The sequence below is a fragment of the Petromyzon marinus genome, chromosome 33, assembly GCF_048934315.1.
Source record: "Petromyzon marinus isolate PM22_M1 ecotype Great Lakes invasive population chromosome 33, UKy_Petmar_22M1.pri1.0, whole genome shotgun sequence".
NCBI classification, from domain to species: Eukaryota; Metazoa; Chordata; class Hyperoartia; order Petromyzontiformes; family Petromyzontidae; genus Petromyzon; species Petromyzon marinus.
Window position 1 is genome coordinate 2,255,070 of NC_133699.1, and position 61,312 is coordinate 2,316,381.

General features: G+C 46.3%; 3 protein-coding genes and 1 long non-coding RNA gene across 4 annotated transcripts in view; 3 read left to right on the forward strand and 1 right to left on the reverse strand.

Moving 5' to 3' along the window:
- Positions 1–591, forward strand: part of LOC116948295 (thymus-specific serine protease-like) — a 16,613-nt gene extending 16,022 nt beyond the window's left edge. The window contains exon 12 of the mRNA XM_032964816.2: positions 194–591. Coding sequence (XP_032820707.2) covers positions 194–253 — 60 coding nt within the window. The 3' untranslated portion in view covers positions 254–591. The remainder of the gene's footprint in view (positions 1–193) is intronic.
- Positions 1–4,091, reverse strand: part of LOC142929709 (uncharacterized) — a 6,472-nt gene extending 2,381 nt beyond the window's left edge. Inside the window, exon 1 of the long non-coding RNA XR_012945862.1 lies at positions 3,760–4,091. This is a non-coding gene — a long non-coding RNA (uncharacterized LOC142929709). The remainder of the gene's footprint in view (positions 1–3,759) is intronic.
- Positions 4,092–27,301: 23,210 nt separating this feature from the next.
- LOC116948297 (uncharacterized) lies at positions 27,302–50,107 on the forward strand (the record flags this gene model as incomplete). Its single annotated transcript, XM_032964818.2, has 3 exons — positions 27,302–27,939; positions 33,210–33,552; positions 43,452–50,107. Coding segments are annotated over 3 exons (1,329 nt in total), but the record flags the coding sequence as incomplete, so codon positions are not given.
- A 1,110-nt stretch (positions 50,108–51,217) lies between these two features.
- Positions 51,218–59,878, forward strand: AP5M1 (adaptor related protein complex 5 subunit mu 1). Its single transcript, XM_032964817.2, has 9 exons — positions 51,218–51,760; positions 53,227–53,662; positions 53,927–54,205; positions 55,066–55,296; positions 56,027–56,274; positions 56,993–57,078; positions 57,815–57,924; positions 59,282–59,378; positions 59,514–59,878. The coding sequence occupies exons 1-9, from the start codon at positions 51,690–51,692 to the stop codon at positions 59,597–59,599; spliced, it is 1,644 nt and encodes a 547-aa protein (XP_032820708.1). The 5' UTR covers positions 51,218–51,689; the 3' UTR covers positions 59,600–59,878.
- The last annotated feature ends 1,434 nt before the right edge of the window (positions 59,879–61,312 follow it).

Consider the following 61,312-nt stretch of genomic DNA (forward strand, 5'->3'; position numbering starts at 1 on the left):
CAGTTATCTATCACATGGGGTGTGCGCTGCTCAGCGAGAGTTTCCGTGTTGATGATGCAACGGCATCAACACGATTGGAATAAAAGTGGTAGGGGAAAGACGGAAGAGAAATTATCAGAGGATCCAAACGTTTGCGATCCGTCAAATGCTGCACACGTAACGTGTCTTCGTTTCCTTATTTTTCGTTTTGCAGAAAATTGACGAGCAGGTGGGCGATTGGCTGCATCAGGCGAAGCGTCGCCAACTCCTCTGACTCGGAGCCCCGAGTCCGTGTTGAGGTTTGGGTTTACGAGTCGCCTTCCACCCTCCCCCACGTGGAGTCTGTCCCCACCTTATGCTCGCACAGCGTTCTTGTAAGGGAGAAGCCATCGAGATTTTCCCCGGGTTGATTTTGCGATTTTTCTCACTGCAATCGTGCGTTGTGATGACGTTTTGTAAATACCTCGTGAATTTGTTTTTGCTTTTTTTATAATTGACACCTTCTGATTGCTGTGGTATGCTTTGGTATTGTCTACTTTATCGTCAAGTCTGTGTGCACTACTGCGATTTTAAACGGCGCTAAGAATAAATAAAAGATTGATATTTTTCAAATATGTGTAATATTTTTTTTTTAAATACTTCCTAGTACTGTGATAAGAGTGCAGCACGTGTACGTTAGTACAAACCCCACGAATGCATTTGTAACGGTTTCCAACTCGGGATGAAATTGTGAATGCATATTAGCTCCATCAGTCTGTCCATCTGTCTGCTCGTAATACGTAGTCGCATTCACGATGATCCAGTATGAGCGAACGCTTCGTTGAAAGTTGTGTTTTTAATTGAAGACAACTGAAAACTGGCCAAATAGATGTAAGGGTTACCCAAAACATGGGAGACAAAAACAATTCCAAGAGGACTTTGTAAATATGTAATCACATTTTGCCCCCTCCGCTTGCATACTGCTAACGATGAATTGCCCAACACAAACGCATGTCGGATATGGTGGCGACGTTGGTTGAGTTGCGATCTCACGGAGGTCAGTGCGGGTTGGCAAAACGGGCCGAGTGGCTCGGGACCACTTCAGATGTCAATCGTCACTGACGTTAGCCATGTCTGGGAATTGAACTCAGTTTGCTGGGCTCATAGATAACCTCTGTACCACCACTCTACATCGCCAGATGTACAGTACTGCATGGGAGACGCAGGATACGTAATCAATGATTATTGTTGTTGCTGAATTGTAACACCCATGTATAGCGCATATGGTTGCAGCTTCAAAATTACAAAAGCATTGATTGTGAAATATACATTTGACGACGCATCATCAACATAACAAGACGGGGGTCACATTAAGCTCGCGTGACCAAAGATTTACAACGTCAAAAAGACGGATCACTGAACTTAATTGAGCTTAAATTTTGATTTAAAGCTTTCGTGACTGCAGTAATTCATATTCTTAGTTTTTTCGGTAAAGTCACGTTGAAGGGAAACAACAAAATAATAATATATATATATATAAAACAATAAAAAATTCTCACGACGTTTCGACCATAACTCAAACGGTCGTCTTCAGGTGTGTTGGTTTGCATAAATTTATTTTTAAACGGCGCATTTATTTATTTATAAAAAAAACGTTAGCGCCACGCGCAACGATTTGGCAGTTTATTTAGGACTAGTCCATCTATATTCTGAAAAGAGGAGGGGGGAGACGAAATGTTTTCATAATGTATGCTGTCTGAAAGCCATTGTAAGCGTGAACAATCAATTAAGACCTGAAATGGTTTATCAAATCTTTCCAATGATTGCTAAGATAGAATCCATCTTCTCGGTTGAAATTGTCTCTGTGCTTGTATATGTGGATAGCTTCATGAACGAATCTCTCATGGAAGCCAGATGGCTTACAAAGAACCTCTGTCTTGGAAAAGTCAATGGCATGTGAGCCTACTGAATTAGAACAATGATCTGCCACGGCCGAGGTGTTGGTCCTACCGTGTTTAAGGTCTGCTTTGTGTTCACGAATGCGGTCCGAGACATGGCGTTTGGTTTCTCCAATGTAACTACTACCAGAGAGGCAACTTAGTTTGTAGACACCAGGGTATTGTATGTCCGGAATCACATATTTTACAGACGGAACCAGATCACGGATTTTATGTAATGTGTTGAAACGGACCTGGATCTTGTGTTTATTCAAGATTTTGGAGATCTTTTTTGTGATCCCCGCAATGTAGGGTAAAGTGATGGTTTTGAAAGGCTCCTCAAGAGGGTTCTTCTTCATGGTTTGAGTGATAGCTTTGCGGATTGTATAGTCGGAGTAACCATTAGCCCTAAGAGCTTGGTGTACGTGCTTGAGTTCACTGCTTATGTGTTCCTGGTCGGATATGCATTGGGCTCTATGATACAGAGTCTTGATGAGAGAATTCTTCTGTGATGGATGGTGGTGGGAATCCGGTTTCAGATAAGCATCCGTATGGGATGCTTGAATGGGCGGTCGCCTTGCGCAAAAATGAAGGGGGTGTTGTCGGTTGCTCCGGCTGTAGTACATTGTCAGCAGAGGGCAGTGCAGCCAGATCCATTGTGCTGTACTATCCGCCTCGCCACCCCCAAACCCACACTGACCAGTATGGTGAAGTATGGTCAATGAGCTCTCACGACTCGCGTTGTGGGTGTGTTCTCATCAAGCACTGCATTAACCAAAGGGCTGTTGTGCACGCAATATGTTCTGGCATTTTGCACATCTGAATTTCCAAACATCGTTTCACAAACGCTGCAAGCATCGTTTCCATTTTTGGGGAGTCTTTTGGCACTTGAAGCCTGCTTCACAGTTTCGGTGACCTTGTGGTTTTTATTTTCGCCCAATAATGTCCGCCGTTGGAGGAGAGAGATGTTTGGAATTCCGCTGTCTGTTGAGTGGCTTAGTCTCCATACCGAAGAGAATTTCCAGGGTACATTCAACCATTAATCCCTACTTTTCTTCGCTTGTTCGGTCTGGATTGGTGAAAATTACCACGCAGAGTCTACTGTGTACGGCTCGAGCCGAAGATTGATGCGTTGCACATGGTTTGCTTTTTTTTGCTTCTGAACAAGAGCCATTCGTTTCGAAAACTGCTTTGCAGTCATGTGATTGCACCCACCCACAAGTGACGTCATCTTTTGGCAAAGCCGCCTGCCGGGATGTCGAAGCCTGCTTCTTTTTCCCTTTGCTCAGCCATTCGTCGCTCTCGCTCTGGAATCGCCACGCGATGTGGAGAGATGGGATCGTTGCCAGCCCGCAAAGCTTAAATATGCCCACCCTTAGCACTTAGAAAATTGCTAACGATTAAATATGCCCAATAAACATTTCTTAATGTGTTTTTCTTTTTTTGCCGATGATCAAATCAACCAAAATGGCCCCAATTTCATCAGTGGATAGACAAAAGGGCTTGACGTGCACACGTGGTTTATTTGTGCACCAACCTAATTATCCTGATGGCTTACGCCCACGCACGGCTTCCAGTGAAGCATTGTTAATGAACACTGAGTAATTAAACGTGTACCCACTTCTGGCCAGCCAGCGGCAAATAAATGGCAATTTGATCACTTGGCATGGGCGAAAGTGCGGATACTCAGGCCTCTTCCATGGTGTCTGAACAGTGTGGAAGAGCAGGCCAAGTACCCTCTCGAGGGCATGCCCTTCTGCCAGCAGTGAGAAAGTGCGGGGATGCCCGATTGAGCTGTGGAGGGGTTAACGGGGAACCTTTCCGTTCACATAAATCGCAGTTGGCGCGCACCGCTGACCCCCACCTGCTGTAGAGATTCGGCGTCAATCGGACACGCGTGCCGCAGTCCGGCAACAACCATCCTTGTCGTCTCGTGTCGTTCTCTTGGCTTTTTTCCCACCCACAGAGGGTGGGCGGCGTGAAAGTGCCTCGCTCCAACTCGCCGTCTCTCCGCATCGCCAATCTCCGCCCGCGTTGTCAATCTCTGCATCCCCAATCCATCGCTTCGCTCGTGCCTGGCGGTGCCGTGGTCTCGCTTCCCTTCCGCCGACTTTGAATCGATGGGTCCGATTGTTGTCGCTCTGATTCGCGCTTTCAAACGATCCTCTTCTTCGTGACGCACACCTCTTCCACAAGTGGCAAAAAAAATGACCCGCAGTGCGACTGCCATCTCCCCAACCAATGGCTGGTACCGCGAACGACCTGCATTGTACGGCGGCATGGGCAGCATTACACGAGCTACTCCCGAAGCTGTCGCACGGCTCACATGCTTAATACCCAGAAGAAGTATTTACACATACTTGCCATACGCTGGAAGAAAAAGTGGGTGAATCATCCCGTGGAAAATATAAATCTGCGAGTTAAAATGCAAACAGTCCAAACGTGTTGTTGATTTCAGGATCTACATTGACACATTAACATGGAGTCTTGGCACAGCGGTTGTTAGTGCGATACACTATAAACCTGGTGGCCTAAAATCGATTGCTGTCCAACAGGAGTGATATATCTCAGCCAGTCCTAGTCACCCCCTTCACCAGCCCGTACTGACCAGTGTAGTGAAGTTTGGTTTTATAAGTCCCACGACCGACCAATAGAATGGGGAGGCCTTCACCCAGAAGTGGACTGCCAAAGGGTCGCAGATGTAGTTGTATTTTATTATGGACACTCATAATTACATATCATGGGGGAGATGTGAATGGATGATGGGAATATCGCTCAGGGAAAGGGGTTGGAATGAAGAAGCCCTAGTAGGGGCTACGAATAGTATCTGTAAGTTAAGGAAGGCTCACTGTGTTTGAAAGAGACAAATAAGGTGCATTTAGAAGGGCTATGGAGGTTAAAAACCCATAGATTACCATACAGAACCATGGGCTTATACAGAGACCCATAGATTAGAATGGCTAAGTAGACGCCACTGGCACAGCGCAGGAGGAGTCGAGGGAGATTGGGAGGTGGTGAAACGAGATATGAGGGCAGTGGACATGATGAGAGAGGAGGCACAACATAAAAGCACGTGGAGAAGAAAAATCTAAGCAGCCGATGCCATGTGACCAATGAGATTTTCTGGCTTGGAAGAAGACTTCAATGCCATATTAAAAGGGCGACATCCAAAGATAATGAACACGTGGGACTGCTGTGTTACAAGACATTGTCAGGCACAAGGGAGGCATTTAGACTGCTCTGCAGACTCCTACGCATTCCAGTCCGCGTGCCAGGAAGCCTTGAGCATGATTTCAGGTCCCCGCATAGCATGATGCACGATTCTTTCTCGTGGAATGTGCAGCGTGCACGTTATAGTTGCCACGTGCAGCTCGGTTGTTGCCGTATTCTCCCGTTTATAAGACGCTCCGGGAAAGTAAGACGCACCCCAAACTTGTGCCCGGTGCCAATTTACAGAAATTTGGTGATACGCAGACACATCTATCAGATTATAATTATGCACCCAACAACTTTTGCTTTCAAATAGAGGGAAGTGGGTCTTCATCTGGAGAATACGGTAGTATACTGTTTTTTCTAAATCCCTCAGTCCCAAGAAGAATCAGGAGAATACTCAGTTACAGACATATTGCGAATTCCATCGATCGGTGTTTGGCTTGCGGAAGGAAATCTGAGCATCCAGAGAAAATCAACTCATTCGAGGATGTAACACCCAAAGCACCGCGCAGATAGATTCCAGATTCCGTTGCTGTCATGGCCAATACGCAGCTCAAGCGTCTGACGCCTGCCCTCTCCAAATAGTCACTCGGCTCTATGGTAACCAGGCTCAAAGTCCTGATTAGCTTCTGGGATCTGACAAGATAGGACAGGCTCGACGGTATGAAAAAAAGGTTATCCCGAGATAGAGCTGCTCATCCCGAGCGAGTAATACTGGGAAACGTGCACTGCCTTTGTACGAGTCGCCTATGGGCGTCGTTCTCTGGTCTGACACTGGTGAGACTAGGCGCGTGGTTAATGCAGACTTAATGCCTTGACAAAGGCATCTATTTGGCGTTGTGTATTCTTGCCAGAAATGGTAAAACCTATTCTTATTTTTTATACTTTCATATTGGCAAAAAGGTCCCATGTGATACAGTGAGGGGAAAAAGTATTTGATCCTCTGCTGATTTTGTACGTTTGCCCACTGACAAAAAAATGATCAGTCTCTAATTTTAATGGAAGGTTTATTTGAACAGTGAGAGACAGAATAACAACAAAAATCCAGAAAAACGCATGTCAAAAATGTTATAAATTGATTTGCATTTTAATGAGGGAAATAAGTATTTCACCCCTCTGCAAAACATGACTTAGTACTTGGTGGCAAAACCCTTTTGGCAATCACAGAGGTCAGACGTTTCTTGTAGTTGGCCACCAGGTTTGCACACATCTCAGGAGGGATTTTGTCCCACTTCTCTTTGCAGATCTTCTCCAAGTCATTAAGGTTTCGAGGCTGACGTTTGGCAACTCGAACCTTCAGCTTCCTCCACAGATTTTATATGGGATTAAGGTCTGGAGACTGGCTAGGCCACTCCAGGACCTTAATGTGCTTCTTCTTGAGCCACTCCTTTGTTGCCTTGGCCGTGTGTTTTGGCTCATTGTCATGCTGGAATACCCATCCACGACCCATTTTCAATGCCCTGGCTGAGGGAAGGTGGTTCTCACCCAAGATTAGACGGTACATAGCCCCGTCCATCGTCCCTTTTGATGCGGTGAAGTTGTTCTGTCCCCTTAGCAGGAAAACACCCCCAAAGCATAATGTTTCCACCTCCATGTTTGACGGTGGGGATGGTGTTATTGGGGTCATAGGCAGCATTCCTCCTCCTCCAAACACGGCGAGTTGATGCCAAAGAGCTCCATTTTGGTCTCATCTGACCACAACACTTTCACCCAGTTGTCCACTGAATCATTCAGCTGTTCATTGGCAAACTTCAGACGGGCATGTATATGTGCTTTCTTGAGCAGGGGGACCTTGCGGGCGCTGCAGGATTTCAGTCCTTCACGGCGTAGTGTGTTACCAATTGTTTTCTTGGTGACTATGGTCCCAGCTGCCTTGAGATCATTGACAAGATCCTCCCGTGTAGTTCTGGGATGATTCCTCACCGTTCTCATGATCATTGCAACTCCACGAGGTGAGATCTTGCATGGAGCCCCAGGCCGAGGGAGATTGACAGTCCCTGCAGTTACGAAAGCTTTAAATCAAAATTTAGTTCTTTTGTGTTTCTTCCATTTGCGAATAATCGCACCAACTGTTGTTACCTTCTCACCAAGCTGCTTGGCAATGGTCTTGTAGCCCATTCCAACCTTGTGTAGGTCTACAATCTTGTCCCTGACATCCTTGGAGAGCTCTTTGGTCTTGGCCATGGTGGAGAGTTTGGAATCTGATTGATTGATTGATTGCTTCTGTGGACAGGTGTCTTTTATAGAGGTAACAAGTTGAGATTAGGACCACTCCCTTTAAGAGTGTGCTCCTAATCTCAGCTCGTTACCTGTATAAAAGACACCTGGGAGCCAGAAATCTTTCTGATTGAGAGGGGATCAAATACGTATTTCCCTCATTAAAATGCAAATCAATTTATAACATTTTTGACATGCGTTTTTTCTGGATTTTCTTGTTGTTATTCTGTCTCTCACTGTTCAAATAAACCTACCATTAAAATTACAGACTGATCATTTTTTTGTCAGTGGGCAAACATGCAAAATCAGCAGGGGATCAAATACTTTTTTCCCTCACTGTACGTTCAAACGGCGAGTTATTATTCATCGGTTGTTGCACAATGTCCCCAGTTATTCAGCAGCGAGCACCGTCCTGCATCGGCTGCGTGTGAAGGGAACCCTTTCTTCACACCCCTTGTGCGTCGCGTAAGCGAAAATAGTTTTTCGAGCAAACGCAGCACAGCAAAGTGGTTCAAGCGTTTTGGCACTGGAAGCACCGCTTCATATCCAGTGACAGAAATCGCTTTCTGAGGCAAGACTGAACTTGAGCCACTGGAAATGTTGCGGCGTGATATGACCCAAGGACTCTCTGCTGCGATGCAATTGTTTTTTTTTTGTTGCACGATGACAGCACGGCAATGAATCTTGGCGTCCCCGTGTGTCGCGCTTGGTTTGCCAAAACGAACGATGGGGCTGCTAAAATACCTTTAGACTGAGACACTGCGCCGGCAGCTGCGACGCGTAATCGCACAAACATGTATTTGTTGTTAGATTATTTTACCGCCGCGTCTTCGCTATCGAGTGTGCGGGCGGTGCGGCTGCGCCGAGACTCGGAGCTGGAGGGGTCCATGCCAGCCCCGTGGGAAACAAACGGCGGGGAATTTGACAGGGGGCACTGAATGGGCCATGCAACTAACTTCTGGCGGTGCCATGGTTCCTATACAAATGGCAACAACACCGTGAAGATTGTATCCGTTCAAATACGGGTAACATCGCCTGCAATGTAAGAAACAAATGGTTTATACTTTTGGAAACATAATATTGGAAACAACAAACTCATGAAGGGTTGCTACCTCCTGAGGTACAACAAACAGCAGGGCATATCATGAGAATAAAATAACCCACAATAGCGAAAGAGGGTTAATTCATGTGAACGCATTGATTTGAGAGTGGTGTTGTTAGTAAAGGTATGGAACAAAACACGACTTGTAAAGTCCTGAGAAGACTTACAGCTTTCTCAAGACAGCGACCTCAAAAAGAGGACGATCCTGGGAAACCAGGACAGTTGGTAACCGGATATCTCACGCACACATCATGTCGGTATCTTCAGAGGGATACTGTACAGACTTCCTCGGACTAATCTCATCCACAGATGATCAGTGGCCAGGGCCCATGAAAAGCGCTTTGTTCATTTGTTGTTGTTTTTTTGTCATACAGCTAGTACCCCGAGACTAGTATGTATGCATGTTGAACTTCTTTTGCACCGTGCTAATCGGAGGTGCGGGTGAAGGACAACAAACTAAACACAAAAAGCAGTTCTGAAGAAATTAGTTTTCAATCTAGACGTAAAAGTGCATGGCCCCAGTGGCTTCCGAATATCGGAAGAGCATTCCAGACGGCCAAAGAAAAGCGCCTCTGAAGGCGCGAGATGCGGTGGGCGCCTTTGTTCGACGGTTCGCCAAAAGCCACTGTTGCTGCGAGGATGACTGCTAAAGAATGGTAGTACAGTAGTTGGTTACCAGTGGCGTGGAAGGAATTAAATGGGGCCCCGTGTCCAATTTCCCTTATTTTCGTGGCCTGGCACCTCGGCCTTCACGTCCCGTGGGCTCAGTGCACACTTGAAAGCTTATGCCACTGGCGTTTATACCATATTCATTGAACGTGGGCTTCACTTCTCACCGAGTGTTTGTTGAGGTCGCGGGTAGACTGGCGTAGGTGCGTGGCCGATATCCACAGCCAGAGCGAGAGGTATACGGGATGTGGTGTGCCGTGCGATCGCTGACCCTCTGAAATTTGGCCCTGCGTTTTCACCGTAAAGACGCCTTGAACGTCGGTAGATATTGTAGGGTCAAATTTCTACCCGTATCGTGCGCGTAGAAATGGCCTTTGGAAAAAAAATTACGAATTAAAATTGTTGCGATAACAACGGATGTTGACGACGTTGTGGCTGATAAACAGCTTTGCCTTCATCAGCATCACCCTACTTTCCTTTTCCCGTTCCTTTTTTGCTTCGAGTGGTGCTTTTATAAATGCACGTGCATAGCTGCGTGTAACTACGTAACTACTACTGGGGAGCGATAGTGTAGCGGTTAGCGCACTGCACTATGAACCTGGCGACCCTGGTTCGATTCCCGCTCACGGCCAACACCAGTGACGATTATCTGAACCGGTCCTGGGCCTCCCCTAGGTCGACTCAGCCTCAAATGAGTACCTGGTGCGGTGTGTAAACATTGCCACTAGGGAGACAAAGGCGGTCGGGCGTGGTGCTGGCCACCCACCCCCTCGTGTACCGTTCCGGCCTTCATAAGTGCTCGCTAACAGCACTTGCACCTACAGTCTGTTAAGGCTATATGGGGGATCTTTGTTTTTGTAACTACTAATGAACTTAAATACCTTTGTCGCACTTATTATCAAAGACAGGCGAAACATATCACTTGTGAATGCGCTTTTGATTTAAACAATCTGCAAATATTGACTTGCATGAATGTATATGTTAATACTGCATGCAATATCACTGGGTGCATGTGTGTGCTTTATAAATGCAGTTACAAGCAAATAAAACTATACGGCCCTTTGTAAATCCACTGCTGGATGAAGCTGGTCTCCCGACACGGTGTCAATCATGGGAGTTGTCTATACAGTCACTGTATTAAACAGTCTAAAGTCACTGCATCTGAAATTATTTCACGAAAACAGCGTGAACGTGCCAGGGCACCGTCCAACCTTCACATGCCACGGCTGCTGTTACTGGGGTAAAAAATCATGTTGAGCACAACGTGTACACGGTGAAGGTGGTGGGTTTTTTATTTGCCGAAACAATCCACATTTTGTATTTTCTTTCCTTCTGTTCTCTTTGCTAAAAGTTATTCTACAGTGTGGTTTTCCACATTCCGCCGTCCTGTTGGCAGGCTTGGACAAACACGGGTTTATTACAAGCTCGGTCCTTCCCGGCAAAGAGGAATGCGGCTAATTTCCCTTTGGGTCCACGATATAACTTTCCCGAAAGGATGAAAAAAAACCCCTCCCGTTGCCTGTCTTGGCGCATAGGCTGCATAAATGTGGAGAAGGGATGCAGGCGTGCGTGGGTGTCCAGCGCATTTTTGGCACTCGGCAGATTTTAAATCATCCACGTGTTGTGTGAACACAGTTTAAAGTGGACCGGGACACTGGCTACAATTGGTATTTTTTTTTTAAATACTTCTCTGGATTTGTTTTCCTCCTCCCAATTTCAAGGCTCATGGCTTGTGCAGTTGGCGGGTGCAATGGACTGAGGGCCGCCGAGTTCCGAGTGCAACGTTGCCAACTCACCGCACTACGAAACTCGACGAGCCGAGTTCGATTCTCAACCCTACGGCTAACTTTAGATGGCAAGTGGTATCTGAACCGGCCCCTAAAGGGCTCCTTTCACCAAACAGCAACGGTCGATGTGAAGTGCAGCCAAACAACAGGTCGTGGCGAAAGCCTTCATCCAGCAGTGGATTGACAAAAATGTGTGAACTTTTTAAGTTTGGTGATTTTAATCCCATTGCCCCTGGGTGAATTGACCTCTGTGAATCTTACAGCTCTACCCTCTGTACAAAGCCACCATCTCTCAAAACCTCCCCTATGAAATCCCTGTCCTGCTAAGGTCATCATCTTTCCAATCCAAAGACAAAGATTTCCCGTATAGCCTAAACAGACCGTCGGGGCAAGTTATGTTAGCGAGCACCTATGAAGGCCCGCATGGCACACGAGGGGGGGGGGGGGGGGGTTGCCAACACCACGCCTGGCCGTGGTGTGGGTCAGTCCACCCACTCCCTGACGACCAACTTCAACCCGCACATGCGAGCTCACCCACCCACCCAACCACCCACCCAACCACCCACCCAACCATCTACCAAACTCCCACCACATTCCCTATGCACTCAAGGCCCGTTCTACAGCCTCTGCACTTGTATGTGATGAATGCGTGTTTATTTTTCCTGCCGCTTGCTCAGCTTGTCTTAAACTTGGCAAAATAACGCAGCAAACTCAAAAGGCGCTCGTGTGTGTACGCGTGTGCTTTTTTTTCCAATACCAGCCTCGATCAGGCTCTAGGAATAATAAATTATATTTTTTATGTTTTTCTTTGCCGAAATCTTTTGCTGTTGTCAAAATACACGGTGCTCTACGCACGATTTACGGGGTTTGAGGCAGTTGCTCGTGCCGAAGAGTGGCCGAGTATTTTAAGACATCTTTCTTCGTCATAATTACATTGCAGTTCGTGAAATAAAAGATTGTAATGCCTCTTGTGGAAATGTGCCGTTCAAAATCTCAGACGACCGGGGGGGTGGGGACGCCGTCGTGAATCGCATGTGGTGGGGTGAAGTGTGGGTATATCCACCTCGTCCAACACATCTGGCCACGTTCAACACCACAGACACTCAACTTGTGCTACTCCAGCCCAGTTTGGGAACGACCAGCAAGGACGACAGACCCTGCACTCAGTGACGCCTGCCGCATCGTTAGAGGCTGCCTCAAACCCACAAACGTGATATCACCACGGTGGACATCCTCGCCGGTGTAGCGCCACCAGACATCCGGAGAGCTGTGGCGAGTCGAGCGGCGAAGGGGGCAACCAACTGGAAGCGCCAGACAGCCTCGACACCAGCGTCACCGCTGCAGTCAAACGCCTCAAGTCACAACAACACTCGTTCCGCACAAAGTGCTTGCCACGAGTGAATCACAATACCTTGCTGACCTCGTCAAGGAGCATAAAGAATCACGCAAAATCCGGTCATCCACGCGGCGGCTTTTGGCTGACCATCAAACAAAGAACGGCCACCACATCGCGCGCTTTTAGACGCGCTTCTGCGGCCCTCTGGAATGCTCTTCCTTCCGATATTAGGAAGAACACTTGAGCTGATTTTTTTGCGTTGAGTTTGCTCTCCTTCCCCCGCAACTCCGATTAGCACGGTTGTCTACGTACGGTACGAACGAAGTTTCATCATGCACAAGTGCGCACATACACACGGGCACTGAACAGCGCACACGGGGAGACGGGCGCGCGAGCGTGGGCATCAGAACGAGAGTGAACGCCCCTCTCACCACAGGAGCAACTTCCCTCCGGGGCGGACCACGTGGAGAATTCTGAACAGAATTGGCACCCAAGTGGACAGGTCAATGTTCAACCGCGCCACACGGCGGTGGCCCTCTCGCGGCAGGCAAACCCGCAGGCGCTGGCGACGTGCTCGCCACTGGAAGGACATTTGGTAAGGAAGGTACGAAAAGTAAAACGTAGATCAACGGATCTGGCCAAGATGGAAGAGTAGACCAAAATGCCTTCTCGAGTGGCTCTCTAGAGGATCCCTCTAGCGGAGGACCTTCTACCAGCGTCACCTTCAGCAAGTAATCACAGCGCTGCACCTTTTACGAAACACATAATGATATACCGCATTTACTTGATTCCCATAACTTTGCATTTGTCATTCGATTATCCGGGATTATTTACTATTATCATTGCAGATCTTTCTCCACAATCGAGGTATAGCGCTCGTCACACGGGACTGCTGCAGTAGCGCACGGCGCGCCTAGAACAACATCAAGAGCAGCAGCGCCGGCTTACACGTGGCGAGCGTAGCGACGCTTTAATGACGCTGAAAGGGGCCCCGCGAGCGGCAGTAATCTGCTTTTAATTGCATTTTTTTGGAGAGAGGTCACGCACAGTCGCTGCAACGTTTTAATGGACGATTCCTGGAGCGTTATGTTTAATCTCCAGCATCCCGAGCTGCTGATCTAGCGGTCATGGCGATGCGTTTAATTAAATTACGGGGGGATGGAGAGGTGGTGCAGTGATTTGAACCCGGTGACCTAAGTTTGCTTCCCGCCCACGTGGTGAAGTATGGTGAAACAACGCCCAGGATCAACATGGTGTGGGCAGGCCTTCATCTAGCAGTGGTTTGACAGAGGCATCTGAAATATCACTATCATTGTTATTATATTATTGGGTATTTCGGTAAAGTCAGGGAGATAGGTTGAAAGAAAATAAAAACAAATACAAAAAACTACCCAGAGCACTAGGCAGATGTGATTTCTGCCCAGTGCTTTAAGTAGTTTTTTGTTCTTTTTTAACCTATTTACGTGTCTTTACGGAAAGACCCAAGAATAGGAATTCCTGCAGTCACGAAAGCTTTGAGTCAAGATGTAACTCTCATCGTTATCATAGTCGGCGTCGCATGTACCGATTCACAATTGACCTGTTATTTATTTAGGTGGGATCACGTGAGTACGTTGGCCACGTGTGTCGTACAACCGTCCTCCACCCGGCACAGCCAAAATAAAGAAAGTTTCCACGTGACCAGACGTGACGATTCTTGTTGCTGCTTCAGCAACACCGCGATTTGCCGAAAGAGATAAATCAACACACACACATTCAACAATTAGCGCATAACGTTTGGCTACGTGAACTACAGCCAGCATCGTCGGGCTCCACGACATTAACACGCCGCCGGCTGTCGAGAAACGCGGTATGACCCCACGAAATCAATTGTGAAGTGCAACGTTGGTCACGCGAGCCGACGTGTTCAGTCTATGTCGCTGTCATCCTCGCAGCAGCAACCGCCTTTTGGCTATACTCTTTGGTTCTATTGGGTAAAGTCACGTAGGTGAAAATAAAATAACAAAAAATCACGACGTTTCGGCCACAACACAAGCGGCCCTCATCAGGCGAAGGGACGAGACCGTCTGGAGGACAGCGCTGGAGTGGGAGAAGCCACGCTTAGATCACGACCTTTAAGCTGTGTGAGAAGAAAAGCACAAAGCGCCTTGACAAAGGAATTAGCATATAATTTAGCATTGAAATGGCTCATTGAAATAGCTAAGTTAAAGTATACACATCCGCAGAGGTACCCCTTGACAAAGGAATTAGCATAGAATTTAGCATTGAAATAGCTGAGTGATTAGCCTGTAACTGGTCACAGAAATAGCCATGTCAAAGCCAGAGCATATACATTCACCGAGGCACCTAGTACTCATCAAACAGGATAATTTAGCGAAACACAACCACGCTCAGACAGCGGACCTTTAAACTGTGCGCGAGCAAACAAGGTGTTCTGACAAAGAAATTAGCATAAAAATTAGCATTTGATTGGCGGATTTTAGGAAAGAGGTGGTGTACGTGCCTTTTGGCGCGGGGGGGGGGGGGGGGGTGGTCACCGCATCGCGAGCTTCCAGATGCGCTTCTGCAGCCGTCTGGAACGCTCTTCCGTTCGATATTAGGAAGCCACCGGAGCTATATGCACTTCTAAATCATCTCGATAGAAAAACGAATTTCTTTACAACAGCTCTTTGTTGCCCTCCCCCCGCACCTCCGAACAGCACGGTTGGCTACACACGCGTGCGACAGAAAGTTCAACATACGTACGCACATACAAATCGTATGGGCACCTCACTCCGTTTAGCTCCTTGGTCCTCAATGCACACACGCGCCATTCGAATGCTTACGGAGAGCCCCACCAGACTTGCGCGAGCCTTTGCGAGGAGTGTCGGATAATTATTTCCGAGTAGCAAAAGTAGCTGCTGCATATTTAGCTACATATGTAGTAGCTACTATATATGTAGTAGCTATTACATATTTAGCTACATATGTAGTAGCTACTATATATGTAGTAGCTACTACATATTGAGCTACATATGTAGTAGCTACGGGCCCTGCACTTTCAAGGGCCCCGCGCTAAATGCTTTCAAGCTATCAATTCCGGTTCAGTGAATCTGCGCTTGCTCTATTACTATAGTACTATACTGCCTTCAACTTTTATAAACGACTGTGCGTTTAAGGTTAGCGATTTGTCGTATTATCTGTCTGTATAGCAAATGCAAAAATACAATTACTTTACTATGCACGTTAAAATTGTGTTTTAATATTTAGTTTTTTTTGTTTATTTAGGGCCCCTTTATAACATATGTTACAGGCCCCGCACTAGCTTCATCCGGCACTGTCTGCGAGCTTGCCCGTCAATCATGCGCAGGCCTCGGACAGCTCTGGGTTGTCGCTCGGCCACAGCGAGAGAGAGAGAGCGGGGGGGGCCTTGACACCGTGAGAGTCAGCCAGCACGGCCTCCACGCGCTGGCGTGCATTCTTTATAGTCAACCTTGGTTTTGGGAAAGGACATCAAACTTGACACATAACCGGGTGGTGCAGGGCACGGTATGTAGGTTGAACTTATTTTGCGCCGTACGTAGCCAACCGTGCTTATCGGAGGTGCGGGGTAAGGACAACAACACGAAACAAAACGCCTTTCGAAAGAAATGAGTCTTCAACCTAGAGTTAAAAGTGCATAGCTTAGTGGCTTCCTAATAAAAAAGGTAACCTTACAGTTAAAAGATCCTGGGTTGGATACCTGATTCGGGCACTCTTTCTGTGTGGTGTGTTTGTCTGTTCTCCCCCTGTTCTGCGTGGGTTTCCTCCTGGCTCTCTGGTGTCCTCGCGACAACTTGGCAGCACCCTCCTGAAGAAGAGCCTCGACAGTCAGTGTGGGGTGTGCCGTCTCAACCACGTGCGCCGTCTCAACCACGTGCTCCTCTTTCTGTCTCTCGATTCAATTCCAAGCGTGCCACCTCTCCACGCTTCTTTGCGCACTTTTCAGCTGCTCCGTCTTTATTGGTCACTGGCGACGTGCGAGTGGGAACATTCCATTAAATAGAGTGGAGGGAGCTTCGACAAGCGGCGTAAGCCAGGCAATGGTTTACCTCTCGGTTCATATTACTTGGTTCTTTCGGTAAAGTCACGAGGATAGAAAAATTATAATTAAAAGAACGAGGCTACAGTCTACATTATAGATCGCCAGTACACTCACTCCGATTAAGAACCAGGCTACAGTCTACATTAGTGTTTTTTTTTACTTCATTTTGTATTCTTATTTTTATATCTTCATAACTTTACCCAAAGAACCAAAGAATATGAATTCCTGCAGTCACGAAAGTTTTAAGTCAAAATTTACCTCTCGGTTCCTTTGCAATAATCCAGAGATGCACATTCCCGCAATTTTTGGGGGGAATCTGAACCCAAATACAGTGAGATCCTCCTACACGGCTCCATTCACTCAGCCCACTATGGGAACCTTATGCCCTCGGTATCACCCAGCACATGGCTATACGAGCGTTTTCAGTAGATGGGTAACTTATGCAATCAAAGAGTGAATATACATAACTCACAGTCCCTTGTTTATTCACTGCTGAGTTAGATTCAGCTAAACATTCATAAGAAGATTTAAAAAAAAACGTAATCAGGTTGCACAATTTAGGTGTTCTTCATTTTATCGTAAATATATATTTTAAATATCAATAACGGTACGTACGCGCATCTTTCTTAACATATGTGGATTTTAGGCTTAAACGAACAAGGATGTTTAAATGTAGGAAGTTAATTAACACATTCTTCCACTGCTCGTGGATGTATGTGGGTTTTTTTTTAGCTAATTGCCAAAGGAATGTATCCACATTCCTGTAACTTAGGGGAAGCTTTGGTTTCTTAGGAACTGGTAGGAATGCTTAACATTACAGTACAATCATAATACGTAATTTACAGCCCTATGTTGAGCCACTGCTGAATGAAAACCTCCCCACACAGTATGTATCAGACTACTGACATACAATACACACAAAGTGCTTGCCACAAATGAATCACACATCCTTGCTGATCTCGTCAAGGACCATAAACCATCACGCGAACTCCGGGCATCCTCGCTGAAGCTTGTGGCTGGCCATCAAACAAAGAAAGTCACTGCATCATCGCGCGCTTCTAAATGTGCTGCTGCGGCCGTCTGGAACGCTCTTCCTTCCGATATTAGGAAGCCATTGGAGCTATGCACTTTTAAATAATCCTGATAGAAAACTAATTTCTTTAGAACTGCTTTCTGTGTTTAGTTTGTTCTCCTGCCCTGCACCTCCGATTAGCGCAGTCGGCTACGTACGGTGCGAAAGAAGTCATGGCCAGTGAAAGCTGACGAAGGCAGGGCAGGGTAATCGGTTTGGATTATCACTCGCCACTGACGTACGCCATGGCCGGGGATAAAACTAATGCGGCCAGGTTAAAGAAGCCGCGCCGAAAGAGAGAAACAACGGTAAGAAAATTGAGACTCTAAGCACTGCTACATTTAAACAAGATCGTGTTTTTTTTCTCTTTCCACGTGTTATTTTCTTTATTGGCTATCATTTTGTTTTTCCTTCGAAGAACTCGGGAGAACATTTCTATTTGTCAAGTGATGACAGATGTTTCAATTTTTTTTTTTATGGAATGCCGCAGTCCACGGAACGGCTTGCAAAAACCATAACCCCCCCCCTCCCCGTGGAAGCATTTCCACCAAGCCTTGTGTCTGGACAGCAGTGTTTTGAGCAATGGAGGCTGGAGTCTGATGTGTCACGATGGGGATCATCTCTTAATTTCCAATTGTGTTTCATTTCGGGTTTAAATGTCACGTAATTATTCGTGTGTATCGCTTTGTGCGTGTAAGTTGTTTTGATCCTTGATCACATTTGTATACTGCACTCATATTAATTGATAATTATTTTCCCAGTTCTCCTTTAGCAAAGAGAATCGACTTAGTGTCAATTGGTTCTCAGCTGATTTTAAATTAAGCTCACTTAACTAACTTTATAACCATTGATGTGAACACATATACTAATTATTGCAGTCCTATTTTTTATTATTATTATTATGCTTGTTTACCCAGGAAAACCTCACTGAGTCTCTTTCAAGAGGGTCTTGACACGTTTTTTTTTGTAATAGAGTTTGATTGTTGCTACAATGGAGTAATTACATCACCTTGTATTGCATTGTATGGGTGTTTATTTGAGTTTGTGGGTCTGTGTGAGTCTGTGGACCTCTCTGTGAGTCTACGGGTCTGTTGTGCGAGTGTGTGGGTCTTTGTGTGATTCTTTGTGTCTCCACATTAATCTGTGAGTCTCTATGTGAGTCACATTATATTGTATGTGTCTACGTGAATCGGTGGGTCTCTATGTGAGTCGATGGGCTGCTATGTGAGTCGCTGCGTGAGTCTATGAGCCTCCGGTGAAGTGCGCTCCATCACCCACTTCAAGGATCATTGGCCACAGTGCACTATTGCAGGAGGTACAAATTGAATCCATCTGGCGACTACAGACATTATCGAACGGCTTTCCAAATATAACACGCAGGTCTGTTGCTTTTTAAATACCACACAAAAAAAATAAAGATTGGTCTCTTTATGCATCGCACGAAGCTGCCGTGTAACATCATTTAGAATAAAGTAGAAAGGCCCACGTGATGCTCGTGTTAAAGTGACTGATGATCAGCCACCGTGCCCCACGTTGTAATTCCAACCGTGAAATGTTATACGTCACAGTGGTTGTATTATATTAAATAAAGGCGCAGACCCAGCAATTGCATACTCACACCACTGCTGGCAGAAAAATCTCCTCTAAGAGGAAGCTCGAGAGAGGGTTCTCTAGACAGCTTCTCTAGAGGGTGAATTTGGCCTACTCTTTCACACTAGCCAGACGTTTTTGGAAGAGGTGGGAGTATCTGCACTTTACCCCATTAGATGCATCCTGCTGATCAATTTACATTGGTGGTGTACTTAGGTTTTCGACTGGGCGAACAGAGACAGTTGGGGTGGATTTCATAAACTTGCCCTTTGTTTCAACTGCGGTACCGGGAGATGGAACCGTTACTATTCCCACCACAGGCGTAACTCCAGTGATCACAACAAGGTGTAATTGCATTCGAAATATATTTGCTACGGAACGATACTGCTGCATCTAAAGTGGACCCAAAGGGTGACTAACGTAGAAGTAAGAAATCAGGTTGCACGTAGAAGGAAACCTGATGCAGGCAGTGATGAGAAGGAAACTGACACGATTTGGACACACGTGTAGGATTAACAACACCAGGAAAGTTAAAAGTGTTTTGTTCGGGAAAGTGGAGAGAAGCGGAAAGAGAGGAAGACGTCACAGAGAATGGCTTGATGACGACATAAAAGGGATTAGTGTTAGAAAGATGTGACACTACTTGCGCATGTTGGCACAATACGGTGGAAAGTGTAAACAAATGACGACATGCGCAGTGGAACACCTACGGGCTATCTGCCCGTGGATCGTGATGATGATGATGTGCATGGTTGTGAGGTGGAAGTAAGGTTCCCCAATTTGTGCAAATATTCGCATTTGCATCATAAACCACGTGATGGTACTATATTTATCACGAGAGCACGACTATAGTTGACCATCTCCCGAACTTACAATGGTGTGATTGTGACTGACAGCCAAGCTTGTAACATCAAAGTCGTAACCCCGTGATTGCTTGAGAATGTCTCAAATGCTGGAAAATCATCACGAGCATTGCCTGCGGCTCTGGAGAACAGAGAACTGTTTTGTGACCCCCCCCCCCCGCCCACCATTGCAAGGCTAAAGCAAAAATCCCCCATAAAGCCTTGACAGAATAGTGGGGTAAGTGCTGTGAGCACCCATGAAGGCCAGAATGGCACACGGCCTTTGTCTCCCTCGTGGCGATGTTTACACACAAACACCAGTTAGTTATTTGAGGCTGAGCCGACATAAGAGAGGCCCACGGCCGGCTCAGATAATCGTCGCCGGTGATGGCCATGAGCAGGAATCAAACTCGGGTCGCTGGGTTCGTAGCGCAGTGCTCTAACCACTCCGCCACCGCTCCCCACATGCACACACAGGCATACACGTGAATATACTGGATTATTCAGAGACAAAGATTCCCCATGTAGCCTTTAACAGATTGTTGGGACAAGTGCTGTTGGCGAGCACATTTGAAGGCTGGCACGACACACAAGGGGACGGGTGGCCAACGCCACTCCCGACCAAGTGTTTCTCCCCAGTACTAATATCTACAAACAGCGCCAGGTACTCATGTAAGGCTGAGTCGATCTAGGAGAGATCCACTGATATTAGTCGTGAGCAGAAATTGGGTTCGCGACACTACCGCTCTTCACATACACACAAAGACCCCCCTATAATCATGCATTGGGGCGAGAGCCCAAATGGCGCATACGCCTTGGTTTTTTCGGTAAAGTCACGTATAAATAAGAAATAATATACGTGACTTTACCGAAAAAACAAGGAGTAATTCCTGCAGTCACGAAAGCTTCGAACCAGGTCTTGAATGGAGTGGTGAGGCCAAACGCAGCCCCCACATAGACACGTCCAGCAACAACAGCCACCAATTACCACATATACACTCACAAGCTGGCACACACCCACACACCACAATTTTCTGATAAAACATAGGAAAAAAACACTTTCCATATGTACCTTGTATACTGCAATCCTTTACGCGCATGAAGGATTGGCTGCATGTGGAATTAGCATATGCTTCACATATCACAATAGCGTATGCTTTTCATACGTTTAATATTGAATCAGAATCACATACGTAGAAATGCTAAACAGGCTATGTGTGTGCTGCAACCCATAACCCGCGAACAAACATTCTTTATTGAATAATAATTTTTCTAAACCCTGAAGGTTTGTTGTAGAAAACTGAGATTCCTCGAATAGGCACGGATTCATACAGAGTTACAGACACCAGCAGGATGTCGCGGGCACTGCAGTTTGAGAAACAAATCCACGTTTATTAAATGCCCCCGCCGCCTCTGTCCACGCATCGTCATTAATGGGTACGACGGAGTTAGTCGATCGGCAGGTCGCGAGCGGTGGGGCAAAGTGTGAGGTTATTACTCTTTGGTTCTTTCGGTAAAGTCACGTAGGTATAAAATACAATAAATTAAATCACGGCGTCCGTCATCAGGTGAGGTTATTCTAGATTGTGGGGTTATTCCCACCTCTTTCGAGATGCATGGTGAACTTCTTTCGCACCGTGCGTAGCCAACCGTGCTCATCGGAGCGTCTTGCGGGCGTTGGAAGAGCAGGCCAAAGCACCCACGGGAGGGCCCCCACTCGCATTCTTTGCGAGTGGAGGCCATCTGCAGCAGCAGTTTGTGCGAGAACAAGAAATTGCAGGGCTGCACCCTTACCTTCCTACGCGCATTGTAGCATCGCAGGATCGTGAGAGGTGGCCGGGCCGCTTGGGTGAGCCCTTCATCCAGCGTTGGATCGACCATGGCTGATGATGCTGATAACCTTCACTTGAATCTTACAGTGTTACTGGTGTTGGCCAAATATCCGAATGGTGCAGCACCCTCCTAAAAATATAGTTTTCGAACTCTCTTTTAAGTTATTCTTCTTCTTCTTCCGTATGGCTGATGTAGATGCGGAGCAACAGCTGCAATGTCACGTCCAGGTGGTAAAGTCAGAAAGCCGCGTCAGGAGCAGCTGAGGAGCGCATCGTCGCTGTGATGTCTTTCATTATTTGTGAATCGGGGCATTGAGTCGTTACACGTTGTTACGGTCTCTTCTGGGCGACCACAGTCGCACACCACTCCTGGAGAGTTTTTAAAATTCCATTTGTGCACCAGGTATCCGCATCTACTGCCATTGTGTGTGCGGATGCGGTTGTTATTACAGACAGCCTTCTACGAATCATATACACGGCACGTGTACTTGATTATCAGAAGAGTTCATCACAATGACAACGTTTGGATTTGTTCCAACGTTCGAGTCCGTCTTCGGGCTGACTTTGCCACACGTGCGGCTCATGCCCACGGACGGGCGCAGATGTGTCCGCACGCGTCTCTTGTTCTACCATTGGGGACAAATCGAGCGGAAAGAAGCCGTTGGCCGTTTGCGGGATCCCTCCGGCCGCCATAAAGGGCCCAGTTGGGGGGGGGGGCTGGGGTAAAGGTCCATAAAGCACCGAGCAAACATCTCAGCATTGTGGCCGCTTGAATGGGGGTGGTCTGCTACCGTCGCCCGCTGCCACGTTTCTCCCCCCCCCCGCCCCCCCCCATGCACTTCCAAGCGAATTGTAAACGCAGATTTGCATTACAGTACTTATCGAGACAGCCATTGGAGGAGGGGTGGAACTGTCGGGGAGTCAGGATTTAAGAGTGGAAGGGCAAGTTCGAATAACCAGATGGTGGGATACTCTATAGGATCGCCACCTTTTCCACAGACCGAACCAGGGCATTGTTATCGTGTCAGCACACTGCAATAACTTTCAACACAATACCAGTAACATATCTCGGTACATATAGAGTCCTACCGCGCGAACGCAGATGCCAATTGCCAGACTGTCACGGACCAAGCATGGGCAGGTGGCAACCGTCATACTCAAGACGCAGATGTCAGGGCCAAGGTGGCAGACAGCAATAGGTTGACGATCTGGCAGAAGGAAAGTAGCGACTGCAAAATGCGGTGGAATTTACTGCGACTTTTCGCAATGTTAGCTTTTGAAGGTACGCATCAGTTGGGCTCATCTCAATTGTGCCTCCCATTAATAATGGCCCATCTTTCCGCGTAAATAAAACATCGTGGTTGCATATTCTTTGCTCTTTCGGTAAAGTCACGTTGAAGGGAAACAATAAAATATATATAAAACATTTTATTATTTTATTGTTTCCCTTCAACGTGACTTTACCGAAAGAGCTAAGAATATGAATTACTGCAGTCACGAAAGCTTTAAATCAAAATCGTGGTTGCACGCAATAAATGTCTTGTGTTTGTCTAAAGTTAGGCTAAATGCGGGCAAAGTTGAGCTATAAATACTGAATTATTTACACGAGCGAATGTCGAGATGGTTGTCACGGGATGTTTGTGAATCGGGCAGGGAATTAAGTGCCGTGGACACGGGCCAGAGCTTAAAGCGGGCGGCACGGGTTGGGAACGGAATTTAGCTGCCGCCGTTCAACACTCCGCGTGTCCTGAGCACGGGCACTGTTGGCAAACAGCAGTGAGCAGTGAAATAAAAGCGTTAAAAGGGGAACGTTATAAACGGTCGCACGCCCATTGAAAGTAAATTGGGTAGCAATTATTATTTTTTGTTGTTTTTCCCATTACGATCGAGATAAATTTGAGCATTTATTTGGATTTAGGGGCATTTAGTGGAGGGCTGACCTCACCTGGCATGGCATGGCTTGGTGGCTTCTCCCAACGCTTTGTAGCTGTTGCACCACGGTGGCACTGTTAGTGGTAGGGGGGTGGATAGTCGGGTGGTGGTGGTGATTGGGTGGATTGTTGGTATGATGGAGGTGGTACCAAAGTGGGTTGTGGAGATGGTTGGCGGTAATCGGATGGAAATGACATGGATTGGTGGTGATCGAGTGGTTGGTGGTGGTGATTTAGTGGGGTGTCTGACTGGTGGAGGTGGTGTGAATTGGTGGTTGGTGGTGATCGGGTGGTGGTGGTGGTAATTGAGTGGGTGTCTGACTGGTGGAGGTGGTGTGGGTTGGTGGTTGGTGGTGATTAGGTGGTGGTGGTGGTAATTGAGTGGGTGTCTGACTGGTGGAGGTGGTGTGGGTTGATGGTTGGTGGTGATCGGGTGGTGGTGGTGGTAATTGAGTGGGTGTCTGACTGGTGGAGGTGGTGTGGGTTGGTGGTTGGTGGACACAGCTGGTGCTGTTGGGTGTTGTCGTGCTCTGTTGTGTGTGCGAAGTTTTTCACTTGTGTCTGTGACGTCACTCGACTCACCCAGAGATTCACAGCCTCAGGTATCTCCCATTTATGTTACACGCTTTTATTTAACTCACTCTGTTGTTGTTGTCGTTGTTGTATCCTCAAATCTTGTAACTCAATTTTAACCCACTTCCCAATGTTACGTCATACTGATGACAATACTATATTCTATCGTAAAAAAATTAAAATATATTTTTAAACATTATTTTTTATGTTATGTTTCGGCTTGGGTATAATTGTCCACGGTCAACTGACGTTGGCTGTAATTGCCAACGTTATGGCAAGCTTCGGGGCCACTTCCTGGAGTCGTGGAGTTCTTCCATTACTGCAGCACATTCATGTTTAGGATGTGACGATCGATCTACTGCTGGATGGCTGCTATGAATCTCAACTAGATGTGCTACTTCGTTGAGCTATCGTTTGTGGCCAGGTAGGTACATTTCATAAAAGCGTGTTTTTAAAAAGTTGTTTTAATATATATTATTTTAGCTTTGTTGTGCATGATGATGTATTGTTGAGGTTTAGTACTTTCATAATAAAGGTTTTTGGGTTAGATCGCGTTATTTATAAATGCTCACATTCGCGAGCACAAGTCCGATTTGAAACACGGTAGGACGAATTCTTCTGCCGTATCTGATCATTGTTACAACGCTGTGAGTTCTCATGATATTGTTTTCTCCTATACCAAAGTGCTTTGCAAGCCGTCTGGATACCACCAAAGATTTATCCATGAAGCCATCCAGATATACAAACATAGACATAACTTCAACCGAGAAGATGGATTCAAATTGAGCAATCATTGGAAGGATGTTATTACATTATGAGACCTCCTTTGCCAGTAACAAGATATAGAAATAGGTTTTTACCCTTTTAACTGGCACAAAAACTGACACCTTTATTCAAGGCATCATGTTTGCAATAACCACAACACAAGCAGTCAAAATGCAAACAAAAGAGACAACTCTGATAATAATATGCACTGTCCTTGAATTTGATTGGTCCACACCCGAGACGGCATTTCTTAGAGCCTAGTCTCTTAGAGCCTAGTCTCCACCAGTGGAGACTAGGCTCTAAGAAAAGCCGTCTCGAGTGGAAGGTAATGTTATACCTTCCACTCTAAACTACATTGTGATGTATAGTAGTCTAGTCTATAACATAGTTGTAACGCAACACAGGACAGAGCAGCGCATCGTGGCTGTTTCTCCCCCCTCCTCCGTTCCGAGCATAGATGGACTCGTCCGTCTGAACAAAGCTCGTCGCTTTCTGTGGTGCTAACGTTGAAACCGCCACCCTTTTTTCGACATAGAATTGTAATGTATAACGACTTATTGTTAGTAGCTCAGCTGATTGGAGAGTATATTGAGTTTATTGATAACATTGATGTCGTTTATATTTTAGTTTCCTTTTATCAGTTTACCATATGATATTCATTATATAATGATGAAGTCACGAAAGCTTTAAATCAGTTACTTTATGTTAATAGCTCAACTTATTGAAAAATATATTGAGTACATTTATTATTCTTACATTTATTATATTGATGTAGTTTATACTTCGTTTTTTCACATCGGTTTATTGTATGATAGTTGGGTAGTTGCAGTCCTTTAGCGTCAATATACTAAATGCATCTGTTGATATGTAAACTCTGACTTTAACATAGCTATTTCCGTGACCAGTTACATGCTAATCCCTCACAGTAACATCATGATAATCTCCCAGTTACATGCTAATTTCTGACTTTAACACCCTGCTAATCCAACACTGTAACACAGCTATTTCAATGCTAAATTCTCCTGTTGATATGTAAACTCCTTTGTCAAGGCACTCTGCTCCTCCCACCTAGCTTAATAGACGCTGCGAAGCTTAGCAGCGTTCATTGAAGCGCTGTCGTCCCAACAGTTCTGTTTCTTCACGTGAAGAAGGCTACTTGTGTTGTGGCCGAAACGTCGTGAGAATTTTATTTTATTATGTTTTATTTTTATTATTTTATTTCCATTCTACGTGACTTTACCGAAAGAACCAAGAAGATGAATCCCAGCAGTCACGAAAGCTTTACATCGAAATTTGATCGAGTTACCTTGCTCAAACAACTTTTCTAATTGATAATGTTGGTCTGGAAAGCAAACAGGCTGATGGACTTTATAAAAAAGAATATGGAACGTACATACATATTTATGGAGACAATTAATCCTATTTAATAGTTTTAATTTATTTTTAAATGGCCAATTTGCTCGTAATAGGGGATCCCATTATTCTATTAAGTGAGTAATTTAAATCACAATCGGTCAGACAATCGATTACGAAATTAATCGTAGACCACAACTCTATATCGCGTGACATTCGCCAATAACATTGTCTCAAAGGGGGGGAAAAGTACGATAGGCGACGTTTCGGGCAATGGTCCTTCTTCCTAGCACACAGCGAGGCCGGAGAGATTGTAGTTTGCTTTTTAAAGCAGCGCTACAGACGAATGTGTGTTGAGGTTCTGTTTTGTTTGTTAATGATTTGTGTTTGTGCATCACTGCCAACGCAGCAGCAGTAACATCACCACTCTGTCTTTTTTTTACATTGCACATACGCAGCCAATATTCCAATCCCACCAGCACCACAATCCCTGCATGACCAACGACCGACCGGACAGGGTCAGCCACCCCACACACGCTTCCCTCCCATGAGCCAGACAAGAGTGGGGGTGGAGGCTAATGGAACCCATGCAAATGTATGGCTGGCCTTTGGTTTCTCTTCCACGGCGTTCGCTCCTCCTCCTCCATGCGTGGAAGTGGGCGGAAATTATCCCGTCGCGTCCCGGGCTGGGCTCTTCCATCCAATCGCGGGCAGCAGTTGGCAGCTGGAGTGTGCTTATTGCGGGGCGAGAGAGAGAGAAGGAGGGGAGCGAGAGAGAAGGGAGAGATAGAGAGACGAGAGGCATTGCAGTGATCTCGGTCTCACACTTCCACCGTTAGACGCGGTGGGAGTCGTCTGTGTGGATACAGCGGCGGGTGGCTCAGTGTGCCTACAATGCTCCATGTGTTACCACCACCATCATCATCATCACCAGCGTTCACGATAATGTCTCTTAAGCTGACGGCTAGGGGTAGATTGTAATGCGGGAATAGGGCAAGACAAAAGCTTTGTGTTCAGTTGCTGTACGCGTATCTCCCCCCACTGCCTTCGTCTCTCTCTGATTGTCTGTCCCGCCACACGCCTCATCACGAAGTAGCCAGCCTAGGGCCCATCAGCTGTCGTTGGGTTTCCGAGCCGCGTTTGACTTGGCGATCGCCCTCGTGACGACAACAACAACAACAAGAAGACGAAGAAGAAGACGACGAAGACGACGACGTGGCCACATTCACAAGCGGCTCCCACAATCCACGCCACAGCAACGCAGCGCGAGTCGCCCCTTTGTAGTGAACGAGATTTGCAGCGATAGCACCACCACCACCAGCAGCACCATCAGCACCACCAGCACCAGCAGCACCACCATCAGCAGCACCACCACCATCAGCAGCGGTACCATCAGCACCACCAGCACCACCACCATCATCATCATAAGCGGCACCACCACCATCAGCACCATCACGACCTCCACCACCATCATCATAAGCGGCACCACCAGCACCACCACCATCAGCACCACCACCATCAGCACCACCATCATCAGCGACACCGTTGTCACTCGCCAGTGGCGTGGAGTGGCGAGCCGGTCCCTCTCTGTTCCGTCTTCGTCTCGCACGTGGACAACAACAACAACGACGACACAAAAGGAGGCAAACACGGAGGAGACGAGGAGAGACACGAAGACCACCGTGATCGGGGAACGACGGTGAGAGCCCTACAGAGCCACGCACACTCGCGCGTCTCACGGGGGGGGGGGGGCGCTTGGCCGGCGGTGGCTTTGGTTGACTGCTGATGAGACGCGAAACGTCGAAGCCGGTTCCACAGAATCGGTGCTGTTGAAATTGCGTGCGTGTGTGTGTGTGCAATACCCACACCCTAAGGCCGTCTGGCTGATGAGACGTGTGTACAACAAACATACTGACGTGCTTTGTATGTATCACCTCGCATCGAGGTATATACGTGGTGAAGAGGATAATAGCGCAATTACTGTGGTTACAGTATTGAGGTTGTCTTCGAAATGCCAGCTTCGCGGATAATGAGTGACCGGATTATAGGACGCTCCAGAGAGTAAGTCTCACTCCGAACGTGTGTCCCGTGTCGGTGAGAGAGTTCTGTAGATACATCTGGGTAGCGCACACACCTACCGGATTATAAGACGCAGCCCCCCAACAATAGCTTTAAAATACGGGGGAAGGGGGCATTGAGTCTTAAATTCCCCCGGTCCCGACATCTCAAACAATCAGTATGAATGGGGTACACCTCAATGAGTGTATCGGCAGGTCTCGTGTGGTGGGTAAAGTGTGGGTACTCCCATGGGCGTGGTGCTGGCCTCCCATCCACCCCCTCGTGCGCCGGGCCGGCCTTCATAGGTGCTCGCTAACAGCACTTGCCCCAACAGTTCTGTTTAAGGCTATACGGTGGATCTTTGTCTTTGTGCTCCCACGGCTTCTCTGATACGTCTGGGCAGCATGGTAGATTAGGCGTAAAATACTCTGGAGTGGAGGCCCCTTCTGCCATGAGTGGCATGAGCAAGCAATTGCAGGGCCGCACCTTAACCTCTTTTGCCACTTTTCATGGATTGTCATCTATCCAAGCCGAAGAGTGCCCTGTTTTGTCTGTTTGTGTGTGTGTGTGTGCCAGCTGATGCAAAGATGCCAAAACACGAGGCATTTTTTTTTAAACCGAGGCTTGTTTTGATGGAGTTGAGATTGAGTAGTCATAATAATTCTTCTGCTGGACAAAAAGTAAATCATTGATGTCTGGATATTGCTTGGAAACACAACTGATGATCTATACTTTGGGCAATTATTGAATGTGGACCAGGATGAAATTAATGACATTAAATATGCAAAGAAGAGCAGGCTGAAGTGCATTTGCTAAATTTTACGTGGTGATGAAAAATCAATATACCTAACAGTGTGCTTCAAGTCAAACGTTTGCCATATGGATCAGAAACATAGAATTTGACAGAAGGAAGCAAACCCTGAAAAGCATGCACAGAAGCATGGAGATATTTTTTTACTGGGAATTACACTGAGACACAGACAGACGAACACATGGGTCAGAAAACACACCCGAATTGGAGACATTGTTGACTGTTAAGACAGGTAAGCGATCTTGGGCAGGACACGTGGGTTGCTAGTGGATATGATAGCCCGTGGGCACGACTATTGGGGGTATAGAAGCCAAAGGAAGGAAATCTACCCAAGATGACCACCGCCCTGGAGATGGAGCGATGATGATATCAGCTCCTCACGTGCAGGCGTGACAGTGATTGCGGCATCACAGGATGGCAAATACGGTGGCCATCATCCCATCAGTTTGATGGATAATTGCTGATTTGGATTATATCACTTATACATAATAATGGCCATCATTATTTTTGCAAAGAAAGCCTCCCTGAATCTCAAGACACTTTTCCAGGAGAGTCCTGCCACATTGTGATATGGAGCACATTCTTTGAATGAGTGTCAAGTGGAAAGAAACCAGAGAGCCTGGGGATAACCCACACGTATGGTTGGGTAACGCTTAAAACTTCCACACGGCAATAAATTAAACAATCCACCGCTGTAGCACCATATATGGTCCAATTCCTGGCAACCTCACGTGCACATTACTCTGCTTGGTAGATCAAATGTATTCATTACTCTGCGCTACTCTATTATAGTTTAATGCTTTCACGTTGCAGAATGTCCCAGCATTGTTGTTTATTTGGAGATTGATGTATTAAGCAGAGGGGAACATTTGTCCCCCGATTTCATTACAATAATAAACAATTAACAATTTGTATTTAAATGTGTGTATGGACACAATTGATGCTCTGCAAATGAGAGTTTGACTCGGAGGGATTTTTAAATAATATTTTTTATTTTGAAGCCAAGGAATAAGGGATGAGATACGAGAGTGTGAAGAGTGCAATTAGTGGTAACTCGATGTGTGAATGAAAGCACGCTGCACAGATGGAGATTCAAAAGGAAGCGAAGAAGATGATGATGATGATGATTTTCAGCCAGAATTGGACACTGGGGAGGGTCTCTAAACAGCCCTGCCAACCAGCAAGATGGAATTTCAGTCTTCGAGAGACAGCAGCAGAGAAGTGGGGCAACCTCCCATTGAGCAGAGGTTGTCTGAAGGTTCGGACGCAAGGCCTTGGTTTGCTGGAGCAGAGAGCAGAGAGAGAGAGAGGAATAGAGCTACATGAGACGAGGGAGGTAGAGGGGAAGGAAGTAAGTCCAGGGAGGATATACAATTACAGTAAAGCGGTTACTTAAATATTGCTTAATAACTACAGGGCTGTCAGATAATCCGAAGCTGTTTTTACCGATGTATCGTGTTCCATGCGATGAAATGTGAATAGGAAAACATACACACGCGCTACGGTCGTATCGCAGTAGTTATAGCAACAATAATAATGTGCAGCCATTTGTCAATCTACTGCTGGATGAAGGTATTGTTAATGGGAGTGGTTTCACCATACTTCACCACGCTGGGCGATGCGGATTTGTGAAGGGGGTGACCCAGGACCGTTTCGTACGTCGCTCGCCAATTACCGTTGTGTGCTAACCATTGCACCACCGCTCCACCCCTACACCGTCATACAACATTGTAACAGCATCGATTCGTGTAACCCGGTTGTACACTTTATTAGGATATGTGCATGTGTGTGGAAGAGTAGGGCAAATACCCTCGAGAGGGGCTCTTCAGAGCTCCCTGTAGTGGTGTGGAAGAGTAGGCCAAATACCCACGAGAGGGGCTCTTCAGAGCTCCCTGTAGTGGAGACCCTTCTGCTAGCAGTGGCATGAGCAAGCAATTGCAGTGCTGCGCCGTTACCATTTACTCACGTGCGGTGTATTCGTACAAATATTATGGAGTTCACCGCATGTCATGGTCATATAAGGTCATGGGGGTAGGAGAGCGTGGTTGTGTGGTCCATAGGTGACGACTGTGATATAGCTGCTGGTATGAAGCCAAACTCTATAGAGTCGATGAGCATTTGGCTGCAGGCTGCAGACAGCTGCTATGCACAATGGAGACAAAGGGACATGAACACAAAACGATCAGCTGCGCAATGTGGTTAAACTGCAGGTGAATGCGGCCAGTTGGATTCGGCGTACATATGGGGCATGGTGCATTGTGCCTCTACCACCATCCAAAGACTCGTGAGGCTTTCTCTTTCTCTGTACAAAGTTTGTCCTTGGGTGTTTATTGTCGTGGGTAAAATGCACTTTTGAGTCCTAGTCCATCGGACAGTGACTCTCCAGACTCTATAGAACCCCCTGGATATCTGCAAACAAGAGCTTTGAAGCTCGTCGGATTCCTCCAAACTAAATGAAGATTCTTAGCGTGGTATGTTTGCCTACACGTCCACACTGGCCAGACGTCTTGGATAAAGTGTGGGTAACACTTTATCTCATCACACACGACTTGCCCATCATTTTCTGTAACAGTTTTTTTTACCATATACAGTTCCGTATTTTGAAACATTTGGCAATCAATACAGCAATGAAATTTACTTCCATTGACATCCAGCATAAGGATTTGTATTTTTCTGCCTTGGCAAATCAGTCACCCATGATAGAGGTTTTTGAGTTGGATCGCGTAAATATATAAATGTGTCGTTAAACCCGCCACCACCCGACACAGCCAATTGGTAAGGTTTGTCACGTAAACTGAACGTGGCCAATTCGTCACGAGTACATCACACCGGTGTGTTGGTGAGTAAATCTACAACATTTACAATTCGAGTACGACGTTTCGCCAGTAATTACAACTAGCATCATGAGGCGACAGCCAGATTTGTGGTGAAATCCTCCTGTTTCCTTCTTAAATCGAGGGATAAATGTGATGTCGTCACTTGTGAGCCAATCAGGTGCGATCAGGCCAGTTATGTTAATTACGTAGCAAAAATGTCCTTTTATCCAGAAAAGTGCCTCCTGAGTCTCAAGACATCGTTTTTTTCAGGAGGATCCTGCATATTAGGTTATTTGGCATTTGGTAGGAAACCAGAGGGTACCTGGAGAAAACCCCACACATACATAGGGTGGTAATCCCAACACTCAAAGCTCCGCCTAGGCTGGTCCACTGTACCGATGTGTTTCTGGCCACCGCTGAGCCTAGCAGACTTAGTATTCTCACAATCTCTTCAGACCCAATAACCCTTGCCTCCAAAGTGCTGGATTACAGGGGTGAACCATCGCTCCCATTTGATACGTAACAACAGCCACGAGGCTTCTTGATGTCCAAGTAAACGTGCAACGTTGGCCCAACCATGGCATGTGGTTGGACCATTGTTGGCCCAACGTTCCATGTTCACTGGGACATTATCTCTGGCCATGTGCACGTGGAATTACCAATTCTGGTTCGGGACCCCCAAAGGTGAGATGAGTGTTATCCAACATTTTCTCGTCCAGGGACATATTATACCTCTCTGCCGCAGCACACTCCTTCGCAGGACTGCATTGTCACCAGAGGACAGTACAGCAGATGACATTGTTGTACGGTACTGTGTTCCAAAGTTTGTGCACTCTGCCAATTCGCACTGACCGGTATAGTGAAGTATGGTCAAATAACTCCCACGATCCACACGGTGTGGGGAAGTCCTCATTCAGCAATAAATTGACAAAAAGGACTGTACATGTACGTGCACAAATCGTTTGTCACTTCTATAACAATACAGCCCTATACCTCAGAGGTTTCCGCGGTTGTGCGCTAGAGCTCTTAAATGTCGTTTTGGGGTTGTTACCGCTTGTTGTTGGGCGCGATGTCCGACATTTCAGCCTGCGAAGAAGCTCCGAGCAGGTGGAGCGAAACGTCGGACCAAAAAAAAAAAACCCCGGCGAGACAACCTGGTCACGTCCGAGGAGAGGCTCGCTTGAACCTCAAGCGAGCCTCTCGTCGTGTGGCCGACGACGCTCACGAGCGTTCTGCGCGACGTGTTAAAACAACGTGCCGCGTCCTCCCCCTCTCCCTCTACAGAGTGGTGCTGGGGGCGCAGACTCGGGCGCATTGCGGGCCCCTACCCGCAGGCCCGGGCGGCGCCATGAACGGACGCAGCACCCGGCCGCAGCTGATGGTGCCAGCCCGCCTCGACGGGCTGCCCCCGTTGCCCAAGAGCCTCAGTGGCCTCCTCAACTCGAGCGGGGGCTCGTGGCGTGACCTCGAGCGCATGTGCACCAAGCGCTCCATGATCCAGGACGACCTCAGCCGTGCCCGGCGTGGCGGCGGGGGCGGCGGAGGTGGCGCCGCGGGAGATTCTCGCCTGCTCGCCGGACGTCCCGGCAACATGGAGTTGGCGCTGGCTCTGCTCCGCAAGGAGATGGTACGTACGTACGTGGAGGATCGGTTTCGGATTTCGCGTCCTTTTGATTTGTTCAGGATTGCTTTGTATGTACGTGTGTTGAACTTCTTTTGCACCGTACATAGCCAACCGTGCGAATCAGAGGCGTGGGGGAAGGACAGCAAACTAAACACGAAAAGGAGTTCTGACAAAACGAGTTTTCAATCTAGATTATATTCAATTGCTTAGCTTGAGTTGCTTCCTAATATCGTAAGGAAGAACATTTCAGGTGGTCGTTGAAGCACACCTCAAAGCGCGCGGTGCGGTGACCATCTTTGATCGATGGTTAGCCAAAAGCCGCTGCTGTGAGGATGAGCGGAGTTCGCGTGATGGTTTATGCTCCTTGACGAGATCAGCGAGATATTGTGGTTGATTTGTGGCAAGCACTTTGTGTGTCATGAGCGCGATGACCTTATAATGCATTCATTCGGCTTTCAGGTGTTTAGATGATTCCCATTACGTGATAATAGAATGCGACTCCGTGATGACAAAAGTGATGTCACCGGATGTCATGTGACATGCTGCTTTTGCTGCATTTATTTATTCATTTCAAAACGTTCCGGTTTTAAGGCCAAATTTCGGATTCATTTCATGTTTTCATATTTTGTTATTTAAACTGATTAAATGCTATTAACTTTTGTTCTCTATGTACGTAATGTAATAACTTCATATTCATCCCCGACTTTTACATCTTGACGTAAAGATCCAGCAGAAAAACGATATTTTTTTATTTTAATTTAGGAAACAGTGACATCGCGTGACGCCACTTTTGGCTGCAAAGGCACAGATGTGACACCATGAAAGTCATTTTCGGTGACATCACAATTTCGAATCATCGGAAATATAATTGACACGAACAGGATTTTCAGAATAATCCGACAATCGCTATAATGCCTCCAACGGGTTCTTACGTGCGTACGCGCCACACCAACGCTCAACGTAAGACCGTTGTATTCGCCATTGTGCGTAATAAAATCGCCCTCCTAATCGTACGCAGGTACTGATCTTTAATTGCAGAGACCGCCGCGGGCGCGTGTACGCAGCCGAGCGTGCGAGCGTGCCACTGAATAATTCAGCAGCGCAATTGGCAGAAGGCCGCAGTCGTTTCAGGGCGCTCGGCGTGAGAGGCCAACAGCTGCCGCGCGGGTCAACCGATTAGGGCATGTACAGTAGCGAGCGCGGCAACAAAACAGCCCCGCCGATCACGGATGGTGCGCCCGTGTGTGGATCGCCATCAGCCGCCGTCATGATCCATGGGAAAGATAGCCCCGTTAGTGGGTGACCATTGCACATTTTTAGCCTTTTGTTGTTTGTCCACTTTCCTCTGTCTTGTAGCGCCAAATGTGCTCAAGTGGTGTGCAACATCTTTTTGGCACCGGTCTCTTATGTCGTCAAGCCATTCTCTGTTCGGACTTCCCCTCTCTATGCGGTTCCTTCCATTTGTCCCCAAACTACAACAACAAAAAACACTTTTTATTGTCCCGTCCGTCGTCCGTCCGACCTATTGTCAGTACCGTTTGAAAAGTTGGCGCTGGTTTTGGCGACTTGATTTACGAACTGCGCGAGAAGAAGACGCCACTTTATGGGTTTTGCTTGGCCCGTGGTTGATGGGGGTTAGGGTTGGGGATGCGGAAAACCCGGAGGTGACAGATGGCATCGCGTAGCTCGGGGGGGGGGGGGGGGGGTGGGGGTGGGAGGGTGCGGGATTCAAGCCTCTTGTTACAGCCGGACAGCTCGAGGACATTCGCACTTTCCACATCGGCCTCTCCACTCGGACAATAACCGCATTGTCGCGTATGCGCCACGGAGCTGCGTTCAAATAATCTCGAAAGTATCGCCTTTTAAAGCCGCCGCAGCGTTCGAGAGCTCGTCGGTGATTTACAAACGATCTCCTTTTACTCGCGGCGGTTGGCACGGCGTGGAACAAAACCCCCAGACGGAGCGCCCGAGGAAGTGCGTGCGCGCGCGCATGCACCTGTAAACGCTTTGGCTGCCCCAGACGCATTGACACTGGTGTAGTGATGGTGGTGTACATCGTCTTCAGTTCATTGTTTGGAGATAAAAAACCGTGACACCTATAGAAATGTGGGGGGGGGGGGGGTGGGGGAGGGGGGCTTTTGCTTGCGTTGGCAATATCACTCTACGTGATGTAAGAGACAGCGAAGGTAATAGCACTCTGCCCGTTCCCACGCGGAGGCGAAGGTGTTACGGACAAAGATCTCCCGTCGTGGCCTCGCCTCGGCACATTGTTGCGGCAAGTGCTGTCGGCGAGGACCGAATTAAAGCCAGCACGGTTCAAGAAGCGGTGGCGTGGCTCGCACCCGGCCGCCACGGTCTCTGCCTCGCTGATGTTTACGCACCGGTCCAGGCACTTGTTCAAGGCCGAGTTGCGCGAGGGAAAGCCCAGCATTCTGTTGCGATGTTTCCCACCGATGTTCGTCGTGAGCGGGGAAAGAACTCGGCTCACGGGGGTTGGCATTGCTGTGTGTTAACCACTACACCACCGCTTCACCTACACACGGGCTTACACAAGCGTACCTACGCACATACACGAAGGCTGTCATCATCCAAGAGCCCAATGAGATCAGCCTATTTCACAAGGGAGGCAATAAAGTTTAGAAATACAATGACGCATTTTAAAACTTGCAATAAGCACCGCTGTTTTGTTGCCACAGTTGGCAATATCTGTTGTTTGTTTTCATCTTCCAAATCCTAACATCGATCTGTAACTTTATCCATAATTTAGCCAGACCCTCCTGAAAAAAGAGTTGAGGCTCGGCGAGGTTTGCCCGAGGCGATAACGGACGCGATGATAATAATAATAGTGGTGACTTCATTTACGTTCACATATTCCAAGGTAATATCATATCTCTTAAATATAGATGACACGTTAGCAGCTATGTTTGATTAAAAAGTAAAATAGTCTATGTTAAATTCTTCCACTGGTAACGTGAGTGTCTTGAGTTTTTCCGCTGGTTGTAGGTGTGCAGCCCTTGTCATTTCGTAAGTAAAAAAAATACGTCGGAGGTCATTTGGTGGCGGTGGTGTGAATGGCGATGGTTTCATAACGCAGAAAAGCCCCACGTACAAGAGGCCGTGAATGCCGTCGGTCGTGTCGACGTCTTCATGTGTCGGTTTCACAACGGCAATTCGTGGCTAGGGGGGGGGGTGTCGGTTTTAGGGAAATCTCTCCCCAACGCATACAGTGTCCCCGTCCTCCGTCGGCACAGTGGCTGCGTTTTTATTTTGTTTGCTTGTCGTAGGCGGCGCGGCGTGCCGATAACCCGGCACCGTGGCAGTGAGAGTTTGGCGGATCGCACAAATGTCATGCAACAACTCCCCCTTTGGCCGTCGATGTCACCATACCCTGGCCCGCCAGGAGAGGACAACAGCAAGTGGATTGATCTCCATCTGTTTCCATCTGTCTCAGACTAATGGCAGGCATTAAACCGAGACACGCTTGCTTGCGCATTTATATTGTGCGTGCAATAATTCGATGCCCTGGTACCAGTTTCCCCTCACAAGACGGCTGCCCGCCAGAATCGCAATCTTTATTTGGACTGCAGGAGAAATCCGATGATCTGCAAAGCTCTTTTTTTCACAGATGTCCAGTTGGGGCGAGTCAGCGTAGCGCACGCAGTGCACACACACAGGGGTGTCCTACGTACGACCGCGCAGCCGCGTACGAGTGAATTTCAAACCGCGTTGATAGAAGTTTGGATAGAAATCGCACAAGCTTGAACCTGTGTAAAACGAGATAAACCTGTAAATCAATTAAATATCTTGATTTGGAGTCGAGCTTTAATTATACGTAAAAATATAGATTATTTTTTTGGTATTGTTTGTGCAGTATTTAGCATTAGTACTGCCTGTCTCATATTGTCCATCTGTAACGTTAAGTTTAGTGTGTTCTCTCGTTCTTATCAGCTCAAGGGTACATTCGATTAATTTTGCATCTAGTTTTCATAAATCATACATTTGCTTCTTAGACATAATTGTAATGTTTGTAACATGACCATAGCTATTGATTCTACTCAATGAATCGTTACATCGCTATTTTTAAGATACCACCTATTTGGTGTCGTTTTCCAAACAATGAATGTGCCAGATCAAATTGATTGACATTCAGTTTAGAGATTTACGTACAACTTAAAACAGTACCGTTTACTGATCTGCAGAAATGTTTTTATTTATTTATCATCGTTACCTGATAAGCATCCAACATTGGGCCAACGTTGGCGTGTAGTTGGAACCGTTGGACTATCGTTGTCCCAACGTTGGCTCAACGTTGGCCCAACGTTGGCTCAACGTTGGCACGGCGTTCCATGTTTACTGGGTAGCCGTGAGCAATCCACTCCGCCACGGAGGACTCCACAAGCCGTCGCTTTCTCTCGACGATCCTGCGACGCAAGCGAGCGGATCTCAACGCGCCCATCTCTGCGGATGGATGACCGCTAAAATGTGTTTCCCTCCGCTACTCTTTGGTTCTTTCGGTAAAATCACGTAGGCAAAAATAGAGTAAAATGCAAATAAAAAATAAAATTGATCAATGTGTTTCCCTCCTTGGGCTGCCCACCCCATCTTCCGTCTCTTGCCCTACCCAAGCCCACTTCCCTTTCTTAAGTCAACTTGTCTATTACAAGGAGAGAGAGAGAGGAACGGAGAATACGTGGGTTATTTTATTACTTTTATTAGCATCCAGGATACAGAGCATAGATGCGGCGTTGCGTTGGCAGGAGTTGCTTCTGGGCACCGGCTAACTTGGCTGCCGGGTGAGCTTGTTCTTGCAGAGCCGGAACGGTGGCGGAAACTTTGGGTCCTCTGCCACGTGGTAGCTGCCAGTTGTTTGCACGATAAACACATTGCTGTAAATGGTTTTCTTGTTTGGCCCTGTTATCTGACCCGCATCTGCGTCCAGCTGCCACATCACGCGATCCACCCCGCTCCCCCACTCCCGTCCTGTCCCTACCCCATCTCACAACATTCACCCTTGCCCTGCCCGCAACCGCAAGACGCCACCGCCGCTGACATGGCTGTGCGGGCACGTGTCTGGCTCGCCGGCGGTCGTGACCCCGTGGTGCATCGCCTCAGCCAGCGCGGCACTTATAAGAGGGGGCACATATATTACAGTACAACTCCTCTTATCCGCAACTCCTGTTATCCGGGAGAGCTATAGGGTCGGCGCAAGCTCCGATTATCCGTGCCCCGCCCTATTCTCACGTTGACCCGCGACTATCTGAAATGTTTTTTGTTTTGCGGATTATAATTGGAGCGAATTTGTGGGTAATATTTGCGGATATGTACAATAAATACTTACTTTTTACTCGCATCATTCGGGTTTCATGGATTCGCCACCCAATATGTGCTACCGCGAACACTGTGCACATTTCAATTGAAAAACATTCAAGTTCGTGGGTAAGGGGAAGTCAGCTGTAATCTGTGAGGAGCTATACTCGGCATAATCTGCAATTTCCCGTGCTCGCCCGCTGTGTAACCCAGCCTCCGGTCTGACAGGCCTTCCCCTCCCTCATCCTCCTTCCTTCCCTCTGCCCATCCTATCTATCTTCCATGAACAAATAAATCGTATCGCATTGTACATTTATCTCATTCGTTTTGTACGGCTCGAATATCCGAGGCATTTCCGCTGCGTATGCACAACAAGGTCATCTTGTATTCTTGGTTCTTTCGGTTAAGTCACGTAGAAGGGAAACAATAAAATATTTGTTATTATTAAACATCAAAATATTTTTTATTATTTTATTGTTTCCCTTCTACGTGACTTTACCGAAAGAACCAAGAATATGAATCCCTGCAGTCACGAAAGCTTTAAATCAAAATTTAACGTCATCTTGTTTGGAATAAAATGTTTGTTTGGTTTTGCCAGGCGGTATTGATGCAGAACGTACGTTGCATAGCGAAGGATAAAAAAAATACATTCAGCCATTCTCAATCCACCACTGGATGTTGGCCTAACCGTTCCATTTTAGTCATTTGGGCTTTTTGACCATACTTAACCTCAATGGTCGTAGCGAAACGGTGAAGGAGGGGAGAGGGCAGCACCGTTTCAGATATCACTCACCACTGATGTTAGCCGTGTCAGGTAATCAAATCAGGCTGGCAGGTTCATAGCACAGCACGCTAACCAGTGTATACTGCATGCCGTCATATAATCTGTTGCTTGGAGCTTGAATGGCCGTGGCCATGTCCGACGATAACAGATGGTAGAACGGCCCTACGCATGCTCAATTTTAGCTAATTTAATTTGGCTTAAAGCACATGTTGTGAGCATCTCTAATTTGTGTATAGTCAATTGAATATTTTTGCGGGCTCATGCAGAGATGGTGGCTGCCTGTAAATGTTTAGTGTTTAAATTAGTTTTTTTTCCTACGATTTATTGTGACCATGAACTTGTTTCCTTCCCAATTAGCCAACAGACTGGTATTAATAGCATCCATGGCTAGCAGGGTAGAGTAATAACCTTGTTTGCTAAAGATATATGCACCGTATGAAAACCTTTAATTATATTGTTGTTGAAATACTGTGGCCGTGGTTGGTGCAATGCGTCCTGAAACGAATGACCCGAGTTTGATTCCCGGCTATGCCTGATATTATTAGCGAGTGAAATCTGAACCAGTCCTGGAATCCACTCTCAAGTTTCAAGTTGATTTTGTGTAACCAGGTGAGAGAGATCTCAAGAAACCAGCCATGAGTCTCATTTGCAAGAGTAACTCGGGCCACCAAAATTACAAAAGCTAAACAAATTTAAAAAAGCGCAGTAATGAAACAAATAGAAAGGAGAGGTAAAAGAAAGAACCGTGTCATTTGAGAAATCGAAAATATTCCACGACATAAATACCCTCTTATGAGTGCTCCGCCTTCCTGGACTTGACCTGGACAGTCTGGGAATCGGCATATGTGTTCAGGTGGCAGGAATTGATTTATACCGACATCTGGTGGCAATGATGAGAGACCACACGTGCTCACTCAAGGTGGCAACCCAGGCGTGGTGTTTTATGGGCCCAGTCTCTGCCTTGTCAAGAAGAAAGGTGGACAAAATGATTCCTCTCTGAATGGCAGCACTAATTGGTTGACATGCTGTGCCCGAGTTAAAAAAAAGTCACTTCACGGTTGCTCTCACGATTACCGGCACATCTTTCAAGCACCTGAAATGTACATCCCCAGTCAGTGAAGTGGCCCCTTAATGTAACAACTCGCTCTAATTAATATAATTAAATACAGTACTTAAAAATTCGGCACTTACGATGATTACAAACGCGCCGCAGTTAAACGCATTCACTCGAGCTTACGGTTTTAATTGTTACGGCAAACAGTGGTTGCGCAAAAAGTGCGTCGGATATACACATAGCACGCAGAGCAGGGTTTACAAAACTCCTCTCTTCATGGGGAACATGTGCCAACACAATTATGCCGTCCTGTCCGTCTCCGGTAACAGACGGCGGCGCGTAACTTACGCCGGATTCTGAGGATTTGTACGGTTCGGTAGAAATTCCTAGGGGTACATTGAGGATGAAGGAGTACGGTCGAACAATTCTACGGCGCATTACGCGGATTTTATTTCGCTGCATAAGTCGCGAGGCACGTCATGCGCAGCGTCATATCGGGGAGATCATTGTTGTTTTCGTTTTAAGCCGTACTGGGTCAAGGTGGTTCAGAGAAACCAGGAGTGGAAGTGCGATGAATGTATGACACACACACACATGTAAGGCCTCTTCTTGACTTCAAATGGCTTTCCCTCCACTTTTCTGAATTCTGGCAATTTTCTCGGGAAACAAAATGGAAAGTGTCACCCGACGGGCGCCACTCTGCACGCTACACTGTACGGGAGGCCTCGAGGTGCGACCTTCCAAACTGCGCGCTTTCGCGTTTCAAAGTCTTTGATAAAACCGAACGATGCCCACTGCAGGTTTCCCTTCTTCCCCGCATCACGATACCCGCAGAGCATCGTGATACCCGCAGAGCATCGTGATACCTGCAGAGCATCGTGATACCTGCAGAGCATCGTGATACCCGCCGAGCATCGTGATACCCACATAGCATCGTGATACCCGCAGAGCATCGTGATACCCGCAGAGCATCGTGATACCCGCAGAGCATCACGATACCCGCAGAGCATCGTGATACCCGCAGAGCATCGTGATACTCGCAGAGCATCGTGATACCCGCAGAGCATCGTGATACCCGCAGAGCATCGTGATACTCGCAGAGCATCGTGACCGTTACCGAATCGGCATTTCGTATTTTTTTGTTCACCAGAAGCTCCCGTCTGCTGCGTGCAATAAATTCAATCGCCCGGTTTGATTTTAAATACTGTATACGAAAGCATGACCTCACGTGAAAAAAACAAAGGCCTGATACTCGGGAAGAATTTCCTGGGTCAGTGAAGAAATTGGAATGCGGAGCATGCTACTGTACTGTACAGTAAATGACATGTTAATAAAAAAATATATATTTAAAATAGATTTAATGTTGCCGAGTTGAAATCTGGCTGACTGTCCTTCCTCAGGAGTTATTGAAGTTTAGTGAAGTGTCGTCAAGAAAACCCCATGTTGGGAGCCCCTCACCCAGCAGGGGCTTGACAAGAGGGCTGTGTACATCTACAGAGCGTCTTGTTACAGCTAGGGTTGAGCGGCGGATCATGTCAGATTGAAGTGGGCATGATGGACTCATTGAGGTGCAATGAGTCGTTGGAATTTTTTTTGTAAACATTTAAATTCCAGAAGTTAATGTGGGGATTGTCCTCACCGAAGTGGAATGAGTTTTCACAGTGTGCAGGGAGAGGCATTCGTGGGGGGTCAGACGGTCACCAAAACACGATTTTTTTATTTTCCAAAACTACTGCAGCGGCAACCGAATAGCTTGTACTGTGCTCCGTGATGGACGTCGTCTTGTTCGTCTCAACCACTGGCCCGTCATCCTTTCTAGCGATGTGTTCTGCTCATTTCCACGTAGTTGTCTTAACAACCAACATATGATGTCGTTTCCGTGTGCATGTTCTCCAGTCCTTCGTTTTCCTCTACCTGTTTCGGTGTAATTCCAAGCATGCACCTCTCCATGCTGAAATCCGCTGCTGTGAAGGAGCTCAACGGATTGTTGTAACAAATTTAGCACAAAAAGCAGTTCTAAAGAAATTCGTCTTCAATCTAGATGATTTAAAATTGCATAGCTCCAATGGCTTCCTAATATCAGCAGGAAGAGAGTTCCAGATGGCCGCCTCTCGCAGCAGCGGCTTTTGGCTGGCCAATCAAACAAAGACGGTCACTGCATCACGCGCTTTCAGATGCGCTCCTGCGGCCGTCTGGAACGTTCTTTCTTCCGATATTAGGAAGTCGCAGGGAGCTATGAACTTTGAAATCGCCTAGATTGAAAACTAGTTTGTTTAGAACTGCTTTTTTTGTTAAGTTTCTTGTCCTTCCACCTCTGATTCGTGTGGTTGGCTACGTACGGTGCAAAATAAATGAAACATACAGTACATACTTACATGAGACCGTGATAGATTGCGACGACTCAAGCAGACCAAATCTAGCAGCGGATGAATCATGGCTGATGATTATTTTGACTGTACTCTACAGGAATTTGCCTATGCTGTGTACATCTGGAAGTTCACGAGCACTGGTTTAAGGAAGCTTGGCTCTGCTGATGAGGGTTAGCTTCAAACCAATGCTGCTGAATATTCTGTACTCCCATAAGGCCGTGGTGGCTAATGGGATGTGTGCTGAATGCTTTTGTTGAATTGAAGGAGGCATTGTCCACTTACTCGCCTCGTTTAACAAGCATTGGCAATTTGACATCAATGTATTTTAGTGAAACTCCACTGAGACCGTGAGCCATTAACCCCGTCCCGATTGTGTCCCCCTGCACAGCTGGGCCTGCGCCAGCTGGACATGTCCCTGCTGTGCCAGCTGTGGTCGCTGCATGAAGGCATCCAGGAGTACAAGGGGCTGGTGCAGGACCTGGGGCCGTGCGGCCCCGCCTCCACGCCCGACGCACCGCTCTCCTCGCTCGACATGAACGGCTGCTTCGACGACGACTTCGAGCTGGACCGTCCGTCGCCGGGCGGCTCCCTCTCCCACCCGTCCCCCTCCTCGTCCAGCGCTGCGACGTCGGCGATGACGCCTCCTTCGTCGCCGGCTGCGCACTCCGGATTCTCGTCGTCGGCGATGGGTCTCCGGGGCGCATGGCTCACAGACTCGTTCCACATGACCATCTAACGCCGTCCGTCACCCAAAAAGATTTTCCCGTTGCTGCTTTGTTAATGCGCCGGCCAAGAGGAAAGCAGCCTTGGTTTCATTTTCGTTTGTTCGTTCGTTCGATCGATCGTACATTGTGAAACTGTGATGGCCCGGCGAGACTTCCACGTGTTGTTCCAGATGCAAGGGAGACCCTGGAGACCGTTAAAACAAATTGCCGTGCTGTAATTAATTAACTCGTTCGTTATGAAAGCTGTATTTATGAGCAGGTGAGTGCCCAGTGAAACTCCGGTCGCAAGGAGACACCTTTTCGATTTGGGCACCGCTGGTGCGCGCGTGATTATGCATGCCCGAAATTAAAGATAATCGTCATTTGTCGTAAAGGACATCGTACACCGAGCTGTGTTTCAGCTTCGTGTGAAATGGCATCGGAGTTGAGACTCAAAGCGATTGGAGATGACGCTCGTCTATACAGCATAGCAGGCGAACTTTGCCATTTGCCTTAAAACTTTGGTGACATTTTAATATAATTATCAAAATGGAAGCGCTGGCTTAAACAAAAAAAAACAAGCAATGGAGAGTCATCCTCGACATATCTCTGTTGAGTTATTCATAGGACATTTGAAGGATTAAAGGTGTGATAAACTTCGTCTACTGACAATAATCTTGTTGTTTTCATTGGGTATGCATGCCCATCGATTGTAGAAAGGCAGTGTAAATGGTCTCATCATGCATGACCTTACTTTTCGCAGTACAGAACATTATTGCCACCACACCTTTTCATTCTGCTTGTGATTAACAAATAAATTAAGGGACTCTGAAGTGGTTTCGGGTTTGCACCGCACCTTCAATTAGCACGGTTGGCTGCATACGGTGCAAACGAGGTTCAACATACATACGTACCGCATTGTGTTGTTAGGGCACGGTGCCCTACGTGTTCGCTGCGAGTGCTGGGAGCTTTTTCGGTTCATCATTTCCCAAAAAGGCTCCCAGTATGTGGAGCCAAGCGTTGGACATTGTGCCGAACAACATTCGCTACATATTCTTGGTTCTTTCGGTAAAGTCACGTAGAAGGGAAACAATAATTTTTATTATTTTATTGTTTTCCTTCTACGTGACTTTACCAAAAGAACCAAGAATATGAATCCCTGCAGTCACGAAAGCTTTAAATCAAAACATTTGGTACGACCCTAATACGCATCGGAGAACTATCCCGCACATCCGCGAATACCTATGCATTTGAATAACTTAACTTAAAGGGGTACATCAACATTGGTGGAAATTCTGTAGATCGGTGCAAAAGAAGTTCATCATACATACATACATAAAGTGTTTAAAAACAAATTCAACTATAAGTGTGCTCTTGCACATTGTGTTGATAGGCGTTAGGGAGACAGCTGAAACAATGTTAAAAATCTTGTAATTTTCTCAGATTTACCATGTAATCATGTGTATTTCCTTGAAAGCAGACCCCAAAAAGATGAGATGGACCATGGCCCCAATATAGTTCATTACTTACCTGCCACAAGTTCAGCGAGGCCAGATTTTACAACACAAGCATCTACATTTGTAAAATTCAAGATAAACAAATATGCATATCTTAGAGGGTAGCACAGGGGTAGGCAACCAAAATAACAAGTATAGCAATTTTTTTCGAATTCGGTAAATAACTCCATATTTCAAGAGTCGCAATGCATGTGAACACTGGATGGTGGTCCTTATTAAATAACGTCAGGAAGCAGTCCTTAAAGAGCCGCAGGTTGCCGGCCCCGGGTGTAGCGCATTCACTTGCGATTCAAAGGTTCAATATCGTGACCTCACCAACGGTGTATCACGTGGTGTATTAACAACAATGCAGTTCTCAATATTTGTTCTTGGCTTAGGCCACGCAGTGATTTAATTCCAAACTTCTCGTCATTAACCCTCCAGCAGACGACATACAGTAACTACCCCTACGTTTTAAGTTAACAAAGGGGATGTTTGCAAATGTTTTATTTTAAAGTTTGAGCACAATAATGCTGTTGTATTACAGTAAACACGCCGACACAAATATATGTAATATTTCTACAAATAACGCGATCTGTTTTTGTACTAATCGGCATTCTCTTACCTTTTTAGTCCAGAATATAAATCATTTGGACTTTCAAAAGTTGGCAACATAAAGTTGATTAAAGCAATTACCTGGAGTATTGTGACCATGATCTAAGGCATGGACTAGTATGCTGTATATTATTATAGGTGGTGCTGCATTCACATCACTCTGTTTTATGCCAGGAGCAGCGTTGGGGCAGTAACTCTTTGTTTCAGCCACGCAAGGAAGTGCCAGTTTGTGGTTTGTGTTCAGAATCAGAATCTTGCTTTAAACTGGAGGAATCTGATGAGCTGTGAAGCTCTTTTTTGCTTTTCTGGCTGTCCTTTATGCAACTTTGATTGAGTCGACAAATCATTTGGTGATGCTGATGCTGCCTTATTGGGTAGTGGTGCACAAGCATAAATAAGAAAATACTCTAAATTCATCAATAACAAAAATAAAGTATATAATCAGTGACGTTTCATGCAATGGCCCACCTTCGAAGCACGGAGAGAGGTCACAGAAGTGGTGTGCTATGCAGAAGGGCCATTGCCCAAAAACATGAGCCAGTCATTCTCCTTTTCCCTGTGAAGACCACGGTGTTATTGATGAATGGGTTGAGGTTTCTTGGCCGGGTAGGTACACAGGACAAAAACAACACCAACAGATCAGAGCGGCCAAGTGAGGCTGACATTACAAGACAAGCCAACAACATCGCGATACCGTGGCTCGTGCCTTTGCTTTAATGACAACACCACAGTTCAAAAACAAATCGGATATTTCAGTGAAGCCATATAATTCGTATTTTGGTGAAAATATTTCTACTTTTTGTGGGGTTTCGGTGTTAAGTAACATTTTGGTGAAGTGCCAAAAGGACCAAATTCAACTCCGTGCGTGTCCTGGAAAGCTTTTGTACTCAAATATTTAGAGTCCATCACGTACAGCCTCTTCTTTGCAGGTGGAGCTTCCGTTCCACATTTTGTGGTGTGGCAAGATTTGAAAACCATTGTACGTCTCTGGATTCCTCGACTTTGATTATGCAACATATACTCTCTCTAAGCAGGCAAAAACTGCACTGACTCAATACGCAGTGTCTCTGTTATCGAAAAGGTCCTTGCATATTATATATTTTGTTTATTTATTTAATAACAGAGTATTCACCAGCTATAAGTTACACTGTGAAAATATAGAGCTGGTCTACGTTTGACCTTCAACCCACTTTGTTATTGTTGGGGTGCTGATGGTACATAGTGGGAGGGGGGGGTGTTTTGTAAAGACGGGAGCTTTGTGCTTCAATCGTAAGGGTCCCTTAATCGCTGCTTTCCCAGGCTTATCACCTGCCAAACAATCTGAGTCCTGCTCATTATTTTCTGAAGCCCAGTCGCACATTGGGGGACCCTTGTAAGCGTGCCATCACCCATCGACTTGTTCCTTTCCTTCTTGGAAAAAAAAACTGAAGGTAATTTCTTGCTCATGCCACCCACCGATGGAATGCCTCCACTTGAGTGAGCTCTGGAGAGCCGCCTCCAGGGGGTATTTGGCCTACTCTTCCACACTGGCCAGACGTCTTAAAAAAGAGAGGTGGGAGTACCTAGACTTTACCCCACAACGTGCAACCTGTCGTTCGACGTTCTGTGGCAGGCCCGTTCGTGCTGCCACGTGGTGTACCCGTTCGTGCTGCCACGTGGTGTACCCGTTCGTGCTGCCACGTGGTGTACCCGTTTGTAAGGAGTAGGGGAGGCGGGAGGGGTTAATAAACTAGCCTGTACGTTTCAACGTATTGTACATTGCAGTGATTGTGACTGTTTTTATTATATCTGCATGCGCGCTCAAAATATATCAGACGCACGTACCCTCGTCGGCCTCGTACATTTGGAGGCTGTCCGCTGGTGCTCTTTTAATATCCGTGGTTTGTAAAGCGTTGTCGATTGCAAGGTAATTTTCGAGTAGACCATTGCTAGCCCAGAGTACGGTACCTTGTGGAATTACCGGGGTTTACATGCGCCAAGGAAATTTAGTCTGCTAATAAAACGGCTCCAGCACTTTCTGTGCAACTTGAGACTGGGGTATGAATCGCCCTGACTTGGTTAACCCATCACTTTAGTTTACCGCTGTTGAACGTTTTTGTAACAATTATTTTGTTGCGTGTGTAGTGGTGTACATTTTGTAAATTAATTTCAGTAATGTAATTTTGTAATTTAAAAAGAAAACAATTCCTTGACTGTTTGGCAGCAACGTCGATGTGGACTGATTTAATGTGACAATCTAAGAGAGTGATTTTGTTTTTTTCTTTATGCAGGGCATTTTTATAATACTTTGGATCAATTGCAGTGAAAGTCGAAATTTGGTACAGTGCTTCTATTTATATATGTATGGGTAGGAGTGACCAATACTGTGCAGTGGGTCCTTGATTGTGTGTGTGTATATGTGCATATATACACAGTACTACATATCTGAACATCAGGGCTATTTTCATGGTTTTCAACCGTAATCAAAAACTGTTAAAGTTTTACCAGCAAACAGTGCCAGCCTAAAACTATGTCGGTTTATACATCCTGGCCCGTTGACTTTTCCCCTTCGTGACTGCATTTTGTTATTGATGGCATGAGTTGTTGACAGGGTATGTCTGCTATCTCTTTGGAATATTTCATTCAATGCAACGTTAACTTCAAAGAGACGCGTGCGTGGATGGCATAGTGTGTACGTGCTCGATATACACACGGACGGAGCCGTTAAGGACACCTCACTGATTTTCAACAACCCATCGTATCAACTGGGCGATTGATTGTTCATGAAACCAATTGCTCTATATCATGGAGGAGAGAGTGTTAGTATCGGCTATACCTGTATTGAGAATGGCGGGATACATGTAGACGCTTTGAATTAAAATACTTTCTACTTTGATGTCTCCCTTATTTTAGTGGGGTATCGATACACGGACCACCCTGTGTACTCACCATGCACTTTGGATGCATGCACATTACCGCTGTCATGGCTTCACTATTACTGCAGAAGGGTCCCACTTGTTTTCTTCAACTTCCGCTCTTGATCGTGTGGATGTTCTCGCCGTTCCTAATGGTTGTGAGCTGCTTTGAGTGTGGACCGATGTTTAAAATTGCTCCCCTGCATTTTAGAGAAAATATTTCACGGGCTTAAAACAACACCTAAAGATGTTAAAGCTGCCTTCTTACTAAAAGTTTGCACTTTAGTTTCGTTTTTTGTATCGTTATCGACCGTCTGACTTGTCATATTTCGTGTACTGCTTTTGCTAAATGTTTGAGTGTTCTGCTGCATGCGTTCATTACCTCTGTGGGGAAAATCGTTTGGCCAAATGGTTCTTGCCCTGTTGTCCTTGACTCGGTGAATTCCAGAAAATCGATTGTTATTTTTTACAAAAATGACATGAACACAGATTGGAAAATTTAAAGTTTGGAAGTGTGGAAAACAATCCGTTATTCTATATCAGCCAATAAACAATTAAAACTAAACACGTCCATCTATAAACAAATACACAATTAAAACTAAACACATCCAACTATTAAAAAATAAACAATTAAAACTATACACGTCCATCTATAAAATAAACAAATAAAACTATGCACGTCCATCTATAAAAATACCGTAAAAGGTTTTTTTTTTTAATCAGTAATATATTGTGTAATGGCCCTTCTTCATAGCAGAGAAAACGGGCCATTGCCAAAAACATCACCGGTGTTATTGATGAATGTGTTGTATACACCGCTGCCAACCCAGTATCACCAAAAGTGTTGTTTAATAAAGACATTTGGGTAACGAGTATTATGCAGCTTCAAGGCGAATGGAGGTTGTTTGCTGACATTTCAATATTTAATTGGTGGCACAGGATGCCTTTCCAGTCGTTGCCATACCCAGCGATGGTTTTTGTACATCGAAAGACCCTTTGCGAAGTGGCAAATGGAGACAAGTGTTTTAAAATGGGCATGTTAGGAAATTTCAGTTGACCTCGCATGTTTAGCTCTCTTTTGTGGGCACATTGTTACTGTTAAGCTCATCCAAAGCGTCGTGCTGAATTGGATGTGCAGCTTAGCCTGTTTGTGTTCTCGGCGACATTTTGTTCGGCAACGTTTATATCCGAAACCTAACTGCTGAGAACCACGGTGTTTTTTTTATATTTAATCCCAACATGAAGAGTGCACACGCTTAATGTAAATGTCTGCTGCGAGTCAATGTGATCTGGAACCTGTTGACAGTTTGGTAATAAAGGTGAGTGATGAAAGAACAGTTGAGTTGTCCACTTTTTTTAAAATGAATGTCCGTGCTGGCGTTGTGCGTGTTGCGCCATTACAAAGTTGTATCGTAAAATTGTAATAAACCAAACGCAAGACTTGGCTAATATAGATGTGTTTTCACTTTCAACATTTAAACCCCACACTTCAATGTGACACAGTGGTGAGTGCACTAAGCTTATGAACCTGGTGTAGCGAGTTTGACCCTCCGATATGACTGCTACATCGTGGCGTGGAGAAACATAACCAGCCGTTGCCAAAGCCCCCTGGCACCTTACCAACCCTCCCTGACCAGCATGGTGAAGTTCAATCAAACAACCCCAATAAATGGCACCGCGTTTGGGAGGACTTCATCAAGTATCTGTAAATTATTATTTGTACGACGCCGAGTATTAGTTTGGCACTTCGGGTTGACGCCTCTCCGGGTTTGACCAAGGCAGGGAACTAGCAAGTGTTGAACATTGTTACGGGACACTGCCCAGTTTTTATTGACCTCGGCTGACTGGGAACCAGGCTTGACCCCGGGACCCTGGACGGTACCGCGAGAACCGACGGTTCATGGATAACCAGGACCCCCAGACCCAAGACCCTACTTATAAACAGGCACGATTATTTAGTCATTCAGCAATATTTCAGCCACTGCATTCTTATCATTTAAACTCCTCCCTGGTATTGGCTGAGTAGGTGAAAGGGGTAGAGAATAGTAAACGTAATCACTGGGCGCGAACAGGACGCCTTCTGCATTTGATTGCTGGCGCATACGACGCATGGAATGTGTCTGGCGAATCAAACCCTCATTGAACTGGAGACGGAATGGAGGGAAATAAGTTGTGATACTGTGTTGGACTCTGTGGGGTGAGAAGAAAGGGAGAGCTGACAGAAATTATGGAGTTGGGATATTTAGTCTTTCCAGGATAATCATTATTTCATTGTATATAGCGTCATTAATGCTATTGCATCCCACAACGCTGCACATCAATGATCCAGTTCTGTACACAGATAATACAAAAACAAAAACCTACTACTTAGAAATGGAATCGGCTTTGCGAATCGGTTAAAGAAAAAGAAAATAAAAAAATTCGCGTCAGCCAATCGAGAGCTGGTGCCGCGTGAGGCGTCACGAGCACGTGGGGAGGTTTGCCGCCCCACTTCCGGCGATGCCGAAGGGGCGACTCTGTGGGGACTTCTCCCGAAGGGCGACTTTGTGAAGACGTCTACCGAAGGGGCGACTCTGTGGGGACGTCTGCCGAAGGGACGACTTTGTGAAGACGTCTGCCGAAGGGGCGACTTTGTGAAGACGTCTGCCGAAGGGGCGACTTTGTGAAGACGTCTGCTGAAGGGGCGACTCTGTGGGAACGTCTGCCGAAGGGGCGACTCTGTGGGGACTTCTGCTGAAGGGGCGACTCTGTGGGAACGTCTGCCGAAGGGGCGACTCTGTGGGGACTTCTGCCGAAGGAGCGACTCTGTGGGAACGTCTGCCGAAGCGGCTACAACGATCGCCGCGGTCGTTTGTAGTCGCCGCCGCCGCCGCGGTGACGCTTCTTGCCGAGGGCAGTAACATCGCGAGTGGTCAAGATGAGCGTCCGAGCGCTCTGGGTTGTCTCCCGCAAGGCGCGCGGCGAGGAGGCGCGCGTCCGATACTCGAGGCGAGCGAGCGAGAGACTCTTCCCCCTCCGCCTTGTGTCGAGCAGCGTGCTCTCCTTGGGTTTTGTGCTCGGAATCTTTTTTTGTTTGTTTTAGACTTGCGGGGAGGAATCCGATGAGCTGTGAAGCTCGTTGGCGGTGGTGGTTTTTAAATCACCGGTGTGCCAAATACGGGCACAGGGGTCGGACAATTACAGCAGCAGCAGCAGCAAACAAGACGACAGTGCAAAATAGAGAACATGATAAACAAGTCACGAAATATATAATTAACGCATTCGTTATGTATTCATAAGTCAGATGTATTAAGGTTGGGCAAGGCAGCATACAGCACCAATCAAACAATCCCAGACCACGCCAAGATAACGCCACACAGTAGGAGTCCCTCGATACAATGGCACATTAGCATTGCACGATCGATACTACACAGGTCATGATCAAAGTTGCAAATGTCCCTGGTCGGCACTATTCTCCTGCTTCAGGATGTGTTTGTTAAATATTCCTTCCTGAAGCGGAAGATGAGTGCTGGATATTGTTTAACATCAGCTGCATGGCGTGATTTAAATAAAACACAATTGTCAACAATACTGCCTTAGATTAAAACAATATATACATATTGGGCTACGTTTCGGGCAATAATAGCACCATGATGACATAGTTCATAAAAATTTAATGATCATTTGCAACCCTTTGGCCATCCGCTACTGGATGAATGCTTATTGTTTAACCATACTTCACCAAGCGCGACGCTGTGGGTTGCTTAAGATGTGTTATCACTTGGCCAACGTTGTTAGCCTTGACCGGGAATCTAACTCAGGTGGCCAGGTTGATAGTGCAGTACGCTAACCACTGTGCCACCGCTCCTCCAATGTTGTACCTGTACTATAGTTATCATGAAGACGCTTTGTTTAAGGGTGTAATATCATACACACTGGTCGATGGTGGCATCACTAGACAATGGACTGATCTCGAGTGGGAGTCGTGAGAATATTTATTTTCAGATCCGTCTTTGATATAAGACGTCTCTAGCCAGTTTGGACGAGGAGGCGAAATGCCCTCTGGAGGAGCTATCTGGGGCTCCCCTGTATTTGGCGGCCCTTGCGCTAGTCGTGGAATGCCGCAAGCAATTGCAGGGGCTGCACCTTGACCCTTTTATATGTTTGTATACGAGACATGTTTGTGTCCATAACAAAGGTTTTTGGGTTAGATCGCGTAAGTATAGATGTGTTGTAACCCTCCACCACCCGACACTGGTTTGTCATGTAAACAAAAATCCATAATGTTGTCGTAAATCCACCGGTCGGCTGAAGTAGTAACTAATTGACGCGCTTTGTTTATGTGACAAACCTTCCTTACTGTGTCGGGTGGTGGAGGATTATGACACATTTATACTTGCGCGATCTAACCCAAAAACCTTTATTATGAATAATATTGGTCGCGAAAGCCTATGTGTTTGACTGTTTTCACACAGACGCTATCCCACAGTGGAGGCCCAAGCCAGGCGCCTCAACGGACACTCCTACTCTCCGGCACCCACACACGAAGAGCTCCTCCGCTTAATCGGCAACAATAAACGCTCCCGCAATCACCACCACCACAGTGGCGATAGTGATGATGACATCGACGATCCGGACTGCTGCAGCGACGACGTGGATGACTGCGGCGTTGGCTTGTTCCACGCGGGCTTGGTGGCCTCAGTGCACGGGCAGAGCGCGTGGCCCCTGCTCGTGACGCGTGCCACCCCCGAGTGGCATCTCGTGTGCCTGCCCCTCGTCGAGGGACCCCTGGAGCCCCGACCACCCCTGGGGATGATTCTCGGGGTCCCTCAGGGCCTGGCCCTCCTGCAGGGCATGGCTGCCTTCATGGTGGATCAGCAGCAGTCAAAGCCAGGGGCTGTTGATGCCAAGGTAAAACCACATCCAGTGTGGGACCGAAAAATGATAAAGAGATATCATGATTATCATCATCCACTGCTGGATGAAGGCCTCATCATGCCATCTTCAACGCTCACATTCCAGTGCTGCCACCATTCTTTATGAACTGATTGCATTGCTCCATCTCCACAGTGGTTGCCCTCGAGGACACAACCCTCACTTTGGCCACCATTCCATCACCAATCTTGTCCTTCGGCCACAACCAAGTTTTGTGCCAATCCCATTTGTTACCAACAGGTTGCCCAGTTCAGCACGCTCATGATGTACGCCTGCCCGTTTGGCCGCCCGGCCGAAACCGACTTCAGAGTGCTGCTGCGGGAGCTGGCCACACCGTCTGGCAGCAGCGGAACGTCAGAGCAGCAGCAGCAGCGGCCTGCCCCGGCATGGCGGCCCCTGTGCGCTCAGCGAGTGAAGCCGCTCGTGCGGATGAGCGTGGCAGAGGTGGTGCGCTCCGTGCAGTACGGGCGCAGGGACGTGCCCGACGTCTGGGAGGTGTACGGATCCGTTGAGTGCAAGGTGAGCCGAGCGGCGCTCCCGATAATGGCTTGTGATTTACCGCCCGGTGTAAGTTATATGACAAACTGTGCCAAACTCAAGTTTTCTTTTGTAATTCTTAACCTACACAGCTTGGCGCGCAAGGCATTTCTCATCAACATCATCGTTGGTTATTGTCTATCCATCACTGTATGAAGGCATCCCCATATTTTTTCCATTCCTCATTATTACGTGATGCCACACAATCCATCTCACTCCTCCACATGAGCTAATCTTGATGCTCAATTTCCACGTTGGTCATCCTTTCGAGTGCACCTAGCTGCTGTTCCATCACCAGTTTTGTCCATCAACCGTATATGCTGTCTCATGTTTATGTCTGTCGTGTTTCTAATCCAGAGAAAAACACACCTAATTGTGCTTCAACAACATTGTACTGCTATGTGCCTCGCTTAATGGCTCCTCACTGTCAAATGTTCCTAAGCTACAGCTGGCGCCTAATTTTTCACTGAATATTCTCCGGGTCCCTGGAAGACTGCAGTAGGTGCCACGTGACTAGCAGCCACAGCCATAGGGAGAAGGTATATTAGATGTGGTGCACCAGGTGTGTATTTATTTTTCAGGTCACTGACCCAGACAATCGGTGGCTGATTTCTTAAATGATGGCGGGTCTCTTTTCGGTCGACTCTGCCCTAAATTTGTACCTTGTGCGATGTATAAACATCACCACCGGAGGTAAACCAAAGGCGGTCGAACGCGGTCGCTGGCCACACAGCTCTTCCATGCGCTGCACCAAGCCGTGGTAAGTGCCCGCCGAACAGCACTTTGCCTCAACATCCTGTGCAGGGCCATACGCTTCATCTCCGTGTGCGGTCGTTTCGCAGTGTGAGCTGGACAGCACGCCCGACGTGAGCGCCAATCTGACGCTGCCGGCGAACGGCGTCCCGCTGGAGGACCTGCTGCTGCACCATTGCGTGTTGGCGCCCGACCCGCAGCTCGTGTGCCCGCTGAGCGTCGCCGCTCCCAACGGGGGGGACCTGTCCTTCACGGGGCCCTACCGGTTCCGCTTCGTGCCACCGCACGACGGATTCGCGTTGTGCTCCTACACGGCGCAGGTGTTGGCAAGATGCGGCGAATTGTGCCTTCCTTATTTTGTCCGTGAATGAAGATGTCGCTCCTTAAATAAACTGTGATACTCTGATTGACATGGTTGGCTACATGCGGTGCTAAAGAAGTTCTACGTATATATTGCATTGCCGGTGGTGCACAAGCGCAAATAACAATGACTTGGTTTTATCGAAATCGTTGCCCTGAAGAGAAAATATTTTAATTTGGTGTTTCAAGGAATAGCCCTTCATAGTAAGCAATGGTAGAAAATGGCCTTTCTATGATGATGGGCCATTGCCCAAAATCGGATCTATTATGTTTTCTTGGGGTGGTATGAATGTATTTTATTTATATTACGATGGAGCTGATTAGGCTTTCACATCCGTGTAAATTATTGAATGTGTTCAAATGTTTGGGGGTCCACAAACGATTAGATGTAGCTCTATACAAGTAATATCCTTGTAGGAGTTGAAAACATTGAGCCTATAGTACAGTATATTGACAACAAACATCAATTTCAATATACACTTGAAGCTGATCTCTTATCAGTTTTAACATGGTTAAAAATTACGTTTGTGTTTGCTAATCGAATTGCTCATGGCACTAATTCAGTTAATTAGGTTTGTGTTATGCCCCACAACAAAGTCTTGGTGTTTAAGTAATGTAATAACGTTACAAGTTGAAAAATTGGTTTTCTTAAATCCTGTAATCCGTGTCTAATCCACGTGCATTGTGCAGGCGCCCATTCCGCCTGTCCGTGGTTCTTTCCGCCTCGCTCTGGAGAAGGACGAAGACAAAGAAGATAATTTTGAGCGCTACGACAGGGAGGGCGGCGACCAGGACCGGCCTGATCGACGAACTGGGGAGGCTGGAAGTGAACGAAATGGCAAAGGACTGGCTCTGAGGTTGACCCTCGACTTGAGGCTCCATGAAACCGTTAAAAATTCATTTGACCACTTCGAGGCACGCATTCCCTTGGCGAACAGGTACACCTGGCGTGGCATTTGAAACTGGGCATTTTTTTTTAACCCCCTTCCATCACCTCTAACCACCCAACAGTATAGTCACACCACAGTTGATCGGCGGATTGTAATACGAGTATTCGGACCTCTTCAAAGGCACCTCGTTAACGTGGAAGAGTAGGCCATATACCCTCATCGAGGGATTCTCTAGGGCTCCCTCTTGTGGCATAAGCAAGTAATCCAGGGATGAATTGTTAGCTCTTTCACGTTGCACATGCAGGTTATTTTTTTTAGTGCAGCTAAATGATATATCAGAAGTAACATATGGAAAATTCATCAATGAATACATTCAATTTCAAGTGCCCTTACTAATGTTACACAAGTATATGGGATATAAATGTTGGTAAATTCTTTGAATTCGTAATCCAATAATGATGTTTTAATTAGATTTTTTTTTAAGGAATGAGAAGTCAGTATTACGCGTGTATGAATATCTTAAGGGATTGAGCTGTCTGCTTCTGAGGCCCGTGCCATAAATATTATAAATGGGGTGGGAAAAAATCCCACTCTAGTCACCATTTCAATATTGCATTGAGTGATGCAGAATTGATACATGTGTGCAGTCGTGGGGTGGATGGATGACCTAGTTCCATTAAGACTTTGATGTCTTGGAATAGACTTCACTACATACAGGGTCATGCATAATTATTGATGCTTTCTGTATATTTTATGTCACCTCTAGTGGCCCCATAACGAATGTGGCTTACAAAGTATCATGTGGTCAGTTGGAAGCACTCAGGGACCAGGATTTGCTCATCTGGACTATTGGTAAGCAATTGTATATTTTGTATGGTATGAGCAAGGGTCTGTATGGTATAAAATGCTTACAGCTATGATTTTCAACTCGAATTACATTTGACCACAGCAATCTACTTTTCATGACAACAAATTACAGTAAACATGTACATGATATAATTTACATACAAGCCTAACATTTAATACATTTCCCAATTTAATCATTTAAATGTAGTTGTATTTTGCTTCATACAGTCGTGTACAATGTATGGATAAGATCCTGTACAATTTTCAGATATCGATCCATATATCATTGTTCTGTGAATTGCCATTGATTTGAGAATGTTAAGCAAAAGAAACGTGTACAGCCCTTCGTCAATCAACTTGTGTATGAAGACCTTGCTGTGTCAGTCATGGGGGTCGTTAGACCACACTGGTCAGTGTTGGTTGGTGAAAATGGGGGGAGGATCAAGGACCCGTTCAGATATCACTCGTCGCTGATGCTCACCATGGCCCAGAATCAAACTCTGTTTGCTCGGTTTATAAACGCACTGCGCTAACCACCCCGGCACATTATTTTTTGTATTACCAATCTACATTGTTTGAACAGAAGCTACATACATTGCAACTGTATGAGAATAATGGTGTGCAACACAGTTAAGGAGCACTTAAGTGTAGAAAAATGGCAGGCACAAGGAACTAGGCTGTTGGTGGGTTAAAGAACTGATGTTGAAATCTTCTGTCATGGGTTTTTTTTCCCCTTTGCTAGGCCAACGGTTTCCAAAGTCTCTAGAAGCCAGTCTCGTTGCGTGCGTTGGTGTGAGCTCGGAAAAGGAAGCTGTAGACATTTCCTGCAATGTACTCGATTCCTACGTTCAGGTTTGAAAAGCAACACACATTCTTTGCCAATAAACCACAGTAATGCAGACATGAAAAAAATGTATCCTGTTTATTTCAATATCCTGCCCAAAATTCAGACTACCTAATATCTGCCAATCCTACTGATTTAAGCAGGAATCTAATGATGTTTTTAGTCTCACCACCGCATAGCGGTTTGCAATGCAAAAATTGTCAACGTTTTTGTAAAAAAAAATTATAAGGTGCTTTGATCAGCTTTGAAATTCGGTTTGTGGTGAAATGGTTAAAAAATTGGCAGCCTTTTGCTTAAATTGGGAGGGTTGGCAAATACGCCTAATTGTAAATTTTCTTATTTTAATTTCTAGTTCCTTTGTATAATACATGCAGTAATAGATTAATGCATTTTACGAGTGGAAGTTTTAAGCGAGAAGGGGAAGAAATCCAATTTAAAATAAATCTGCCAATGTAATAAAGCACCACAATAATATATTGTTGTACTACAGACCTGAATTAATGATGATAAACTAATGAAGAAATATTACATGGCCTGTTTAGCGATGTACGCTTGAGAACAAATGAATTAATAATATACCGCGTTGGCAGAGATAAACGTTGCCTGCAGGTTATCAGCGTTAATGCATTTGGGTGTGGTCCCCATAGAGTTACGCATTGGAAGTAAACCTCATGGCCAGCTGTACAGTACATGGGCTGGGGATAACCAGTTTGGAGATCCCAGCCTACAGATTAATTCAGTTATTGATGTTTAATATGCCGGCTCATAGCTATATGTACACATGCTGGTCCAATGAACTTGCTAGAACAGGAGTGTGTTACGTCTACTTGATAGGTGTGCATACTTAATGTGTTGACTAACAGGGGGGGAAAGAGCACACTGAAAGCTGATACTCGTTTCCTGAGACTGCTGAGCTGATGTAAGCTAAGGCTACTGAGCTGACACAAGTTTACTAAGGCCATTGAGTTGATGCAAGCTGACCAAAACTACTGAGCTGATTATAGCTGCCGGAGACTGCTGAGGCAATTTAAGTTGACTTGAGTCTACTGAGCTGTTACAAGTTGATCCAGAGCCCTGAGCTGATTTACATTGGCTGATACAAGTTGACTAAGACTCTTGAGCTGATACAAGTTGATTAAAGAATTCTAAGCGAATGCACGTTGACTAAGCCGATTAGGCAGATGCAATTTGCTTGAGACTTGTGAATATTTTTCATAAGCCACGCATACCGATAATTTCATGCACTTTATTTGTATTCCATTGTAATGTTTTTTTGTGGTGATTAAACATTGCGCTCATGCTTGAGACTTAATGCAGTTTGTGGCCACGCTGCACCGTGAAGTCCATGTATGTCTCTCCATGCAGCTGCGATTCAAGATTCAGGACTACACGCTGACGGGTTGTGCTGTGGACCCACATTCCATACAAGTTCAGCCACCAGTCAAGCCCAAGCTGATCACCGGCAAGCAGCACACATAACAGGCGCACACGTGCCCACTCCGTGGGTGGTGCAACCAACCATAACTCTTTACAAAGTCTCAACCTTTAACAAAAAACCCTGTTGATTGTTTTTGATTGTTGTTTTTTTCTTTTTCAGCAAGAGAACTCGTCTCCGCAGAATACATCATCTGGAACAAGTTGGGTGATGCGCCTATTGCCTACAGGCCCGATGCCTATGCTTAAAGGAAGCTTCCCACCCTCAAGCTCTTGTTCTTTCATTGGCAAACGGGGGCTTCAAAGCGTAGCATGAATCGGTGACTTAACAGTAACCGCATAGGTTTATTTCTCATCCCGCACGCCAAGAAGTCGGCCAGCCTGTGGGTCTTTTTTCATATTTGTAAAGTGACAAAAGGAAAATATGGAGCTGTAAATAATGCCTGGGCTCAAGCCTTTTCAATTAAGTAACTGCGATGATTGTGAAGATGTATTCTTTGTTTGTTTATTAAAAAAAAACTGACGTAACTATTGTTTTTCTTTCGTGGGTTGCAGCCGAATATTACCGGAGATTGAACAGTTGAGATGTTGGGATTAAGACACATTGCATTTCTACAATGGGCTATATACATCGCACTACTCAACAATGTGTATTGGAAGTCTGTGACGCTTATGTTTAGAACATGTTTGCAAAAGTATCAGTTCACAGGAAAGACACTGAAAAGGCATCAAATCACAGAGTAGCGTGAACATTGTCAGTGTATCGAGTGAACCAAGTTTTTGTAACACGTAGGCTTTCGCGACCAATATCCATAATAAAGTTTTTTTAGGTTAGATGACGTAAATATAAATGTGTCGTTAAACCCGCCACCACCCGACAGCCAATCCGTAAGGTTTGCACACTCCAACACACCGGTGTGCTGTACTAGTAACGAATTGGCATGTTTTGTTTACGTGACAAACCTTACTAATTGGCTGTGTCGGGTGGTGGCGGGTTTATCGACACATTTATGCGATCTAACCCGAAAACAAAACATGAACCCAGTTTTTGCCATGCGCTCATGTGTTTTACCACACATACCGGGTATAGCTTTCTGATTATACATTATTTGGCTACTATAAATATCTCTGATTAGCCACTTCGATGAGCTGTCATGTGTAACCAGGTCGCCTCTGAAAATAGCTAATAACTCAAAATAAAGTGGTGTTATTGAGCGCAGGTGTAAACTGTAGTCTTCAATATATTATATCTTGTCAATGGGAGGGATTCTTAAGTTGCAGCTTGGTAAAAAAATAAGTGGTTTTGCTCCTGTGAAACATTGTGGAATATTTTCTCAAATTCGTGTTTACTGAATGTCATCACATTGCAACTATTACGTGAAACATCACAGCGTGTGTGCGTGAAAGCTGGTTACAGGAATCGCGTGTGTACGGGGTAACAGGAGACCACAGCAACGTGGCCGTGTCAAAGCTGGCATGGCAGATCAAACACAGCAGTCTAGGACTTGTGCGGAGAGGGGCAAAGGAGATCATATAACCCCCTACTTTAATAAACGAGGAGGTATACGCATTGTATGGATGTACGTTGAACTTCTTTCCCACCGTACGTAGCCAACCGTGCTAATCGAAGGTGTGGGGGAAAATCCATTCTGTGAGCACTGTGCAGTGGCAATGTTGCGGAGCCAGGATTTTCAGGTAGGGGGGCAACCCCTCCAGCAATGAAAAATGATAGGAGTTGTTAGTAAGGACTTACTCTTTGGTTCTTTCGGTAAAGTCCCGTAGAAAGAAAATAAATGTAATAGAATACGACGTTTCGATTGCAACACAAGCAGTCCTCATCATGTAGAAAACAAACTTAGTGAACTTATGAATTTGTGTCTCCTTGTCTGTGTTTTGTCTCTCAAATTTAGAAGTTCACTAGGTTTTATTTTATACCTGATGACGATTGCTTGTGTTGCAATC

Coding starts and splice junctions, on each gene's coding strand:
- AP5M1 (XM_032964817.2), top strand. CDS start 51,690: ATGAGCGTCCGAGCGCTCTGGGTTGTCTCCCGCAAGGCGCGCGGCGAG. Junction 51,761..53,226: donor GCGCGCGTCCGATACTCGAG/GCGAGCGAGCGA, acceptor GTTTTCACACAG/ACGCTATCCCACAGTGGAGG. Junction 59,379..59,513: donor CAAGCCCAAGCTGATCACCG/GCAAGCAGCACA, acceptor TTTCTTTTTCAG/CAAGAGAACTCGTCTCCGCA.